This window comes from Harmonia axyridis, chromosome 1 (assembly GCF_914767665.1).
Source record: "Harmonia axyridis chromosome 1, icHarAxyr1.1, whole genome shotgun sequence".
Taxonomy (NCBI): domain Eukaryota; kingdom Metazoa; phylum Arthropoda; class Insecta; order Coleoptera; family Coccinellidae; genus Harmonia; species Harmonia axyridis.
The window spans coordinates 76,908,079-76,977,848 of record NC_059501.1 but is presented as its reverse complement, the minus strand read 5'-3'; the positions used below and the strand labels follow the sequence as shown (position 1 = coordinate 76,977,848).

At 35.1% G+C, this 69,770-nt stretch overlaps 1 protein-coding gene across 2 annotated transcripts; it reads right to left on the bottom strand.

The window, feature by feature from the left end:
- Positions 1-10,391: 10,391 nt before the first annotated feature.
- Positions 10,392-59,603, bottom strand: LOC123689075 (homeobox protein orthopedia-like). Of its 2 annotated transcripts, none has more exons than XM_045627879.1 (5): positions 59,490-59,603; positions 52,896-53,185; positions 24,949-25,135; positions 22,683-22,832; positions 10,392-12,614 (listed from the first exon to the last, which is right to left on the bottom strand). In XM_045627879.1, the coding sequence occupies exons 1-5, from the start codon at positions 59,509-59,511 to the stop codon at positions 12,319-12,321; spliced, it is 945 nt and encodes a 314-aa protein (XP_045483835.1). In that variant the 5' UTR covers positions 59,512-59,603; the 3' UTR covers positions 10,392-12,318. The 2 variants fall into 2 exon arrangements, with proteins under 2 accessions (XP_045483835.1, XP_045483834.1); XM_045627878.1 differs by lacking the exon at positions 59,490-59,603 and adding an exon at positions 56,428-56,584.
- Positions 59,604-69,770: the final 10,167 nt, after the last annotated feature.

The window sequence follows — 69,770 nt, the reverse complement described above, 5'->3', positions numbered from 1 at the left end:
GGTTAAGCATCGCCGGTAACGATTACAGTGGTGCAGAGAACGTCAACATTGGAATGTGAAATATCAGGTCGTCTTTTCTAATGATTCTCGATTCTCCTTGATGCACATGATGGCCGAAGAAGGGTTGGACGACGTCGGAGAGAAAAACATGAACTTCAGTTTGATGTTGTGCGTCATGTACCTTGGACAGTAGGCGTTATGGTATGGGTTGCTCTAGCACATACAAGTAGGTCACCTTTAGTCTTTGTTCGAGGTAACATGACAGCGCAGCGTCACCTTCAAGAAATATTGAGGTCAAATGTTTTCCCTTACCTTAACCGGCTCGAGAATCCAATATTTCAGCAAGATACTGCCCGACCTCATGTTGACAAAGTTAGTTTAAACTTTTTCGAAATGATCCATGTGAATCTTTTGCCATGACCGCCCAGATTCTCCGATCTTTCGTCCATAGAGCATGTTTGGGACATCATGGGTAGAAGACTTGGAAATTTACCCGAGCCTCCACGGACTTTGTAGCTGGGGATAGTAACCCTCAAGAAGAAATAGATCATCTTATTGCATCAATGCCGAGACGTGTTGGGGAGTGTATAGATAATCGCGGTGGACAAACACATTATTGACAAATTTATTAAAAAAAAAACTGTGAACCCTTCGTTTTTTTCTCTAAATTTCAATCATTTACTCATTGCCATACAATCTTTGTTTCACCAAAAAAAAATTAAATTTAAACAGCTCCTTCTGAGTGTTGCAGTATCTTTGTCAGTTAGTATATAACTCTTCAAAATTTTGTAGGTCTATTAATTTTGAAACTGTATGTTCGATCGAGAAAATAATTTGTATTTCAATGACAATCAGGAATAACGACAATTAGAAGCTTCGGCGAAAATCATGTGGATCGTTTAATCTGCACCATAGAAAAATGACACAGTATATCAAAAAAAAATTGTTCAATATTTCCGAGACCACACAAATAAGTAAAATCTCCCATTGACTGCATCTCGCAACAATTCTAAAAATATCTTTCAATTAAAATCTTAAATCCTTCTGCTCAAGTGATTCGGACATTTTATAATAAATAAATAAGGGGTAAATAATAAACCATAGTGTTAAATTTAACGTGATTTTACCAGAGACCAATTCTTCATATTAAGGTGGAATGCACACAATACGAATATAATTTTATGGGGTGTAAATCTTTTCGAGCGGAAGTTTGCGCCACTTTTGATATTCCACAATAAATGCTTGCGGAATTAGTTTTGTGCAATGAAAACGATGAATGAAATACCTTTCTGCATTCTGTGAAGTGATATTGAAGACTCGCTTTAGATGGAACCACTATAAAACATACGTTCTCATATTTCGGTTGCGAGGTACAGAAAAAACTGTGCAAGCTTTATATAAGGTTTATTGTTATTTTCATTTTACGGCATATCTCGAGCCATGAAGTAAAATATGATAATGAATGTTGTTCGGGATTTCAATGTGTGAATATTCACCGACTTTTGAAATGTATTTTTCATAGATCCCTAAATTGTGTAGGATTTCATGCTCGAAAATGCTATACAGCGTGTTTATGACAACTTGTTCTATAATAATAATGCCTCTTCACAAATTTAATTTAAGTCCCGTGCCTAGCACACAAATGGTACCGACAGTGCCATTTTTTCGTTAGTACCCAGCTTCAAAATATGCGTATCGAAAATTTGGATTATAGAGAAGGTAAAGATCGAGATATTGAAGGTTAAGTGATGCTACATTGTTGTTCGAAAAATGGATAAAAACCAGTTTCGTGTATTGATGAAAAACTTTTTTTTGATGGGAAAAATACTGTGCAAGCAAAGCACATGAGTGTTTTTCAGACTCTGCTTCATTGACAAAAACGGTTAATAGGTGCTCCAAACAAAAAAATTCGCGTGAAAATTTGATACTTATGCAGAAATCCTTGCCAAAATAAAAGCTCATTTCGAACGAAACAATTCATCTTTTATACCTATAAGGTAATTGGATCAATTCACCTTTTTCACCCAATACCTGCCGAAGTTATTGAACTTTTTTGGAATGACTCTGACAATAACATAACAAAAATTCAATCAATTTGACAGGAAGTCACTTTTCCTAATGAAGTGTGTGGTATCCTTATCCTTTAACTTTCGTTAAAATAAAGTCTAGGTTTGCGGAAAGAACTTCATACCAATACTGTTCCCAACCAAAAACGAAGTTAAATAAACCATAGAAGTATAAAAATGCTAGATCAATTTTCAATCAATTTATTCAGGTGAGTAATATACAAACAAAGTTCAATATCTGGACGAGTCACCTGAGCCAAGCTTGTGTTGTGTAACTTCGTCCAAGTGTACCTAATAATATGAACTAACAAAAAATTACACTAGGCAAGTTCAATTGCGAGAAAAAAAAATTAAATTCATAAAATAATGAAAACAAACAAAAATCGGGATGAGAAATCAAAGTTTCAAGACCATTCAAAAATGAATTTCTTCCATAAATATATCAGACACTTTCCACCAAATCTTTTTCATCCTGACAGACGCCAAAAAGGAACTCCAATTCAGGAACAGGTAAGTTGTAGAGAGAATACGCTCTATTGGTGATGACGTCAGTCGTCACACACCGATATTTTAGTTCTCCTCTCAGTGTTCGGAATCCAAACAAACAAATTATCATTCAAATTAGTACGTTGTCGTTGAATAAATTGGCTCATTTCGATAAATAAGATTATTTAAGGAACGATTTTATTATTAATTGATAGACAGAAGGCACGAGATTAATGCCAGTAAGTTCGAACTTGACGTTCAACTCTTAACCACGGCTTTTTACAAAATCTGGGGAATGATACAGGATTCAAACTTACTGGTATTAACCTCGTTCCTTCTGTCTATCAATTAATACTGAAATCGTTCCTCAAATACTCTTATTTCTGAAAATAAACCAATTCCTTCAACGACACCGTACTAATTTGAATGACAATAAATTTGTTGTGTGTGACGTCATACTAATAGAGCGTCTAACAATAGTACCTACTCGTTATAACTGTGTAATACTAAATATTGGGAATAACTATTATGATGAAAAAACTGTTATGCTAAATATCTCGGAAACCATTAGATAATATTTTTGAGGGTTGATATGAAGTAGGTACCCTATATTTTTTATGGAAATAACGGAAAAACAAAGTCGGGACTCGTCCAGAAAAAACTGAGCACACTGTAAGACCGAAATATTCTTATCACATATTGCATAACCATTGAGGTAACTATTTAAAAAGTTTGAATTTTCTGACTTTCCCAACTAGAGACAAGAAGCACCGCCCCACTATTGCAAGACCCTCTACACTAAAAAAAAGATTCACTATGAGTATTCAAGCCAACCAATTATAGTGATTGCATAACAAAATAGTCAATACTCGAACCAAATCAAAGTTGGAGAGAGAAACGCAAAACTCCATCTGAATTTAGTTTCGCAGCACTGAGTGTAAGTACTGCAGTATGCTAATAAAGGTGGAGTTGAATGTTCGAGACCGTACATACGCGTCTATTTATTGAATCTGGGTACATTCCTGATACAAGACAGATATCAGGGTCTGAATGATTGCGGATGTAAAAGAAGTTCCGTGCATAGAGGCACACATGAACCAGGCAAGAGTTGTAGCTTGTCGATATGCTGATTCGAACGTGAAAATACTGCCGTTGTTTATCGTCTTGTCGAGTTGGCCGTTTCCTTGAAACTGACCCGGTGATTTCCGGTTTGTCTGTATCACCCTTATTCCATTTCGAATCGATATTTCATTCCTCGTGATTTACTGGGTGATAAAGTAATCACAATATTTTTCGTGGTTTAAGCAGTGTTTACCGAATAAAGGCAGAAACATACTTAGGCGATACAGATCAGAGCTGGCTGACGTTAGGCACGAAAATCTGGAGTTTTCTATAACTCACACTAGCACAATTTGACGCTGGTTGGCTTCAGGGGCTGCTCATCTTTGTATGAACAGTACGATGATCGCCAAACCCGAGGTACCCAAGGACCTAGTGGCTTGCCACCTTGTATATACCGTCCTGACCTAGATACTTCTTAGGATGAACGGGGAGCTTGGCTTGATCGCCCGGTTCAAAGAGGAGATGAACTCTATAAAAACCCTGAATCCCAAAGCGAGATGAACGGACTCAACTGGTACGACACAAGCACGAAAAGCGGACAAGAATATTATGAAAAAATTGAAGGAAATCTAAAAGGAAGCTCAAGAACTTGGACATATACCAAGGAGACTCTCAATTGCATCAGCAGACTGGGAGTCGAAACGGAGGAAGAGCTAAATATGTCACAGAACTTGAGTGGGATGAAGAACAAGAATTAATACGCGAGACAAAGAGAAAGAAGGAGAAACACGACAAGGAAATTAAGGAAAAAATAAGAAACACGAAACCAGACAAGCAAAACCTAACGCGAACAAAGGAAAGCGAAATAGGCAGTCAACATACAGAACAACCACACAAAAGCACGGACAAGGAAGAGCACAAATAATGGATAAACAACATTCTGAACGCCATCATAAAAGCAACCACAAAAGGCACCAATCTGGAAAAGTTTTCAGTTCAACAGGGAGGAACAAACCACAATGAGGCAACAATTCGAAATAATTACCAACATAACAGTACAACTGTACAACAAAGGAAAAGAAGACGGACAAGATACAACAATTAAGGAACTTAAGGAAATAATAACAGAACAGAATGAGCAAATAATATCTATGAATGATAAAATAACAAGGATATACTCAATTAGAGCACAGAAAAAAAAACGAAACAGGGAGCTAGACGTAGGAAAGAAGAAATAGCACAGGGAAAATTAAGGACAACAAATTATAAAGGGAAAATTCGAAAACAACAGAAACCATAATGAAAGATAAAAACCGGACAATATATTCAACTCTGCGAACACAAACGGATATAGAACAAATAACAAGTACAGACACAGAGAAAGAAGAAGCAGAAAAATGGGTGAAATACACGAATAGAAAAAAACAGAAGGGGACATACCCACAAGCTTCGCGAAAACAAAGAGGAAAACAAGACGGAAAACTAATTCAATTCCACAGCACGCGGACAATAAACGACAAGAAAAAGTAAAAGACATTCTAATGAAAGGTTTCATTTACCGAATATTTTTTGTGAGGATATTGGATTACAAGCACTACTGCTGCATCTTCTAACCTTTCATCAGAAGAACTACTGTACATGTTGATTATTGGAAATAAGCCTAGAGGAAATGGCCTTCATTTCTTCGATTTGGTACCTAAACCATTTTTTGTCTTAATCGACAAGAGATTTCACAAGCAGGTAGGGACTTAGGCAGAGAAGTCTTTCTCTTTCGATTTGCTTAAGACCTTGCGATTTCAGACCATTGGATTTTGGATTGAAGGATTATTCAAAGCCACAGGTTTACAAGCCGAATTTCAACCTACCTGGTTCTTTTGTTACAAAAATATTCGGTATTTCCTTTCAATATTTCTCTCGAATTTAATAAAAATTCATGAACGGCATTCTTCAGTTGATCAACTCTCTATTTGTCCTATTGCAGACAAGTTTAAAAGTGGTACCAAGTAAGGCACAGTACTTTTTTGCTACTCTTCTATCGTGTATAGAAAATTCATTATAATACGACAAATAGTGAGTCATTTAACTAAATAATTTCGTGTATCAATTCTTCTCAAATTTCTTTCAGTATTCACAAATGATCACTAATTTTAATAAAACAATAACCAAACGTTTTTGAAGCGTGTGTCTTTCCATGATTGAGTGACATAACCTACTGAATTGAACACAAATGACATAATAAATGTCAAAAAATAACACACAGTGGTGCCATTTGCAATTGTGCCATTCCTTTTGAAAAAAACCTAAACATCATTGCTCACCCCTGATATGACGGTAATTTCGTTTCGTATATTCGATATGAAAATAACTAAAAGTTGAAAGCGATCTACTCGTACATAATATAAATAGATATCTTTTGTTTAGGTATATTTTTCAGATGAGCTGGAACAATACTAGAAAATAGCAGCAAATAACAAACGATTGGGATTATGTTTTGTTCCCCTATTTTATTACGAGTATTTCGATGCAAATTCTCGAAAAAAAGGCAGTTCGGAATAAACGAATGAGCAAAAAACCCAACGAATTCAAACTGATGAATCGAAATTGGCATGAAATACAAATATTACTGTTCTCCGGTGTATGCTTCATTGAAAACAATTCAATTAGTACTGTATGTAGATTTTATTGACTCTCGAATAACTTTTCGACTGTATAACAAACAATTACGCATTATAGCATTATGTTTCACGTAATAATTCATACATGCGATAAAATTTCACACACATTAATGGTTAAACCAAATTGATATGACTCTCATTTTGTATCGTTGCTTTTAGTTTATTTCATCCTGTGAAGTGGATACAACAATAAATGAATTATTAACCAAATCCCTAATACAGGGTGTTTCCTAACTGAGGTAGGTCTTTAAAAAAAAATTTAACATTTGCTCGGAGTTGCTTCGTTTCTGAGAACGTTAAAATTAAAAAAGAAAACGGTTTTATAAAATACTTATCATGGCTGTTCTTGAACCGATTTGATTGATATTTGATACAGTTATTTAAAATAATAAGGGGCTTATTTAGCCCAAATTTCAACCAAGTTTTAAGGGATATTGAAATGTATTTGAAAATGATATGAAATAATATCTCATAAAAACCTCATTTTTTTAAGGCCCTTTATTCCAGAAACAAATCAACTCTAGACATAAATGTTCATTGGAACTTTTTTTAAAACCACCTTACGAACTGAAGTTTCGAACAGTAGTTGAGAAACAACCTGTATTTTTGCAGATTACATTTTGGATTATTTACAAAATTCTTTTTTTTTATTTACGAAATTTTTTCTCAACTTTTTCTGTGCAAGTATTCGCAATTGAAAGAAACTTCAGAAATAGAAATGCACAAAAATTGAAAAAATAAAAATTTGTAGGTACTTTTATTTATTGAATAAAGATTTTATTTCACTACATTACAATACTTTCAATTTAATTAATTAACTGCATGGAATGAGGAATTTTGTTTTGATGAGTCACATTCATTATGAGAAATACATTAATTTTTTCAACTGTTCATCTAAAATTATCTGTTAATTTATACAGAGAGATGAACAAAACAAAGCAAAAAATTAGGTGAATTGAGTTTCCAAAAGATCTCTAGTGAAAACAATTCCTTGAAATAATTAAAATTTATATCTTCATTATATAGATATAAAATACTTTAATGCGCCTAGTGTAACCAGGTCAAAAACAATCAACTGAGTGCCTTAGAGGTATGCTATATAAAGCTTCATGAACATAATCCTAAAATTTTCTTATAATCTGAGTGGAAGAAGTTAAAATGATTATGGTTGATGGTTGAACATTTCCAGAGATCTTATTCACAAACCTGGTTTCTTTACCGACCTCTCTGATAATGATCCCAAAAAGAAGCGAAATTTGAATTGGTATCTGTAGGAGAATTGTGGCGGGAAAAACTAGTGCCACCTAGTGCTCAGCAAATATATTAGATTTTTTCAATGAAGTTTTCTACCACACAAAAAAGAAAACCATCACACAAAAAAGGAAACCACCATATAAAAAGAATGGTATAAGGAAATTTCAGTAGATGGCGACAAAAGCAATTCGTAAAATATATCTACAACTATTTACATTATTCTGTATTGAATACTATTCCTCACTTTTCTGTACTTGTCACATACAGGCAATGATTTTCATTTCACAAAATGAGTGTTTCCTACATTCAAATAATAAGGATAAGTGAACTTAATAGGCTTTATCAAGTGGCATTGTCAGCGCCACCTAGCCGTGAAGGAGTGAAATTGGTATTGACTGCAATATCTTGGCTGCAACTAACGATACACGTTTATGTATTTTGGCAGTGAATATCTCAACCTCATCCCGAATGTGGCTTTCAAATCAAAAATATAAGATTTAAAAGTTGAAAATAAATTAGAATTTGAAATTATAATCGAATGCAATGAAAATTCTTCAGATTTTTGAATTCCAAAAACTGAAAATATCAGAAATAAAATTATGAAATAAATTTTTTTATATTATCACAGTTCCTCAGTAACGGATCTTTCACAATGAATCTTTTTGTGTGTTTGTTTCCCGAACAGAGCGCTCTATTATTTCGTCAAAGCCGGGCCGTAAACACGATAATTCTCGAACGGATCAAAATGGTAACCAAACACTAAAATTTTTGTGGTAGGTTCAGATCTTGCATTCCCAGTTTGGTTTGTTAGTGGGTTATTTGGGATGGCAGATAGAAATTTGGTTTTCCAATTAATTTTGAAACTCCGCATTCGATCCAAATGTATATTCACATTTACAAGTAAAATAAAATTATCAAGACTGAAGGAGAACTGTAAACTGGGGAAGTTCAAGTTCTATATTAGATAGGCGAAAACTAATGTCGGTGATGGTTAATTTTCATGAGAAACTCAATAGTCAAAACCGCAACTCCTTAGCTGTCGGCGTTAAATAGTTACTGGGTGTTTTTTGAAAATGCTCATTTTCGAAATATTGCTGTAACTTTCCTTCTGATGAAAATTTTTCATTACTGTAAAATTATTCTTGCAGCAACTTTTTACGTAAAATTCAATTACATCAATTGAATATGCTATATTTTTGGAATGGTCATTTCAAGCTCTATCGATGAAGATGTAGAAATATACGGGGTGTCCCATTTGAATCTCATAAAATATCAGGAAAATTGCAGGAAATTCAATTAACTTCATTAAATTCTACGTGAATGTTACAACAAAAATGTTTTACCAGGAATGAAAAATTTTCAACAGAAGAAAAGCTACAGCAATATTTCGAGAATGAACATTTTCGAAAAATACCCGGTAACTATGAAATGGTGATAGCTGTGGAGTTGCGGTTTGCGCCAATGAGTTTCTCAATGATTATAGAAATAGGACTCCCCCTTCAAAAGTGTTCAATGAAGTCCACCCTGGAAATCTGCAGAACACCCAATGTGACCCAAAACAATTTTTTACCATAGTCCTTACTGATGCAGGACCCTGTAGATATAGTGGTGTTCATCGGTTAATTCATGAGAAATAGATTGGTGAAGGAACAATAAAAAGTTTCAAAAATTTAACGGATCTATTATACACATTATTATACCACAATTTATTCAGATCGGAAATAAAAATAACAAAAAGTATCTATAAACAATAATTTGATTATTTGCAGTTTCTATATGAATTATGGATAAAATCGTTAAAAAAAACATATCACAAGAGAAAGAACATTTCGGATTCTCATCATAATACAAATAACTAATTGTTTTAAAATAATTCACATTGTTTATACATAAGACGGTACTCTCTAAATTTTTGTGTCGAGTCCATTGAAATATTCTTGACTTAAAAGTCTAGTCTACTCATGACATTTAAACATAACACATCACACCCAATAAAATTCAGTTTCAAATTCACATAACTTTTCTCATTTTTGTACAAGTTCTATTGTATTATAATTTACATCGTATACATTTATTTCACATTTATGTATTTCAATGTTTTTTTGAATATTTCAGAATGTTCTATTCACACGTTGAACCGTCGATAAGATCCTGAAGTTTTTTTGAAAAAACATCTCAACGTCATATTGAAATTCTTCTTCAGTTAATTTTTGGAACATAGGAGAAGTCTTAATTTTTTTCATATGGAAAACATGAATGAACCACAATCGAATATTTCTCGATTGATCGTCATTTTCAGTGTAAGTACGTATACAGTTTGATTAGAATGATTGTTTTTGAATTGAACATTTCAATCAGAGAAAGGTGCCGTTGATTTAATCGTCATAAAAAAAATTGTGACTTACATCCCGCCCAAATTGAGCTTCAGAATGAAGAACCCTTGATAAATGATATCAAAAAATGAATAACACTGAAAATAAGACAAAATTGTATCCACACCATTAAAAAATCCAACGTTTCATATTGAAATCTTTTCTTTAGTTATGAAATCAATAAAAAAACATTTATTTATACTCTTCGTGTTTGACATTATCTTACATAAAAAAAATGCGAAAATACATTCGAGACCTCTTGAATCTTTCTTGAGTTATTTTGAGTTTCGATGAGAATTTCCATGAAATTTCCAGAACTCTGAGAAATGTTTCCATGATAACTAATGTATTTGAAGAACATTAAGGAAAGTTCTTCTCCAACATTTTTCGATGAAAAATTTAGTTGAAGAATAAAAATGAGACTTGAAAAAATTCTTGGACAACATTAATGTTAATCGACTCACTCAAATGTAATCTTAGTGATACATCCTATATCATGACATTATTATGAACTTCATCAAATACAATTTTTGTATGAATTTAAATTTTTTCGGAAATATAATCATTCTACAATGTTTAAGACATAAGAAACATTGCGAATGATCTCTGAGTAATCACAAAAGTTCTTGTTTCAGGTTGGTGTGGATACAATTCTTCTTTTTCGTTTCTGGTAGTAGGTCACAATATAAAAATCGAATTTTCTGGTAATTAATAAGTGAAGATTTTCATTTCTCTTTATAAATTCAGTTGCTTTGATAAAGGTGATTCGAGATAAATATTGAAAATATTTCAGCCTTTTGCCATACGCTAAATAAATAAATTTCAGCCTTTGAGCAGATACCCTTATTTTTGAGATATTTATTGGCTTACAGAAACAATTTCTGAAATGACCAAATTATTATTAATTTGAAAATATTCATCTGCGAAATTACTTCGATAGTCATTAAGTCAATCGTCATCTTTCTTTATTTATTCAATTTATTAGCAATTTTCCTGAATTGTAGTTTTAACAATTTTATTTTTACTTTCGGTTGTATAAAGTATGTCAATCATGAATTCGGTCCTTGTCCTGATGAAAATTTCTAATCGCATGAAATACATCAAATTGATTTCTACAAATATTTCAATTCTAACAACAATTGCTTCGCCAAAACTATGGATTTTTCAGGTTACGAACGAAAATTATTCCTATCCTAAAGCTAGTATTTATGCAGATTTATTAAACGGGATAAGGATAGGAAGTGAACAGATGTGCTGGGTGGGTGAGAATCTTTGAAGAAACATTATGAAAATGGTGAATTCAAAATACGTTCACCATTGAAAATATCTGAAATATAAATATTGATTACATTATTCTCAAAAACAATTCGAAAAATTTATTAATTTTTTTTTTAATTTGATTATAATCCTGTAAATCTGCATAAAAACAAGTTGGTCATTATTAAAACCATCCAAAATCATTCCTGGCCTAACCTAATATCTCTTAGATAAGGATAGAAATGATTTTTGATGGTTTTTAATGATGGCGAACTATTTTTTTCCGATGATGACAAACTTATAATTTAATAATTTTTATTTTGAGAAAGAATCGTGGAAATCCGTATAAAAAATAGTTGGCTATCATAAAAATCATCAAAAATCATTCCTGACTCACCTAACCTAATATAGTTTAGGTTAGGAATGATTTTTGATGGTAAGTAAGTTTTGGTACTTTTACTCAATTTGTAGCGAAAATTAATGAAGATGGAAAAAATTAATTTAATCACCACAAAAAAGGAGGACTACGAGAAACACTTTTTATCAAGACCTTTGCTGGCCCAGGTTTTCCTTAAAATGATCCAAGGAATCTTTCATTTTCCTTTCAACTTTCAATTTAGGAACACCCTGTATTATTGACGTGAGTTAATGAAAAACTACCCTCAACAATTAATTTAAATTGAAAATATTTTTATCGATATTATTACAAGCTCTGTCCGAAATGTAGAATAAACCTGAAAAACCTACAATGTTGGCGAAACAATGATTGTTATTGACATCAAAATCTTTGCGAAATTTTTTAAATTTAATTTATGTCTATTTTGAAATTGTATTTCCAGGCATATAAATATGCTTATATCGCCTTAATATTGAAATATGCTTTTATCACCAAGTTTTGTTCACAGAATTTTTGTAATATTTTCAATATTCGTGTCTTGAGTTCCATTTATACTTCATCATCATTCTGTTATGTCCTTCAACAAACTACGAAGAGGAAAAAAAGTCCATACAACGAAAAACTTCCATATCTCCACAAGTCGATGATTAAAAACCCGCACCATCAGCAGGTAAACGTCCGAGAAAAAACTCACCCCCCTCCCCTCCCCGGTCCAACGAACCTTAAAAAAATCGATCGAGACAACGGAACTAATATACAGAAGCGTTATTGTGAGTGTCGTAATTGATTTGGAGATACGACGGTATGGCGGCGTTCAACTCCGACGCCCTCCGTCGCAGCGCCGCTATGCTGTGCCCCCTCCAAATGTCCTCCTCCTGGTCCGTCGAAGAGGCGACGGACGCCACTGGCGGGGTCGCCGCGCTGCTGCACGAGATCTGCGGGGGCGGGGAACCACCGTTGCCACCGCCACCGCCGTTGCCTCCGCCTCCTATGGCGCTGCCCCCCGCTGTTGCTCCGTTGTTGCAATATGTCATCATGGTATCACCTGTAACGGATAAATCTGAATTAGTCGCTGACAGATCACCGATATAACGTACGTGAATTATAACGTACGTTCTTGTTGAGGGGTTAAGAGGTGTAACGTATGTTCTGGTCAAGATGCTTAAGGGTTGTAGGTAGAAAATTAAAATGTATTCCTGCAGTTATTGTGTGCTAGTATTCAAAGTATTAGCAGACTATTATTTGGACCAAATGTTGTAATTTTCGAATTTTGAGCCGAGAATTAGGTTTTACCTCAGAGAAATAAACATAGATAGAGGAAGCATATGTCATTCTCAGTGAGAAAATTTTGTCCCCAACATGAACTATCAAATTTGACATGAAGCGCGCGGAAATGAAAATATATCAGTGATGCGATATTTCACTCAATTCACGAGTTTCTCCTCAAAGAACGCACTTCTTATGTCCCATAGTGAATCAAAGTTTTATATCAACTCTAAATATATTAAGTTGAATGCCTAAATATATCAGAAATTCAGAAAACAAACTTCAAGCGAGCCAAACGATGTGAAACAACGGATGGCACTAGGAGAGCCAAAGTAGCCAAGCCTTAGATTTCAGCTGGTAGATACAGAAAATAATAAATATTCTGCTTTTTATAAACTAGACGATGAGAAAAAATATCGGATTCCAAATATTCAAGTTTGCTTATCTAATCGAGAATCACTCAAATAAATATATTTCATTCAATATAGTATGCATTCATATTGATATAGTAAAATTGTGGATTTGAAAATATATCACGACCCGGCAACGTAATCTTACCATTTCGGGTACATGTAAAAAATGCGTGTACCTACTCCCTCTATCTATGTTTATTACTCTATGGGTTCTACTCATTCTAAAGTTTAGGATAATTTAGTTTTCTTGTGTTTTTTAAAATATTTCGTCAGTTGAAATCGTATTTCTAGAAAAAAAAGACATATAACAAGAAAATATATTATATAGTGAAGGTTTTGGTACAATATTGTTATAATTTTGATATTTATTGCCTTCATAAAGTAAACCCATTTGACCTTTATGATTTGAAGTAATCATTTATTGATTAGAGTTAAAATGAACCAAAAGATAAAATCAAATTTTCGGAAATTGTTTTTTCAATTGTAAATTGAAGATTTGTATATCTATTATATATATATATATATATATTAAGGAAAAAGATATATGGCTTCGCTTGTTCAGATCGGTACCTCTGTAAAATTTGTCAAGGTACCGTAACGTAACGATTATCATCGTAACCACATAATAAATTAGTGGAAATTTTATCAATCCACATACCTATCATGCCAAACTGAATGACCAGTACTATACTGAATTCAAATTTGAATATCTTAATGACGAATAGACCAAATGAAAAAAATATTAATATGCTGAACTCAAGTTCGAAAGACCTTTCAAATGAGTTATCACTAACCCATCTTTCCTATTCAAAATTAAGGGGTTGGTGTTCTTATACAAAGGGTTGAAGCGATATGGTTTCGAATTTAATATCAAAAGTTGTCCCCCGCGAATAAAAATCGACGTCGTTTTTTTCGGAAAAAATTCATTCATACCGATCCAACTCATACTCAAAGTCGAAAAACAAATTAAAAGAAATTCATTCGACAAGCATTACCTAATATTTTTTATCAAAATTTTGTATTAACCCTTTTCTTGATATATCTTTCAGATAGGAAGACATTGCTTGATCCGATAATGAAGTAAAACTTTACATTAAAGAGATTTTTGACACTGTATTACCTTGAAATGAAAACATCCGTATAGAAACTACATAAACATAAAGGAAATACCTATAGGAATGATACAATTCAAAATTGTTATAAGACAACAATGTTAATTAGGTTCTGACATTTCTTATGTCATTTGTGTTCATGCTCTATCTGAACCAACTAAAATAAAAGAAGGGGTACCACAGGAAAGTATACTGGGTCCACTGCTTCATAAAAACATCCGACAATCTAGAGAATCAGAACACTGCAATAGCATCATTCACAAACGACATAGGAACACTCACAACCCATGCTTCTTCGATTATGGAAACATCCCTATATTCTAGACATTTCAGAAAATATTGAAAAAGGTGCGAATGATTGATGTTCAGGGAAAAGCTTATTTACATGGTTTGATTAAATATTGAGAGATGCATGGCAACTCAGTATTAGACGTAGATTCTTTTTTTTTGCTCAACAACCTCATGAAATTTTTCAGCGATTACAAAAAAATTGAGTTGAGGGAGAACAACACCTCCTGGTTGCTCAATTCAAAACGAAATGAGAGATATTTCTTCTTGCAAAACAACGATTTTTATGTGGTTTTCACATAATTCCCTCAAACAGTTATCTACATGGAAAAAAGTGGAAATTAATTTGAGAATGAAAAATACTTGGTAACTTTTCGCTCTTAGCAAAAAAATTGATGATATGCACTGATATATTCCTTAAATATTCGTGAAAAAAAACTACCATAAATCATTACAAAAGAGGTAAATTTATAATTTCGTGAGAGTCGAAGTACAGTTTTTTCCCCTTTACTCATTTGCTTCGAAAAAAGAAAAAGATGAAGTGAATGTACAGCTTCGTACACCGTACAAAGTTTGATAATCGCTAGAGCGCCAGAGGGGAAATGGACGAGTACCAAAGTTTGACTAATACGCGGAAATCCATGTGATGCTAATCCCTCTTAAATAACGATATCTGATTCAGAGATGGTCAATTCATTGAAACCTCCCTACCATCGATAATAGTTCTTTGTAATATATTCTGCACAAGCATAAGCAACTCCATCACTCAAAAAATCCATATTTATCAGCAGCATTCGCCAACCCAAATATTGATTCTAAATCTGCCCATTCACTGAAATCCTCTCTTGTTCTGTTTTGAATAGACGGACAAATATCCGCATAAGGAATGAGCACCGCCATTATATAACACGTAATGCCACACACCAACAGTAAATGGTGTGGAAACATAGCTGCCAACTTAAAAAGTGTGTGCTGAAGCAATTAGATTTATTCACGTGTATTTCGGTAGCACGTAACGAGACTGTTTCTAATCACCGCTAATTGTTGCGTTTTGTTACGTAGAGAGGGGCCCCTCAGGGCTCCCCCCTGAGGCCCCTTTTGACCAGACAACGTATACACGCCCGGCAGCTGAATACCACACCGAGTTGTTACTTTAGAGCAAAGGTGTCAAAACGTCGTGGGTTTGTTTGCTTTTGTTTTATTTCGTTTCTGTCTGCGAGTGATGGTCAGAGATGTATTAGACTGGTACAGATAGATGATTTGTTGATTCTTAATAAATACCTATCTTGCATTTTCTCAGGGCATCGAATAAGCTTGTACGGTTTACGTTATCTAGGTCGTAATGTATATCTTTGAGTATAATTTTGAAGCTTGAACTTTATGCTCCACCAAGAGATATCTTAGTTTTCACTCAATGATGACGAATTCGTGTTGAAATGAAAGGTTCTTTCATTCATGAACACTATAAGTAAGTAACTCTCGATTAGAGATTCACGGCTTAACTTTATCTTCAATCTAGTTTGTAACGGATATATTGAAGAAAGAAAAAAAAGAATTACCCGTTTACAAAAAGGGTGACCAGCTAGCTCACAAGGGGTAGGTTCTTCACCCTCAATACAAAATTAATCTTTAATTGGAATAAAGGGGGCGCCAGGTAATTCAAATGCCTGAATCACCAAAATAATAGTGGGCTTCTTTCTTTTCTTTGAAGATGTGAACCAAAGAGGAAACAATTAAAAATAGAAGATTTAGCTAACCCTATATTACTGATTTCTATGTTTACAACCTATCTGTACTACCTTTCTGCTGAATTTATTAATTCTTATTTTTATCTTAAACTACCTAACCATGGGCGCCCGCAGAAATTTTTCTCAGGGGGGGCAAAATGAAAATTATTGAAAAACGATAAGGCGTCCATGATTGTCATTGAAAACAATAAAATTGTTGTGAATCCATTACTTTTCGTTTTTCCTTGCCCTTTGGATTGAGAAGGTTATAGTGAGGGTGTTGTGCTGAAACATGAGGCGATCAAAATCTCAGGGGGGGGCCACGGCCCCCCCTGGCCCACCCCTGCGGGCGCCCATGTACCTAACTCTAAAACTTAAGTCTAATGTACTGCTATACCTACAAAAAAAAACCTAAAACAATAGAAATTCTTGTCGACTCTCCTTTCTCAATAACGTCAACTCACCCTTGATATTAGCGGGGTTTGATATAGTTGGATGACTTGAAATCCTCTTCTTAAGAGTTTCAATCAAGTTATACAAAACAAAAAACTTCAATAATTACGAGAGTAGAAATTTCAAAATCCCTTGACGGTTAGTTTCAAAGCTACGATATTTCTCTCTCAGTCGCCAAATTCAGATTGAGCCCGGTTCAATAAAAGTATGGAAAGGAGAATCAACAAAAAATTCAACGCATACGGCGCAATATTGAATGCGTTCAAACTCTGACGTTCAAATCTTCGAAATCAGCGCGAGAACTTAAACGTTACAACTTGACTTGACTCAAAATCAAAGTTGAGTAGTAGTTTTTTATCAACTATTGTGAAGTGTGCACATCAATAAAAAATAATGAAATGAGAAGGAACCTTGCAAAAAACACTTTTATTCATGAAACTCATTGTATGTAAGAACCAAAGATATAAACCATAAATCACTATAAAGCATAACAAAATATAAGAAAACTTTAGTTTCTTAATATTAGAAAACATCCAAGTATTATTTGATTAGGTATATCATTTTCATCAAAGATCTAGACACATGAGGCATCTAATGGAATTTTCGCTTAAACTATTGCGGGTTTTCGTAATAGTCAGAGCAGTTCTGGAAAATTGTCTTTCAATAGAAGCCGAAGATGCTCGCTTAAATATATTCAGAACTGTCAACACGTGGTTCAGTCAGGAATTGGTTCATTTTTTAACGCCAAGCCATTTCATTTCACCGATTTGAAAGAAATTTCTTGAATAAACTTAGGAGGTGGATGTCAAACTCGCCTATTTATGCTTTGAAGATGATTATTTCGTCTAAGCGCGAACGAGCTTGCAGAAATATATGCCGTGCGAGTTGTGCGTATAAGCTCACGAAATATCAAGTAGCTTGATATCAAGTCAAGCAATATATATATCTCGAATCGATTCAAGTTCAAGTATGTAATTTCAGTAAAGTAGTTCAAGTAGTTGGTTGAAACAGCAAGCTACTTGAATTGATGAATCCCTACTCTCGATCGGTAGATCCTAGAAACTTGGAATTTGCAGGGTAGGTTCGGATCACAGGTTTGAGTTCTTTTTATATGCAAAAGCCGACAAGGGGTTCCGCAAATATTGACAGTTCTAAATTTTACTTTCCTGATCATTTCAATGGATGAAATGTTGAACTCATGTGAAATAAAAGAATCAAGCTCCAAGCAAAATTTCATGTTGCTCTCCTCACTAGAAACAAATAACATTAAAGAGGAATATCGAAGAAAAGTCACCCAATACAATAGATGATAACAATTTCAATCCTCGTGCAAAATTCTAAGCTGAGAACATCATCAGAACCTTTTTTTTCGAAGATTCGTTTTTGCTTTCGAAATAGGCCTCAACTAAGGCAATTACTTCTTCATTAGAGCCAAATTTCGTTCCAGGAGCTTCTTTTAACCGTTGTTGTCAATGGAAGAGTCTGAATAGTAGTTATCAAGTTTTGCATTGCTTGCACATTATTTTTTCTCTTCAAAAAACAGTGTTTTTATCCCCATCAATACGTGAGTAAGTATCCGCATCAGAATAATTCTTCCTCTAACCAAACCTAACCTAACCACAGGTTTTGAGTTGCCACAAGGTATTATTCTTGGACCTACACTCTTTTTCGGCTTATTTCATATTATGGATTTTATGTTGCAAATATTGTCGCAGTCAACGGAATGCATACTACTCGCAATTATGGCTCTTTAATAGAAGCCAAAATTACCTCACATTGTTACTCGTTTGCCGCTCACGGCGATAATGTAAGGGATTAATAGCTATCATTATTCACTCGTAATATAATCTTCTATTTCCTCGAAGTCCTGCTTCAGTTTCAAATTTATGTATAAGTTCTGAATACTACATTCCGAATATTTTGCGCATTGTGAATGATTTGAAAAGGATACTATGCGTCTAGGAAATTCACAATAAAATTTTTTTATTTTATAATTGTGTGAAACCTCGAAATTTTGAAATGTTTTCTTTCTCAAATAATTGAACAAATTACAACTCATTATAATTCATCGGACAAACTAGGGGACTTCTCCAGTTTTCAACCCGACCCTGATCATATCCCATAAAGGCAAAAATGCCAGTACACAGTAATGTTATGAGCATTACGGTTCCTTCAGTTTTTTCTGCATGGACCACGAGATGTTTGCTTTCAGAAATAAAACGATGATTGTCATACACAGCTTTTCACAGAGTAAGAATGTTGAATGGTTGAATGAGTTTTATGGGCTTGTTTGCTATACATTTAACTCTTGCAAATTCCTAGAACAATAAAATATCAGTGTTGTTGATGATTCAGTAAGTGACTTTGTCTTTTCGACCGAAGTAGATCCAGGTACTATTGTCTGAATAAAAAGATGTTTTCGACATTTAAACAATAACGAAGTTTGTTCTGTGAGATGTTAAAGGAACGTAAATATTGCATGACGTCAGGAGCTTTTTTGATATGTTGTTAATCAGTCTCTTAACCGATTTAAACTACCCTATACACAATAAGTCTCTGATTTTTTCTTTAGAAACTACGTATGGTCTAAATCGATATGATGAATTCGTGGTCAAATAAAATAATCTTCGGCAAGCCGGCCGTAAATAAGTACGATACTGTCAAAGAAAAGACCTGAAAACTTAAAATTCTGGAATGATACGATTCATTTAGTGAATGGGTGTAATACGACTAGGAATTCCGTAAACTTGTCCTTTTGAAATTTAGTTTTTTTCAGATTGACAGCAAATATTGATTTTACAGCACATATCAATCAGCGAAATATTACGTTTCCTGCCTAGGCAGCAAAGTAACTATTTTCATGCCTAGGCAGCAAAGTAACTACTTTCATGCCTAGGCAGTTGAGTGATTATTCTCAATGCGAATAAAACATTCGATTTTCTGACAATCAATATTTTTTGCCACCACCCTTATATCTGGAGGAGTAAGTACTTCTAAGTCGCTATCACTGTCAATAATATCCGATATTTTTCCAAAAAACTGTGAGATATTTCATAAGTTGTCAAACTATAATTATCATTAAGATACATCTTAATTATCATGGACATATAAAGCAAAGTATGTTGGCAACAAAGCAGATTGAATGCCTTGGCTCAATTCCTATCAGCCGCGGCAGTCAATCTACTACTTTGCTGCCTAGTTATTTGTTTAAATAACTATTTTCAGTTGATTTCAACACTGCTGATTCGATCCACATGAAAATTTGCATTTGGTTGTAAAGTAACAACCAAAATTGTAAAACGTTCCAAAAGAATACTGGAATAGTGAATAAGTGTGACAAACTTCAGGTGTGATCCTGATGAAAACTAATCGCAGTTTGCTAAATAATTTTTGTTCGCAAATGCTTCATATTCCGAGATACGCGGTGATAAAATTTTTCATGAAAACTGACTATTTATTAATTGTTTCAATTATTTGAAATAACACAATGGTACGCCACTGGGATGTTGCAAACTAAAAATTATTTTTGAATTGCTCAATTTGTAACAAAAAACTTATCTTCCTTTTTTTCGTTTGGGGCATAGGCGTGACGGGGGAGGGGTTATTTGAGATATTACCCACTCCATTGTTTGGAAAAATGCAAAAATGGTAAGTAACAATTTTGAAAAATTCATGAAAAGTTGAAAGGTTTTGCTTTTTCAAAGTGGAGGAAACCCCTTCCATGAGTAAACGCTAGTAACGCCACTGGTATGGGGTGGCGTTTTTATGCAAAAAAAAATTTTTAACTTTTATACCTCATCGAGAACTATCTAATAATAGATAATTTGTCAAAGAAATCAAAAATACGCCTTGAAATGTTTCCTTTTTTGCTTCTAAAAGACGCCCTAAGGAGAAAGGCATTAGAGTTTTTTTGTCACACATTGAGGAATCTAATAATGATATCTAGCTTGAAATATCTCAATGTCGTGTTATTTTTCTAGAAAAAAAAAATTACGCGTATGCGCTCCAATGATGAACATAAAATTATAACGGGTGTTTTTTTTTCGAGATATATAACTTTAAGTTGGCATTACTGTTCAAGATGGCGACCGATTTAACAGCTGTTAAGTGATTTATTCTCAGTTTTGTTTGGCAATTCATCATGAATAGACTCACATTTGAACAACGCTTGGAAGTAGTGCAAATTTATTTCGAAAATAATGGTTGTGTGCGGAATACGTATCGCGCACTACTTCCATTTTATTTTGTTTAGCGATAAAGCGCACTTCTGGTTGAATGGCTACGTCAACAAACAAAACTGCCGCAAATGGAGTGAAGTTAATCGTCAAGTGTATGTCGAAACACCGTTACATCCAGAAAAACTGATTGTTTGGTGCGCTTTATGGGCTGGTGGAATCATTGGTCCGTACTTCTTCAAAAACGATGATGGCCAGAACGTTACAGTCAATGGTGATCGGTATAGAGCCATGATTACTAACTTTTTCATATCTGAATTGAACAACCATGATGTCCAGGAGCTGTGGTTCCAACAAGACGGTGCAACATGTCACACAGCTCGTGCCACAATCGATTTATTGGAAGACACGTTTGGTGACCGCCTAATTTCATGTTTTGGAGCTGTGAATTGGCCTCCAAGATCTTGTGATTTAACACCGCTAGACTACTTTCTGTGGGGCTATGTAAAGTCATTGGTCTATGCGTATAAGCCACAAACCCTTGACCATTTGGAAGACAACATTCGCCGTGTTATTGCCGATATACGGCCACAAATGTTAGAAAAAGTCATCGAAAATTGGACGTCCAGATTGCACTACATCCGAGCCAGCCGTGGCGGTCATATGCCAGAAATCATATTTAAAATGTAATGCCACAAGATTATCTTGCAGATAAATAAAATTCATGTCAATCGAATAATTCATCGTTGTTTTATTGCAATTTGAAGTTCTATAGCTCTAAAAAAACACCCCTTACATTGCATGTCAATAAATGCGCAATATCTACCTTACAAACCCCAAACCCTCCAAATTTCATTTGAATATGTAAACCGCTTTCAGGACAATAAAACAATATCATTTTCTAACGAAAATTATAGCTCACCGACAAACTTTGCTATATGAAAGGTCATTTTCCACAAAAAAACATCATGAGAACATATGTCTTATTTAAATTATTTGAGGACATAAATAGATTCAAAAGATTGATTCATGTCTATTGATATGATTCATTGGGAACAAAAAAGTATGCTCAGAAACAAGTCTAAATACACTTGTAGTTCATTGTCAGTAGATTTCGTGCTATAAACGTACATTTTAAGGTATAACTTAGTCGTAACTTTCTGCTACAATTTTAGTTTAGCGGAAGATGACAATGAACTGACTAGTATATTTACCCTTGTTTCTAAGCATACTTTATTGTTAAAGATAAATAATATCAATAGACAGGAATGGAACTTTTGAAGCAATTTATTTCCTTGAATAATTGAAACTGGACATCTTTTCCGCATAATGTTTTTTGTTTAAATTACATGACCATATGACAAAGTTTGTCGGTGAGCTAATAAAGAGTAGATAGTCAAATAAATAATTGCTGTTGATTAAATCAAATCAGATCAAATTAAATTTAGATCCTCTTCCAAAAATCTACTCATCCTATAACTAAATGCTACCCAAAACCATATTTGATAACTTTAAAAATCATAAAAGTTCAATAAATCAGAACATTATTTTCTTCTTCATCTTGCATTTATCCACAATCGGTCTCACACTCCATAACGACCTAATAAAGAGCATGGTAAAGTTTTCCCATACAGATCCAATCACGCAAACCACAATCCAATTAATAAAAGCCAACTTACCTAACGAATTGAGCCCATAATGGGCTTGGTAAACGGTATTAGCGGTGCTGATGGGAAGGGAAGAGCTCAGTCCAGAAGTTTGATTGAGTTGGCCGAGAGATTGGCCAAAACCGCCCATGGACACCGAACCCTGACCAAGCTGACCCAGACCTGTAACCAAAATTCACACATTCAGAGGGGAAATAAATACGAACCAACTTATCAAATATTGGTAGGCGTTTTCGTATTTTTCCGAACATTTTTACGATTATGACGTAGGCTGGGCGTTGTTTGTTTAGGATTGAAAAAAAGGACTATATCCGTCCAGCCAAACAATCGTTAAAAATTGTGTTTGTACATGTATCTCCAGTTCTGACCACGGTGAGTTCGATGTTTTTTTTTTCCGGTTTTGGTGTGTTTGCGTTTGGAACTTCTGTTCGTTTCGACTTTGGCGGAGGTTTCGAGATGGATGGAAAAAATTTAGAGGTGAATCGCTAAATTCCACCTCTTTTGTGTGAAATATGGACTTACGTTGAACGTATGGTAGCTGTGAAGATTTGAGTCAATGGTGAAAAGGGGCCTCTATGAAATAACCCTGGGGAATATTTTGATAAGTATGAGTCATTCCGGAAAACGACTAGACAGGTCAGGGAGAACATTGTGATTTCGTAGGTGTACGATCTTTCCCTACTGAAGGAGTGATAACACCTTAAGAATCAAAATTGTGTCACTCGACACAAATTTTGAAGTTTTTTGCAATTTTATTTTTGAATATGCTTAAAATTGGGAGTTAAAGAATGGCTATCGTTATATGTTGATCTAAAACTACATAGATAAAGATGACCTTACTATCAGTGGCGACACTAGGAGGGCCAAAGAAAGGGGCCTGCCTCCCCCCCTCTAAAATTTGACATACTTACTAAGGCTAAAATAATGACAAGACCAGCAGAACTATAATTTTCGCATATTATTTCGATTTACTTTGCCCCTCCCCAAAAATTCGGCTCTATATATAATTAATGATAACATTAAAACTCCCAAATTGGCTCAACCTAATGAAAATACTTACATTACAACCCCTTATCAAGTGTCATCTCTTAACTATGTATACATGAAAAACTATGTATACGTGAAAAACTATGTATACATGAAAAATTAATTAACTATGTATACATGAAAAACTGATACCGCCCAATTTGAACGTGAATTGAATGGAATCTATTATTGATGAAAATGAATGAGGATCACACTTATAAAGCGACATAATGATAGATAAGAAAATAGCACTACCTGAATGTAGGCTAAAAGTTAACTACAATAGAGAGTAGCGATATATTTCTTTTTGAATCCCATCGGCTTAGCGAATAAAAACAGAGGCTATTTGATTGGAAGCCAGTAGTAACATTCAACATTGTATGCTTTGATGGGACACAACTAAGTGATATACAAGTGATGGCTTAAACTTAAACACTAGAGATCTACGTACATCCTTTTTCTAACTCTCGTTGTGTCGCAATAAATTTAATTGATTTCAATAGTTTCCACCGGGGCAGACGGAAACGCTCAGATAATAAGCCAGGCACACGAAAGAATAATAAAAATGAAGAAGGATTACACTCTAATAATAATATAAAGCAATATTATGATAAATAAATTGGGTTGTTGGGTTATCCGCTTCAGATGAGCTTCAAAAAGAGCTAAAGAAGAGTTTAACCACGTAGCATTGTCGTGATCTGCCAAAGTTTAACTACCTCTCTCTCCTCAGAGGTTTTGAAATTTCACCATTTTTCAAGATGAGTGAAGCAATCGCAAACGTTCCTCTGATTCGCCCTCCTTTTCTACTACATCCAAGAATTCAAAATACGTTTTTACATTTTATTATTAATACCGCAGTTTCAGCCTTTGACAGGACTTTTTGTATGATAGATATATTTTCACGTGAAAGTTCATGAAAGAATAAACGTTTGTTCGGAAAATTATAACACGCATATTAATATTATCCAATAAAACATACATCTAATCCTCTTATTTCTATTCCAAAAAACTTATAATAAATAAGGACTTTCCATAATGACGAACTCTTTAAAATGAATGATAGTAAAAACCTCATATAAATCGGTGGTTCTAGGGTAAAAATGATAGATGTTTCATTTGGTTATCATCAATGTTGGGTTATGCGATCCGATGAACCAGTCTATCGCTACTCACATTAATAACAACACATTTTCCTTCATTCAACTTTTTGTCTAGATTCTAGTCTCATTTGCTTAATAAAGTATATTATTACCTGTTGCTACTCCAGCAACACCCCATCGGGCTTCAGAACTACTAAACATGCCCGAACCGCACAAACCATCCCCCATAGCTCCAAAAGGAGGCAGTCCATGTGACGGTAGAAGAGCTCCAGGAGTCCTGAACACATTGGTGGTCTTCTTCCTCTTCTTCCATTTCGCTCGTCTGTTTTGAAACCAAACCTTGAATGAAATGAGACAGTTGTAAATGAAAATGATGTGCTCTCTTAATACACTATTATAACAATAATATGAGATTGTAAGAAGAACAAAAATTTGGTTCTAAATTTTGGAAACTTGTTGAAAAATACTTAAGTCACTTATATGTAAAGCACACCGATAAAAAAATCGAGAATCAAGAGCTTTTGGGCGATCGTTCATTCATGCGCCTTTGGAAACCGCAGAATGTTTGTGGTCATTGTTGTCAGATATTCAAGGTTATTTTACATAATAGAAAGTGTTGTCCAATAGCAAGTTTCATTTCAAGAGAAATCAACGACCAACGACTGCTCGAAAAGGCTAGAAAAGTATGCATTCAGTGCAATTATCAATCACTATGTCAACACGATTGAGTTTGACTTAATTTCAAAACGTTTTGGCAATGCGTATGTTCAAAATATAACAAAGTTTAAATGTGCTAATCAAAGATGAATTTCCAGAAATACAACAAACACTCACAAATACATGTAAGGAATATTTATGGATTTCTGCTACGAACGAGAATATGAATTGAATGAGCATAGAAGCTTAGAAGTATTGACGTTGATACCAAAAGATTGGGCAGTAAATATGAATAATATGATAAAGAAAGACATGACCGAATATAAAGAAGCAACACGGTGAATACAATGTAGAACGTTTTGTGCAAACTCTTTCAAAAAAGTGCTATAATGACTATTACATTAGGATTGAACCATTTAACAACATAGTATTTGAATCAGCCTGAGATGCTCACCATACAATGGTAATAATAGATTTTCTGTAGTACAGAACAGCAACGAATCAAATGTTCAGTTTAATTTTGATGAAGTCATAAATAAGTAATAAGTAACGAGCAACTATTACTACTGATAATTAGACTTCTGCTTGTGGTCACGAACAACGGAGTTATCATAGACAGTTAACGCCCTCTATCTTCATTTCCAACAACTTCATTCCTCACCACGATCGCCGATCGCACATTATCGAATGCAGCACCGAATTTATCACCAAAAAGTGCGTAAAATCTGACAAATGGGGTTCTTACTTTCGAAATCCGTATAAAACGCACCAGATTCTTCGATAAACGCTCCCGTCGGTCAGCAAAACGCCGGTCCATCACTCAACCTCCGCCGGAGATAAATCTCGGCGGACGTTAAGGCACACTGACACAGCGCGCCAGATGCCCGATCTGCTCCCCACATTAGGGAGCGGACATTAATGATGTTGGATTATTTAACAATCATATATCTTAGCGCGATGGATTTCTCGCGTCATGTGACCCTGGAGACGGCGAAATTCCCCTGATATCGACGGGATTGTTGTGTTATTTGATGGAGCGGCAGAGTGGCTGCAGATAGAGGCGGTTGTTAGGGGTGGAGGGTGGTTTTTTGGTTGTATTGTTTCCAGAACTTGTAGTTCTGAGGGCTATTTCGGTTCTTTCGAAATGATTTTTCAGGAGAGGGCGTAATGAGACCATTATCCGAAAGATATTCTGCATTTCATAGTATTCTAATAAAAAAAATTGATACTTTATTGTTACAATCCTCACTGAATTCAACTTGAACATTGGTTTTGCTATTTTAATATCTACTGTTTTAAGTTTGATCGCATCGCGTTTTTTCAATAATTGGATAAACATAATTTTTATGAGTATTGATATAAGTTTAACGGATTTTGTTAATTAACGAACTTGACCGACTCTGAACTTATCCTGCAAAATTAATAGCATATTACATTCGACATTCATCGTGTACCTACATTGGGGCGAAAAGACGGGCATAATCGATTGTTGCCCTAGAACAAGCTCCTCAAAATTCAGCTATGTAGCATAATCTGTCCTTCAGATTGCTCTCAATAGCAGTGTTTAAATAAATTTCATCGATGAATTGAGTGAAAAATCCAAAAATTCAGCTATGTGACCGTATCTTCCCTTCAGATTTCTCTGAATAGTAGTAGTGTTTACATAAAGTTCATCGATGAAGTGAGTGAATTATTCAAAACTTCAGCGATAAAGCATAATCTATCCTTCAGATTCCACTAAAATTTCGTGTTTCTATAAAGTACATCGATGGAATGATCAAATTATCCAAAGGTCAGCTATGTTGCATAATTTATTCTTCAGGTTCTACTGAAATTTTGTGTTTATCAGTGAAAAGAGTAAATAATCCCAAAATTCAGCTATTTAGCTGAATCTTATATACTCGTATATTCTTCATATTCTACTTAAATATTGTGTTTTTACAAAAGATGTATAACTTTGCTTCCGCCGTTTAGCAATATGTGACTGCATCGGTAAGTGGTAGTCGGAATATATAGATCGTAGATCTCATAAAATAAGCCATCGAAATATAAGTCGATTTGAGGCTCATCGAATGCTCTCAAATAACTATGGTGAAGCCGCTATTAGTGAAAGAACTTACCGAGAGTAGTTTCAATGCTTCAAGAACGGTGATTTTGATGCAAGACAAAGACGGAAGGGATTTCGGCATCGCATTGTGATTGGAGACGAAAAATGGGTTCATTAAATTTATCCTAACTGCAGTAAATCATAAGGATATCCCGGCCATGCTTCCACGTCGACGGACAAGCCGAATATTCATGCTTCCAAGATCATGCACAGTATTTGGTAGGACCAGTTCGGCGTAGTGTATTGGGAGTTGTTAAAAACGACTGACACAATCACAGGTAATCGTTATCGAACGCAATTAATGCGTTTGAGTCGAGCATTGAAAGACAAACAGCCGCAATACAGCGATAAACATGATGACAGCATGACAATGGTCGACCCCATGTTGCGAAATTGGATCGATTCGTAGATCGCTCCAAAAGATGAACAATACTTTGAATCATAAATTGTAAACAGTTTTTCACAATAAAGCTTCGAATTTCGGAAATAAATGTCGGAAGCAAAGTTGTACGTCAAGTACATCAAAGAAATGAGTCAATTATCCAAAAAGTCAGCTATCTTGCGTAATCTATCTTTCAGATTCTACTGAAATATCGTGTTTATAGGTATACAGTTTAAGAATGGAGTTGTCCAGAAATTCAGCAAAACGTAGGATAATCTATCAGATTTCACTAAAATTTGTTGTTCATAGTATGTTCAACGAGGAAATGAGTGAACTTTCCAATAATTCAGCTAGGTACCGGGTTTTTCACTATAATTTGACCCCCCCTTGACCTTTGTTACTGAAAGAGGTACAAAAAAATGTTTTCCACAAAAGTTTCACGAAATCGACTAATGTTTTTTAAAATGATTTCACAAAACGAAATATATACAGAGTGGGCCACATATTGATAGCAACTTCATTTTTTCGAATGGAACACACTGTATATTTTTCTATATTTAACTAGCTCTTTTTCGTGGCCTATCTCTCTTATTCTGTGTACGACAAAGTTTCAAATTTCAAGAACCACCTAGCATGCTCAGTAATCAGTTTTCAAGTGGTAGGCTGCGATAACTCAAAAAAGATCATTTTGAGTTATCGCAGCCTACCACTTGAAAACTGCCAGCTTGCATGACAGGTGGTTCTTAAAATTTGAAACTCTGTGGTACTCAGAATAAGAGAGATAGGCCAAACATATGTTATATATTCGAAATCAAGGGAAAAAGAGCTATTCAAATATAGAAAAATATTTGGTGGAGCTATTCAAATATAGAAAAATATTTGGTGTTCCATTTGAAAAAATGAAGTTGCTATCAATATATGGCCCACTCTGTATATATTTCGTTTTGTGAAATCATTTTAAAAAACACTTGTCGATTTCGTGAAACTTTTGTGAAAAACATTTTTTTCGGCAACCGTCCGGGAAGTGCTCACTTCCCGGACGCTTTTTCTCTGAGAAAGTAGCATTTCCCGGCCTAGTCCGGAAAGTACGTACTTCCCGGACTAGGCCGGAAAAGAATCATAGAATCCATAGCAACCGAGATAACGGCTGACAGTTCATATGAAATTAGTTGTCAAAAATTTGCATGTTTTTTGACCGCAATCGCAATAAAATATGGAAAGCAGCATAGCGATAGTGTTATTTTACATGGTTGCCGAAAAAATATTGTACGCAACACGCCCGAAAATGGTTTTTTTGGACTCACAGACTTCCAGGACTCGCTTACGCTCGTCCTGGAATTTTGTCTATTCGTCCAAAAAAACCCTATTTTCCGGACTTGTTACGTAAATTACTATTTTGTATCACTTTTAGTAACAAAGTTAAAGGGGGAGTCAAATTATGGTGAAAAACCCGGTACAACAATCTATCCTTCAGATTCAACAAAAGTGCTGAGTTCATATGAAATTCATCGATATAATTATGATAACTAAAGATTGAAGCTTTTTCAACATTTACAACACAAACAAACTTCCACCATAATCCTCAGTACGCGGACTCAACACGTGAAAACCCCTGCCGGCGAAAACAGTAGCGCCCACCCTGTACCTAAATCAGGAGGAAAAAACAATGTTGCAATATCACCCTCGATGCTGCGGATGGCTAGGGGGGGTTTTTGGACCGGCACGCAACAGAATAGAGCAGAACATTGCGAAGTCATACATCACCACGCCCCATTAGGGATTAATGATGCCAACACCACCGAAATTAACTCCCTGTTGGCTTACCGCGGCGCTATAACGTCGACATATTAACTATTTGTTACAAGAGCAATATACTCTCTCTCGTCCCGGAAAGGTTAGGAGATGGTGCCTTCTACTACCGGAGTTCTTTGTTCGTAGGAATTGCGAAGAAAGTTAATAAAGTGCTGATGTAAATCATGCAAATTATCGAGGGCTATGTTGGGTTGGTAGTTGGTTCGGGGTTTGTATCAGGTAAGTGAAAAAGTAGCTCTGGAGGAAGGAGTAAGGCAGGGTTCAGAAGAATTTATGGTTATTTTCGTTTTCATCAATTGAAAGATGATCCAGTCGGAGTTCTCAGCATGTTACCTACATCTACATTTGCATTATTAATACAATTTGAGGTCAATTTCGGTGAACTTCACCATTAAAAGTAAACTGTTTCGAAACTAAAATATCCAAGTACTTGACCATTCAGCTTACACTCCAAATCTTTTGCTCAGTCAGGAAATGATCAAGTCAAGTAGCTTGATATTGTGACCAACTACTTGACTTGAAACTCAAGCTCGTGACAGATTACATACATCCTTGATATTACTTGAGCTTAATAGTGCAAGATGGTGCGCGCTCAGAAAAAATTATCATTTTCAAAGGATAAGGACAGTGAGTTTGACATCGATCTCCGAAGTTTAATCAAGAAATCTTCTGTAAATCCAGCAGTTGGCATAATCAATTCCTGACTGAACCTGGGCTGACGATTCTGAAAATTGTGGAAGAGCCACGAAAAAATCAATAAGATGCCTCATCTATGTGTCTTAGATTCTATGTATATTAGATTCTCATATCATCATTACTATTGATGTGGACACTATATAATTAAACTGATGTGAATCAAGTAGCTTGATAGAATGTATTTAATTTCAAGACTTGATATTCAAGCTACTTGACTTGAGCTTGACTTGAAATCAACTCAAGTTCAAGTCAAGTAGTAGTTTTTCAATGCTAAGCTCTTCTACTTCTTCTACATATATTAAGCCGGTGGCTTGTATTTCCCAATTATTTATGCCTCTTGGGAGATTGACGTCCACGAATCCTTCCACCGTCTAGGCGGTCTTCCCAGCGGTCGACGTGTTCCTGGATTTCCATCCCTTACTATTCTGGCAATTCTTTCTTCATCCATCCTTTCCACATGAGCATTCCAAAATCTTCTTCTATTGCGTCCCCATCGAACTATATCTGGAACTTCACACTCGTTGCGGATGTCTTCATTTCCCTTTTTATCTCGTAATGTGAAGCCTAGGATGTTTCTGAGCACTTTCATTTCGGTAGTTCGCAGTGCATTCTTCATCACCTTGGTGTCGGCTCTCGTTTCTATTGCGTACGTCATCAATGCTAAGTTAAGTACCTAATAGAAATACTTGACTCGACATTGAAAAACTACTACTGGACTGGAATCTGCCCTATGATTTCCAAGTCAAATAGCTTGAATATTGAATGATCTCTACCCCAATTGGATTGCATGTATCATTAGCCGAAAGCGACTATGTGCCGAATAAAGTCGAATTTTTAATTGTCATTGTCCATTATTTCACCTAAATCAAAGGTTTCGATAATACTATCTTCTTAAAATATAACACCAATTTTTCCATTCAAAAGTATAAAAAATGTTTAACTCATCCATTATCGCCAACTTTGTATATGCATCAAATAGGAAGAAATGCATACAAAAGTGAAAGACCGTATAATGTTTATAAAGATGATGTCAATAACTAATTACCTCGTTAACTAAACAATATTTTGGAAAAATTCATAATGTTCTTTTTTGTTGAAATATATATGAGAACTATTGAATGTGAATAAAGCGAATTTGGATTTGTTCTACGCAAATATAAGAGAGAAGTTTGTTGACATTTATTATTCTCGCTAAAATCCACTGGTTGATGTAAGTATTCTAATCGAATGGAAAAATTCTTGTTGCCATCGTAACCATTCTTCGTTTTGCAAAATGTTTTTTTATTTACCGCGATCACATGAAACATTCCATAGAATAAAAAATTTGCCTTCCAGGGTTTCTTCATTCATGCAATTGCGCAATTGGAGACCACAGAACTGTATAGCGTATGTCTCAAAAGTTTTGGCACATAAAACATTCCAGACTTGTTACAAGATGTTCTCAGAAGACTGCGTTTTGTTGAAGACCGTGAATCTTTTCATTCGATTTAAAATGAAAAATGTGTTGTTTATAAAACGTGTGTAAGATCAGTGATGACATACAGCGATTAGACCAGAGCCGAAACGTCTAAAAAAGAGAGAATATTACGAACAACAACGGGATACACAAGATGGATCAGGAAGAGGCGAAGATCACCAGGAGCAACAAACCCCACGGAAGAAGATCCATGGGATCACCATCAAAACGATGGCGAGACGATTGACAATCTACGTCACAAGATACCCCTATGTAGACCGGAAAAGAACAGGCGATACGGATATAAGAATTTTACCAGTTCTGAAAAATTGCCGTAGAATCATGTTTTCTTTTTATATCGAGAAATATATGTGCCGAAACTATTGGGACACTTATAACTATATGTGGTCTCCAAGGAGGAAGTTGGTGCATGAAAACAAGAGCTCAAAAGGTCCTCACTTCAGGGCTTTCCTAGGATACTTCTTCAAGTGCTATCTACGGGGTGGAGGTCGGCTATCATCATAGCTATCCTGACCTTTGAGGCAGCTGCTCTAAAGAGTGGTTTTGAACTGCACTCAAATCATTCTCAGAGATTATTCAGCCATGAAATGCGTCTTCTTCCCGTGCTTCTTCTGCCCTCTATTTTCCCTTGCATTATAAGTCACAAGATACTGTACTAATTGCCACGTACTATGTGCCCGAGGTATTGCAGCTTTTTCTTCTCAGTTGTCAACTCAACTTCTTTTTTCCTACCTATTCTCCTAAGCACTTCGATGTTAGTGACTCGATTTTCCCATGAAATTTTCAAAATTCTCCTTTAGGCTCACATTTCGGAAGCGTTGAGTGGTCTCATCACATCTCATCCCAAAGTGAAGTACATTGTACAGGGTGGGCAAATTTCGATGTTTTAGCACTACAACTTTTAAACCAGACGAGATAGACAAAATCTGATACCCCATTCTCGGTCTCTCTTTCTGAGAAACTAACAAGGGTAGTATTCATTTTTGGCCACCTTCTTTTTTTTTCGAGTTATAAGCGAAAAATGGAAAAATGGCGATATCGAAAAACATTTATATCTCAGCTAATACTGATGATAGAGCTCTGAAATTAAAACATTATACAGGCACTTTTTCACGTAGAATCCAGTGGCGTGCTATGACCCAAAGTTATGTTTTTTCAAATGGGAACACTAGATATTTGTGCCATTTTCTGAAAGATTAATTTTTCCTGATTTCAAAAATATATAACATCGTATGATTCGTATTAAAATAAATAACAGAAAATGCTCAAAAACCTTTTTTTACTTAAGACTCAATTGTTGTTGAGCACAGAAAAATTGAGCTTTCTATAACAAGAGCAGTGTCCTTCTGTCAATCTGATTATTTCTTTGCTTAGTTTCTCAGAAAAAGAGATCGAGAATGGGGTATCAGATTTTGTCTATCTCATCGGGTTTAAAAGTTGTAGTGCTAAAACATCGAAATTTGCCCATCCTGTACACGTATAGTATATCCAAAGTCACTTGAACTCTCGCTTGAACTAGTCCATAAAAATGCTTGGCCAGATGTCCCTTTCAAGTGGATATCGCAATCTGCTAAATACCGAGTTTTATTCGAAAGTATTGTTAGGCAGTAGATTCACTGACACCGAAAGAATTTCTGGAAACTTGGAAAACCCTAATCGAAATATTCTGGCTTCCTTCACTTTGGATATACTATATATAACATCTTGTCAATCTCAGTCTGAGGCTCAATGTCAGATCTTTGCTACACGGGATTTTCCTTACTTAATACAAGCCTTTTCTATTCTGGTTTTTATTTCCGCTGTATAATCCATGTTTTCCGTCGAATGCTTAAAAACATTAATACGCAGTTTTGAAAATCAATCAAACCGATTGGCCATGACCGGTCGTTTTCTTGAATAGTCGTTAACAGCCGCCCCCGCCACCCCACGCTAGGTGAGGTCGACTTAAACGGGGTTAATTGCCACAGCCGGCTAACAGATTTCCCGTTCGATCGGAAAACAATGCGAAACGCTGAGAGGGTGTCGGTCAGACGAAATCCTTTGCCGGTCACACGAATAAGGCATATGGATCGGGCGAAATCACCTGGTTCTCGATCTGTTTCATCTAGCGGTCAATTAGTCCGTGATTCATGCCTAGCGGGGCGCTGACGTACGATAAGTCGGGTAGGGTGGATCAAGCTTTACGGCGCCAGGGACGGAGATGGAGTTTTGTAGTTTTTTTGGTATGTTATTTTCAAGGATGAACATGAAAATAGTTTTTTTTAAACGTACAATAACAACGTCATATTTTAACTGACAAGATCATCGAAAAGTTCTACGTTTCCTATGCCGCAGGAAAAAGTGTAGCCCAGCAATGACAACTATCTACATTCTACATCTACTATTATACATCATTCCTGTCAAAATTAATTCAGCATTAGAACAGCAACTAGGCAAATTTTCCCTTGATCAATCAATTATAATGATCGTTAATCTAAATCTTATTCAAAGTTGGATCTCCAGATTTTATTCGGAGAACTGATTTTTCATGGCTCGCCTTCAATTACCTGCCTCACTACTTGCGGCGGGTGAACACAAGCTCGCCAGAGAAAGTGACACTTCTCCCTTTTAGGAAATAATACCTATACTATTAATCAATTCCGAAACTTTCAGTTTACGTTCCAGAATGTGTAGAATTCAAAAAGCGAATAAAAAATCCATCCGCCGTCCAGAGTTTTTATCAGAAACTCTAGGGTTTATCAATAAGAAGTTCTAAGATGAATTAAATGAATGTTTATTTCATTATAAAGAGGAAGGTCTATAATTAACGATGGAAGTCACTGCTAAGTTGCAGCATCATATCCTTTTCATGAAAATTTCCATGACTAATTCGCACATTTTCACCAGTATGTCCTCGGTAACTTCACGAATTCCATTTTCAAGGACTTGAATCGATTATGTATCAAAACTACGCGATGCAGCGGCAATATTCTCAGTTGTACTTGAGCGACACACATCGATTTTCATTCTTCACATAACCAACTTGTCCCAACAGCTCAAATTTGTTCACCAGTTTCCCTACTGCTGACCGAGAAGTTGCTTCACGACAGCCAAAAAGTGCATTAGTTTTGCGAACTATGACTGCAAAATTTTCACCGTTTTTGAAGTGGAATATAACAATTTTAGTGCGCGTATCGTTCTATTTTTAATTTCGGCGTAGTTTTTTCTTATCTTATGTCAAAATATGACAGCTTTGAAAAAACAGTCCCAGATAGCGGGCTATTCAAAATGAAACCTCTTATTGGAAAATCCCATATATTTAATATAATAATAATTATAAATGTCTTAATTTCACCAGAAATCTCAAAGGGGAGTTTACCCAAAAGTGATCTACCACTTTACCATTTAAAGTCCATAAAAAAACATTTAAAAAAAACTCAATCAATAAAAAAACAAGAAGAAAAGTGAAAGAGAATTAAAAGAAAGAAAAACTATTTATATAAGCAAACACAATTCGCACGAATACTAAAGAAATTATACTACTAATGAATCAGATAGTTATCTTTAGGAATATTAATTTCATTAGATTTAAATGCTGAATATTTCTTTGTACATATATTTTGTATTTGTTTCAATTATTTTGTCGTGAAAGGGTTATTTCGAACTTAATTTTATTCTATCAAATATCATTTCTCTTTGGGTTCAATTTTTAATATATGTGAATCATGGGCGCCCGCAGGGGGGGGCCAGGGGGGGCCATTGCCCCCCCTGAGATTTTGATTGTCCCATTTTTCAGCACAACACCCTCAATATTACTTTCTCAATCCAAAGGGCAAGGAAAAAAGGAAAGTAACAACAATATCCGGGTTTTCAATGGAATTACTATACATATATCCATAATATATTATACACATATCCATAATCGGCAGAGGTATTTTTTGAATTGAAAACTTTTTTAGGCGTGTTGAGCACTCCTTGGGTGAAGAAAAATCGTGGAACAGAACGCAATCCATGCGTGTCAATTTTTTTAAAAATCCATCTTATATATACTCTCCTATTGTCTAATAGATAAAGGTAAAAAAAAGTGTTGCAGAAAATAAAAAAAAAAAATTTACAGATTATAAAAACAATAGTTTTTTGCGGAACTCACCCACGATATATGCCTATACGAGAGAGCAACAAGAAATTTTAGTGATCTTTCGAAATTCAGAGTAGACGCTGGATATAAAGATTTAGAGATCCATTTATTCAACGCAGCTGGTTTGAATTTGGACAAACTTGTAACACAAGGTTATGATGGATGCTCAACAATGGCTGGTGAAATTCTCAGGGTTCAAAATATCATAAGAGATAAGTACAAGAAAGCAATTTATTTCCATTGTGCCTCTCATAGGTTGAATTTAGTAATAAATGACATCAGTAAAATAACTGAAATTCGTAATAGCATTGGCACCGTTAATGACATTCTAGTCTTTTTTCGAAAGAATACCTCAAGAAGAAATCTGATTCCAAATATTCCTTTGTTTTAGGAAACTCGTTGGTCAGCCAAATATAAATCTTTGTGAGTTTTCACTGAAAACTTCAATACTATATTCAAAACTCTCTTTGCTATAAAATCTGGAGAAATTTCAATGAATTCTTCAACAACAAAAAGAGCTGCAATAAACTCTTTCACTTTTGTGATTTGTTTGACGGTAGCAAGTAAATATTCAAATATATTGAAACCAATAGCAAATATACTACAAGGTGTTTCTATTAATTTTGTAGATTTTCACCGTCATATAAATTTAATTATAGAAATATGTGGAAAACATCGCTCAGATGATGCAAATTTTTTTCGAAAGCATCATCTATTGCTCAGAGTCTCAATATTGAGATTGGAAAACCTCGAATTTGCGGTAGACAAATGTACAGATCTAATTATGAAGCAGATTCAGCTGAAGATTACTTCAAAAAATCTATATTCATCCCATGTTTAGATCATTTGATTTCAGTTCTTGAAACGAGATTCTTGAATGAACATGTAATGCTTTTTTCTTTTTTCTTTGTTCAATTTTTTGCCGAAGAATTAAAAATTACTAGATATTGAATCTTTCGCACCTAAGGTCGGCAATATGTATAACATTGAAAATTTAGAAAGTGAATTGAATGAACATTTGGAATGAGTATTCATCTCAATCACAAATGGATGAAAACATAAAAATGAAGATCTTATCGGACAATGTAAATTTTCTCCTGCTGTCAAAGAATGCCTTATTCTTCTCCTAACATTTCCATGTACTACTTGTACTATAGAGCATAGTTTCAGCACTTTGCGCAGAATTAAATTCTAGTTTAGAATGAAATATGCCTACTCTGTTGTATAGCGATCAAGTATTTCGTCTTCAGAATTAATATAGTTTTTATGAGTTGTTTTTTTGCAATTTATGATTTGTTTATTTTGATAATATACTTATTTGTTGTTTTCACAATCTGGAGCAATTCTGTGTTATTTTGAATCATATTTTAGTAGCAAGTTTTAAACTTTATTGTTTGAGTCATTCAGTGTATATTTCAAGATTTATTATTCATTTATTATTTTTATAAACATATTTTTATCGAGCGTATATGTATTTATTTTTTATTTCGTTATTACTCGTTGATTCTTCTTTATTCATTAGCAATTATAATAATTATTTCATTCCGTTCTCCATATTTTTTATAATTTATTTTTTTGTGAATTGTTTCATTGAATGTGACTCGTTTTGAAAAGAGTTACCGTATTATTTTACATCACCCTGTGTTGTTGGTGTTTTAAAAAAATGTTGAAGTAGAAAACTTCATAATTTTTATTTTGCACAGTCCTCCCCCCACTTATAAATATAAATACATAAATAGAAAGAATACTATTATCGTCTACGAAAATGATGGACGCGTTATCGTTTTTCAATAATTTCCATTTTGCCCCCCCTGAGAAAAATTTCTGCGGGCGCCCATGATGTGAATTGATTGTCAATTTGTCAATTTGTATACAAAGTCGTAACACTTATAGTTTCTAAGATCTGAAATGATATTAATTGCAACGATATTTACAATTCTTTATATCTATCTGAATAATCTCATGAACTAAACTAGAACACCCGATACGTCATTTTCTACGTTGAAAATTCTCGTGACGGCCCTGTTCACTTCGATAGGGGTGCTAACATGATCGGTTTTAGTCCCTTAATGCCCAGACTTGATATATTGACTTTTATTAACCTTATCCTGATGTTTGAGTAGGAACTACAACAGGGGGAACATTGCTCAACTAATTCCCATTTAATCTTCTAATAACGTGCATGAAATTGAAACTGTGATTCGTTTGGTAAAGAAGATTTGATGAATACGTAATGTGTTTGTGGGGCACGTGTTCGATCTTACATTACGGTTTATTACTTTGGAATAAACGTTTATTCTGAACTGTTGGTGGGTTTGGCAAAACTTTAGTTGTCCGATCAAAAAAACTTGATGCATCAATCTGAAACAATCGTAGACTATATACAAGGAGTATCATCTGAATAACACCGAAAAAATGTAAGGAGTGATTCTGTGATGAAAATTAAGGTGAGTATTTGGTATAAAACTTTTGAAAAACCTCAAAAAAAATTTTCAACAAATATAATAATTGTCGATATTCGACAGGTTTTTTCATGGTTTGTACACTATTGTTTTTTAGTTATAAGAGTCTTAGCCTAGTAGAATCATAATTTGGTTGGCTTTTGTTTAATAAAATGCTATTTAACATGATATTGCAATACTGTAGCTCAATTAACATGGACAATAAAAAAAAACAATTTTTTTCTGTCCATCTTCGGAGGGGTGTAACTTTTCTGGGGGGAGGATTTTCAAAAAATTTTATACCAAATATCTACCTCAATTTTCATCACAGAATCACCCCATATATTTTTTTCGGTATTATTCAGATGCACCCTGTTTATACCATAAGTTAATAATGAATCATTAATAATTAAGAACCGAGTAAAGTTTGCGGAGAGGGAGTAGTATTCCGAGATGATAATGGCCATTTTTGCAAGGATTGTACTGTACAGGGTGTCCCAAATTCGATGCTCACTGAAAGCATCTCGGGAACTATATAAGACTTAAGGAAAAAATCTTCAAGGTACCCTATCTCTTTTTGCGAAATAAGTTATAAGATATCAGAAGCCTGCTCATAGATATATTGATTCGATCTCAAGTTACAGGGCGTTTCCGAAAAATGACCGTTTCAAATATTTCGCTATATCTTGGTTTCTGTTCGAGATATTCAAAAAATTCTAAGACTTTTTCTTCAATAATTTTTATTGTTTAATAATTCTCATAATAAATCATAGAAATTAATTATCGTTTTAGAGATATAGAGTAGTATTGGTGTTTTTCAAATGGGACACCCTATATGTTTCAGAGCAGTTATATAGCCGCAGATTTTTCGAATAGCATCAATCGCCGTTTCAAAGATATTGAGTTTTTCGTCGCCATTTTTTCAGATAGCCATGTTCAAGTTTTTATGTTGTTCCTAGGCATTCACGGCTCAACTTGATATTGAAGCTACTTGGCTTGAGCTTGACCTGAAATCAACTCAAGTAGAAGTTTTTCAATGTTAAGTCAAGTACTCGAAAAATAAATACCTACTTGACTTGACATTGATAAACTACTACTTGACTTTAACTTGAGTTGATTTCAAGTCAAGCTCAAGCCAAGTAGCTTGAAGTGGCTTGAATATTAAGCCAAGCCGTAAGTCTCTAGTTGTTCCATTCGAAAGTTATCGTGTTCACGAATGGGCCGGACGGACAAAATTAAATTTGAGTGAAAACTTATCGTTTGATATAATTTTTGTCCAAAATTCGAAAATTGCAGACCGCTCTGAAACTATAATTATAAATATGCTTCTGCGTCAACATCCATTGAGTGAAAAACTAAACTATCATGTTTAGTATAAAGTGTTGTCTAAAATTCTCTCACTAAGTTACGTATTTCCAAGAAGAATTTTTTACGATGTTTCAATTCTTGCCCGAATCCCTGTTGAACCTCAGATCGATAATTTGCTGAAAGCGGCGTTCTCTTATTGAGAAGAAGAGGAGAAGAGGGACAAGGGGCAATGGGGAAGAGACTAGGCCATGAATTTCTATGGCAGATTAGGGTTTACGACTTTCGATTACCTTTACTGCACTTCTAAAGCCCGATCAGAGCGTTATGTCATAAAATATTACGATTACACCAAAGCTGTGAATCTACGGCTACTGTCTGCTTCCGGTGACTTCTTTCTTGTTTCTTCCGACGGTAATCCTAACACTTATTCAAGTTGCGTCCACAACGACGATATTTGGGAATAGGTACTTCAATTATCCCATTTTACTAGTGTTGATTTTAATCTTTTCATGAAGTTTTATTTTATTAATTTATTACTGTGTCAATGGAATTGGTCAATGTACTGAATATGTATTAGTTTATTGTTTCCAATTCTGAGGTATTGCATTGTTGTATGAGGGGGACTAACTGTAAATGCTAGAAAATACTTGCAAATATCACAGAACATGTTGATCAAAATAATACTGAGGAAGGAAAGGCTCTATTCAACAACCGTCCACACTGTACTTTTTTGTTTGTTTTTTTTTCTTTTTATTCAGACGAATTTGGGGCCTAATTTCGTGAGGGAGCAGGGACTTCGGCTGGGACTACATAACACAAGCGCAATGCGCTTAGGTGAGTTTCCCATCGTCGATGATGATATCCAGTATAATATAACGTTATACTTTTACTTAATTGTACCTAGTTAGAATCAGAATAAATTTGAATTTTTGATAATATGAAATAAAATATTTAACCCACATTAAAATTTCAGTAGTCGGTAATTTGGAATATAAAGAATACAAAAATCGACTTAAACAAATTTATCTCGGTGCTATAAGAACTATTCATCCAAAATGCGTAGTACAAATTCGGTCATCGACTCTATATCTTTTATTTATCTATCTCAAGTACACGATCTATAAATATTCAAGTAAAAAAATCAAGTCTGTAGAGTATCTTCTCTTTTTCTTCCTCTTGTCTATATAGTATATACAAATATAGAGTATACTAAAAATTCATTTCTCAAATAATTTGGAATTATTACATTGATAACATTAATGCTACAATGATATAAAAGACATCATTTCTTACCGCATGGTAATACCTACCCCTTCCATTTATAGAGTCAGGTAATTCGAATGCCACTGCTAGATATTATTGAAAATTATATTATACTGATATTTTAGATTTTTTCTTCACGTGCCGATATTTATTTTGCATTAAAAGGAGAAATAATAAACCACTGCATAATTGCTGTGTTTGAATATATTTCTTCAATGTCTTCTATTCCGACACACCTAGGTATCTATCAGAGCTTTCAGATGCTAAGAAGTTGAACTAGTTAGAAAAACAGATTATATTTTGTGTCTTATAATTTGAAGAGTATGAAATTAGAATTGGAAAGAGTATGGAATTGGTATTCAAGAACCTAAGTATGAATAGGAATTTGAATTTGAATGAAGAAAGAAATATAGCTGGACTAAATGGAAAAAACATTCTTTAGATGAGTGTTAATTAATTTTGTATTAATTTTCTTCTGATATTTAAGTTATTAGATTAGGTAGATAAGTTTCTTCTTTGAAAAAAAACGAAAATTTCATACTTCTCTGAGCCCACCTGAGAGAAAGAGTTATTTCAAGTAGAAATTCATTTTTTTTTTTGGATCTATGTAAGAAAATTTTCAAAATTTAAATTTGAAGAGATCCATAACAATTGGCGCCCAACGTGGGGCTAAAATACATTAAATTTTAGCTTTTCTAAATTTACATCAGATATTTCAATTTATATTCGAATTTTTTCTTATAATAGAAACATAATTCATATGAATTCAATCTTCGACAGGTTCAAAACTCACTAGAGAACAATGAGATCTAACCTAACCTATTATAGTTTATTCAGGGTCGGCACCCCAGCTATAAAAGAGTCAACAACAAAATGACCTCCATCATAAGCAAACCTAAATATTTTTTCTCCGATTGACAGCAAATTTTAATTTCAATTTTTAATTTTAATCAGCAAAGTATTACTTTTCCTGCCTAGTCAACAAAGTAACTACCTTGGCAGCAAAGTGATTATTCTTAATGCGAATAGAACATTCGACATTTTCTGACAATCTGTCCATAGTATGAATATATCCGATATTTTTTCAAAAAACTATCAGATATTTCATAAGTTCTCAAACTATAATCATCATGGATATATACATTTCCATAGCAACCAACCATTCGAAAAATTGCGATTTCTATCAAATTTCGTTTTAATTTATCACTAAAGAAAAAATAAAAAGAATGTGGGAATTGTAATCATTTTCAAATACAATATCCTACATCTATCATTATTAAGAATCGAAGAAAATATCATTTGTTTAACTCGGCAGCAAAGTAGATTGACTGCCTTGGCCTCAGTCAATCTAATACTTTGCTGCCTAATAAAACAAATAACTACATATTTCGTATCAGTCCCAAGAATTCAAGCTTTTATGAGAGAGATCAGGAGAGAATGAACCATAATTTCTCAGTGTTTCTTCATATTACACTCGACCAAATATTTTTCCACCAAGAATTTATTCTGGTCCATGTCTCCAGCAATCATCGAAAACTTTCACCGCACCATTCACCACCCAAAAAACCTTACAACTCTCACTCCCCCTAAAAAAACTGACGCTATTAATCCAAATTGAGTGTGGAGAATCAAATCATCGTTCTTCATTAAACATTTACACCCATATTTGACTGCGAAATGAAGCTTGTTTCCAGAAGGAGGGGTTGTGCCTCGTCCTCGAACGATGCTCCAAGGAGGGTGTGATATAAACTAACCCCCAGATATAAATCACTCAAGGAAAAATATACGTGGAATATTTTCACGATGTTGTTCCGAGTCGTTTACGGGAGAAATATGCCATAAAATTTCATCATATATCGGTTTATGTCCTCCTAGATTACGTATGTTTCGCTACTTGATGGTCTCCTTCGAGGATGGTTTGGAGGTAAGGAGATTCGCTCATTTGAGTGATGAAATTCGCGGATATTACTCAATAAAATTGTATTCATGTTGGTGTTTTCTATTTGCGTTATGGTAATTGTTTGTTGCCTGGATCTGATCTTTATATTAGAATGTAACTATTTTTTGCCGAATGTGGAATGTAGGGATTCACGGCTTAGCTTGATTTTCAAGCTACTTGTCTTGAGCTTGACTTGGTTTCAAGTCAAGATTTTTCAATCTCAAGTCAAGTATTTATTTATCAAGTACTTGAATCATATCAAGCTACTTGATCTTTAGCAGCTTTGTTTTGTAGTGTCACATTATTAAAAAATGAAAAATAAAAAGGAAACTTGCAAAAAACACTTTTATTTATCAAATTCATTCTATGAAAGAAACGAAAATATCAACTTTTTTGAAATAGAAACATAATTTAAATCACTATGAATCATAACAAAATTAAAAATAATCAAAAAATGAAGTTTCTTTATATCGAGAAACTTTCAGACTTTGATTGATTTCATAAATTTCCACCCAGGATTTAAGACACATGAGGCATCTTATAAATTTGTTGCCTAACCTATTGCGGGTTTTTGTAACTATGAAGGAAGATCTGGAAAATTGTCTTGCAACAGGAGCTGAAGATGCTGGCGTTGATATTATTATGACCGCCACGGCTGGCTCGGATGTAGTCCAATCTGGACGTCCAATTTTCGATGACTCTTTCCAACATTTGTGGCCGTATATCGGCAATAACACGGCGAATGTTGTCTTCTAAATGGTCAAGGTTTTGTGGCTTATCCGCATAGACCAATGACTTTACATAGCCCCACAGAAAGTAGTCTAGCGGTGTTAAATCACAAGATCTTGGAGCCCAATTCACAGGTCCAAAACGTGAAATTAGGCGGTCACTAAACGTGTCTTTCAATAAATCGATTGTGGCACGAGCTGTGTGACATGTGGCGCCGTCTTGTTGGAACCACAGCTCCTGGACATCATGGTTGTTCAATTCAGGAATGAAAAAGTTAGTAATCATGGCTCTATACCGATCACCATTGACTGTAACGTTCTGGCCATCATCGTTTTTGAAGAAGTACGGACCAATGATTCCACCAGCCCATAAAGCGCACCAAACAGTCAGTTTTTCTGGATGTAACGGTGTTGCGACATACACTTGAGGATTAGCTTCACTCCAAATGCGGCAGTTTTGTTTGCTGACGTAGCCATTCAACCAGAAGTGCGCATCATCGCTTAACAAAATAATAATGGACGTAGTGCGCGATACGTATTCCGCACAGAACCATTATTTTGGAAATGAAATTGCACTATTTGCAAGCGTTGTTCAGGCGTGAGTCTATTCATGATGAATTGCCAAACCAAACTGAGAATAAATCACTTGACAACTGTTGAATCGGTCGCCATCTCGAACAGTAAAGGCAACTTAAAGTTATATACCTCGAAAAAAAACACCCGTTGGAATCCAAGAATCAAATAAACATATTTTTAAAAGTTATTTGCGTGAAATTTTCTATTTAAAATTTTATATTTTTCACCAGCCAAGAAATTTCGTTTCAAAACCGCAAAAAATAAACCATAGTGTGAAATCCACCATTTTTTTATTGCTTTGCAGCAATAAGCTTACTTAGCTCAAATTCCACCAATTCCACTCGAATTCCAACGATAGAAATACGTTGGGAAGACCTCCGATGCGATATTTCTTCATTTAAAAAAACTAGAAACTAAAACAGCATCCTCTAGTGATGGATCACCCCGACATTATGAAGTTTAATGAAAATGGCACCGATATCTAAGGGTAGCAAGGGTTTCCCATTTAGCGGCGGGCCGCATTCAAAGCGGCAAATGCATTTTCCGAGTTTTTCATTAGTTTTGACGAGTCGACAAGTTTACGTTAAAACGAAAATTCGGTATGGCGTTTCAATCCGTCCCGCTTTTCGATTATTTGGCGAATATGTGGCGTGATTTTTCCTCGTTCGTACAGACAGTTGTTTTTCATGGGGAGTTTTCCGGGTTTTCCGAGTTTTTAAGTGCAGTTCAGAGTGGGAAGTTTGAAAAAGAGGATGTTGTTCTCGTTAGGAGTGAAGGTGTGGCTTCTTTTGGAAAGACTGAATGTTTGGCAATAACAGTGGATCCACAAAAAGTGCTTTTCGAAAGGGTTTTCCAATGAGAGGTTTCATTTTGATATTGAGAAAAATGAGTGTATTTTGAAAGAAATCAATGGGTATTTATTTGATCGTAAAGAGGAAGTAGATATTCACTGCTTGACTTGATATTCAAGCTACTTGGCTTGAAATCGACTCAAGTTAAAGTCAAATATAGAAGTTTTTCAATGTCAAGTCAATTATCAAGTATGTACTTGAAAAATCAAATACGTTCTATCAAACTACTTGATTTTTAGAAGTTTTATTGTGTATAGTGTGCACATCAATAAAACAATGATGAAATGAGAAGGAATCTTGCAAAAAACACTTTCATTTATGAAACTTGCTGTATACAAGAACCAAAACTATTTTAAAACGCAATACAAATAAAATCACTATCAAACATAACAAAATATGAAAAACATAGTTTCTTATTATTGAGAAACCTTCGAGCACTATTTGATTACATCATTTCCATCCAGAATCTAGATACATGAGGCATCTGATGAATTATTCGCCTAATCTATTGCGGGTTTTTGTAACAGTCAAAGCAGCTCTGGAAAATTGTCTATTAACAGGAGCAGAAGATGCTGGTGTTCTTTGGTCATTTTAGCCATGTTTCCAAAAACGTTTTCGTGTCTCTTTCACCATTCTAAAATAACGGGTGTTTTTTTTTGAGGTATATAACTTTAAGTTGGTATTACTGTTCAAGATGGCGACTGACTTAACAGCTGTCAAGTGATTTATTCTCAGTTTGGTTTGGCAATTCATCTTGAATAGACTCACGCCTGAACAACGCTTGCAAATAGTTATTTTATTTCGAAAACAATGGTTCTGTGCTGAATACGTATCGCGCACTACGTCCATTTTATTCTGTTTAGCGATGAAGCGCACTTCTGTTGAATGGCTACGTCAACAAACAAAACTGCTGCATTTGGAGTGAAGCTAATCCTCAAATCCAGAAAAACTGACTGTTTGGTGCGCTTTATGGGCTGGTGGAATCATTGGTCCGTACTTGTTCAAAAACGATGATGGCCAGAACGTTACAGTCAATGGTGATCGGTATAGAGCCATGATTACTAACTTTTTCATTCCTGAATTGAACAACCCTGATGTCCAGAAGCTGTGGTTACAACAAGACGACGCAACATGTCACATGGACCTGTGAATTGGCCTCCAAGGTCTTGTGATTTAACACCGCTAGACTACTTTCTGTGGGGCTATGTAAAGTCATTGGTCTATGCGGATAAGCCACAAACCCTTGACCATTTGGAAGACAACATTCGCCGTGTTATTGTCGATATACGGCCACAAATGTTGGAAAAAGTCATCGAAAATTGGACGTCCAGATTGGACTACATCCGAGCCAACCGTGGCGGTCATATGCCAGAAATCATATTTAAAATGTAATGCCACAAGATTATCTTGCGGATGAATAAAATTCATGTCAATCGAATAATCCATCGTTGTTTTATTGCAATTCAAAGTTCTATAGCTCTAAAAAAAACATCCTTCATATGCAGAACTGTCACCACTTGGTTCAGTCAGGAATTTATCTATTTCAAAAACGCCACGCCACTTGATTTTTTCAATTTACAGGAGATTTCTTGAATAAACTTAGGAGATTGATGTCTTACTGACTTATTTATCCTTTGAAGGTGATTATTTTGTCTAAGCGCGCACGAGCTTGCAGAAATATATGCCGTGCGTATCAAGATCAAGTAATGTCAAGTAGCTTGATAGCAAGTCAAGCAATAAATACTTCTTATCAAGTCAAGTCAAGTTTCAGTATGTATTTTGCCACGAGCTTGATTTTCAAGTCAAGTAGTTGTTTAAAATATCAAGCTACTTGACTTGATGAATCTCTAAGAGGAAGGAATGCCATTAACGATGGAAAACGATATCAGCCAAATGGCCACCACGACTAGATTGCAGCACCATTGTATATCCTCGATAAATTCACGAATACCATCTTCAAGTTCTTGAATTGATTGTGTAGCTCTGGCATAGACTTTATCTTTTCGTGGCCTCAAAAAAAATGTTAAATTACAAGATCTCAGTGGCCAATTGTAATCACCTCTTGGAGAACACACGGCCAGGAAACTTTTTTTGTAAAATAGCCATTATTTGGTTGCTTGTGTCTGCTATTTCCGACCATAAAAAATTATTAATCATACCCTAATTCCCAAGATCGACTAGAAATCGACAAACTTGGTTTTTCATCAACACTTCAGGTTACAGCTCATACCTATATACTCAGTTGTTCTTGAGCGATGCACACGGTTGCGAGATTTCACATAATTAACTTATTCCTACGGCTCAGAGTTTTCGACCAGTTTTACTGAGAGAAATTGCTTCACGACGTCCCAAAAGTGCTACACTTCTCGATCTGTGACTGCAAAATTTTCGTCTTGAAATTGATATTTATTGTCAACACCCAAAACATCAACTTATTATCTTCCGATATTCTGCTTCAATTTTCTATGGTACTAAATAGGCGATCGACATGAAATTAACAGAAAAACGAATTTCAAACGGCCATATTCATCTCTCCATCAAATATTGAATACTTTCATGTTTAAAATTCATAGAATTTCGTCGTAGAAAATGTTCAGATCAATACTCAATTGCTAATTATGTGTTATGGCAACAGAACAAGGTACCTACATTGAAAAACGCATCTACTACGTCTAGCAAAACGAATCAAGTAACCACTCTTCACATAAAACTTCTGTTTCCGAACCAGAATTCCACCCCAGACGCATCAGAAACAGGTCGGCCATGTTCAGAAACTAAGGCGAAGAGCAACTACGAACTTACTTTCTCATTCCATCCTGCGATGTGGCAGGAGATCTAATGCTTTGTAGATGGGCCTTCCAACTCCTCGCCGAATCTACCCTTGATTAATATTAATTGAATCCATCCCACTGTTTCACTTTAATGAGAATTTCATGCCAGCCATTCAGCATAAATTGCCAAATTGCTGAGTTCTGCTTCCAGTTCCATTAGCCTGGGAGTTCTCGAAGATAGATTTTGATAGAAGTAGAAGGAATGGAATCCCAAATTGAGTTGGTCAAGAATTTGTTCGGTCAGTTTGGTTTTCATCTTACTTTTGAGAGCTTGTTCTCCGAATCGATCGGTCTATCGTTTGGTCACAATGTCTCTGTGATTTTCGAATTTTGAGCTAGGAATGGTCTCAAACGATAAGGTTCGCTCAATGATAACAAATCTGTCGTCAAATTCAAAAGGATCTAGAAACTTGAAATTTTTGGAGTAGGTTCAGATTAACTTAGTTACGGAGCAAAATCTTCAAAAACTGCCGTTCAAAATTTTGTTTTTTTTGTTAATTCCAAAACTGCATATTCAATCTTGATGAGAAAAACTTGCATTGAGCTTGAGAACTTTAAATAGTAATATAAGACACAGAAATATTGTTGAAATTAATTTTTTATTGTTATAATCTGGAGATAATTTCATGGAATTAATTTTTTAAATATGATTTCAGGGATATTCTCGCCGCGGTTACGAGTTACGTAGCCTATTCGATCAGTCACTACTTCTTCCAATAAATCTGGCAGTATGATATCAATGGTAGCTTGAATATTCCATTGCTTTAAGAGTTACTGATTTGTCGTCTTAAACCAATGGCTTAACATAAAAAGTAATCGAGAGGCGTTAAGTCGCACGAACGAAGGGGCCAGTTGCAGGACCACTGCTGGAAATAAAGTTGTATTTGAATTGGTTTTGCAATAAATTTATGGTTAAGTGCGATGTATGGCAAGTTGTGCCGTATTGTTGGAACCAAATGTCGTGGATGTTTAGCTGATTAAATTTTGGAAACAAAAAATCAAAAAAGTCAGCATGTCTGGATAGCGCTCGCCTTTCACCGTAACCTAAGATACTTCTTCAGTTCAAAAGAAATAAGGATCGAATATGCCACCAGCATGTAAACCGTACAAAACAGTCAATTTTTTTTGAGTGTAATAGTGATTCATTGATTGAGGATTTTCTTTGCTTCATATACGGCAATTCTTCGGTAAATGTGTTCATCTTCGACTAGTTTCAAATTAGACCAATCAGCAGAAATGTGACGTAAACGATGGTCATTTGGCTTTGATTTTTGCACGAAATTTACATGACCTTAAGCCAAGATCCTTACGTACAAAGGCCAACAAGTTGAGAACGGCGTCGTATCGACATTTCGGCGCCTTCATCAGCAATATTCTCTTTGGTACGCTTTGTGTTGTTGATAGTTTTGAATCGAGAAGAGTGGAATTAGTGCGAAAACCATCAATAACTGCATGAATTGCTTGCTCATTAGGCCTATTATGTCGACCTAGAAATGGCAAAGTGCTCTATGAACTTCACGAACAGATTTATTTTTTTCAAAGTGAATTTCTACAATTTGGAATCATTGTTCTGGCGTTAAACAATTCATGGTTAATTTCCAAACCTTACTGAACAGAAATGTAACACAGTTTGGCATTATCAACTATCGAACCATAGACAACAACCATCAAAACTTCTTATGCAGTTAAAGACACCCGTTAGAATAGCAATTTAAAGCCTCGTACAAAATTTCATGTTCATCGTATCATCGATCGATGACAAAAATTTCAAATAATCTAACAAAATGAAAAACTAATACAGTTAGAAAACGGGAGGAAAAATTATATGAAAGCATACAAGTTGGTTGAACGTCTTCTTTCTTTTACATCTGAAGGGTGTTTATAGTCAACCGCGTCATTTCATGAATTCTTTAACACTTATGGAGTGTTTTTGGAAGAATTACCGAAACGTTTTCACGATTTATTAACATAATGTCCCCTTAGAGATACCAAGAAGGGAAAATTATATACATTGCACATAAAATTTATATTTCCACGTTCATCGAATCAAAATTTCTCCTTCTGTGCAAGATAGAAGGAAAATTCTCTTTAAAAACATAACACCGTCATTACTACCAACATTTCTTGAATTTATCTTTTCTAATAAAGAATTTGGTCTTATTTTCTTTTTTAACTTTTTAGCGCTCGTTCACGGAGCAGATCGCTTTATCATTTCATCACAATATCTGTATTTTTCGAAGTCGAAACTTAATGCTCAGAAATTAGATACCTCAATAATGATTTCCTATTCACAAGATATATTCCGATTACTTAATGAAACTTAAGTCTCAAAATTAATTTTTCAATTCTCTGTAGGGTATTCCAAATTCGAAGCTCACTGAAGGTATCTCGAGAACTATAAGACTTCAAGGACCCCCAATCTCTCTTTTCGAAAAAATGAGATATAAGAAATGAGATCCTTAATATCTTGCTTCGTTTTCGAGTTACAAGGTGTTTCTGAAGCATAACTGTTTCATATTTTCCTCTATATCTAGGTTTCTGTTCGAGATTTTTGGAAATTCTAATACATTTTTTTCAATCCCATATCTCTTTTTATGACGATTCTCAGAAGATATTTCAGCAATTTCATGAGTATAATTCAAGTTCGAAAATTTTCTAAATTTTAAACATATTTTCATTCCATGGAAATAAATAGATATTTGTTTTACTAGGGACTAGGCAGCAAAGTAGTAGATTGACTGCCGCGGCTGATAGTTCATGGCAGAGCATAGCGAGGCTAGGAATTCAGCCAAGTTGAACATATAATTTCTTCTTCGATTTCTCTAATGATACATGTGGGATTTTGTATTTGCAAATTATTACAATTCCCACAATCTTTTTAGTTTTCCTCTAGTGATGAACTACAACGCATTTTGATAGAAATCGCAATTGTGAAAATGTATATGTCCATGATAATTATAGTTTGATAATTTATGGAATATCTGACAGTTTTTTGGAAAAATATCAGAAATATTTATATCATGGACAGTGATAGCGGCTTTGAAGTGCTTACTCCTTCAGAAATAAGGAAGGTGGCAAAAAATATTGATTTTCAGAAAATGTCGAATGTTTTATTCGCATTGATAATAATCACTTTGCTGCCTAGGCAGGAAAAGTAATACTTTGCTGATTGATATGTGTCTACAAAATCAATATTTGCTGTCAATCGGAAAAAAAACATATTTTCATTAATTCATTCGTTGTAACATCCAAGGATGATAAAAATTCCACTGAAATAGTCGGAATGTGAAATTTCCTGTTCAATTCGCAATCATCATATCAACCATTCCGGCAATAACATCACAGTCAAAAAAACTTTATTGCTACCTTTTAACCGAATCGGAATCACATTCAAAATACCACCCCTATCCAGAGAGGCCTTTACGACCTGCTTGTCCTACTGTGGTCGAATACAGGTAAGTAAACATGGGGAAAACGGAACGCAGCTTATGTGGTCCCACCACCATAAAACTAAATGGCTAAAACGTGTGAGTCGCACAACCCTTCCGGTAGAGGAACCTTTTGAACTTGCCGAAAGTCACCTTCTTACCCATTTTTATCGGAATGGGGCCGAAATCGAAGTGGAGGATATGGAGGAATTCAAGAAGATATCTGCAAGTGTTTATTTTTTTCGACCTGTGTTATTTATTTTATGTTTATTTCACGTATTATCACCTTTACTAGAAAAAATTTATATGATATATACACCGGCAAAATTGGGGGAATGGACTGAATATCAACGAAGTTTTTCGTTCATCTTCTCTTGAATTTTAAGGCTGATTTTAGTAGTACGTGTATGTAGGTACTTATCGCCAAATTGCAATCATTTTCGTGATCTAAATAGTCAAATCAATCAATAAAATGGTACAATAGTCCCATGAAGGAACTTTTAATTTTTTTCAATTTTTTAAGGGTTAGGTATGGAAAATTTTACGAAAATTTTTTGACAAATATCTAATTTTTCCGGTAAGATTGAAATTCGGCTAATCAGGGATCGTCAATTCTGTCACCGCTCTCCGATTTTGCGTAGACTTCTCAGTTTGAAAAAAATTATTTTTGTTATATCTCCTTAATTATTCGTCGCAGACCCGTCAAATAAAAAGGTTCTTTGAACATTGGGTTCTGATCTGGAACATAGTGAGGTTTCAAGGGCGTAGTTTACGTCCAGGAGAAGTTGCAGCCTCGGGAATTTCATCCATTTTTTTCTCGAAAATTTCAGATTTTTACCTATAATTTCTGAAATAATGTACTAATCCCCAAACTGCAAGCATTTTCGTGAACTACATAGTCGAATCAATGGATAAAATGGTACATTAGTCTCATGAAGAAACTTAAATTTTTTTTCAAATTTCTAAGGGTTAGGTATGGAAAATTTTACGAAAATTTTTCAGGTGAGATCGGAATTCGGCTGATCAGGGATCGTCAATTCTGAGACCGCTCACCGATTTTGCGTCGACCTCTCAGTTTTGAGCAAATTCGAACTCAAAATTTGAGAAAAAATTGATTTCTCGGGAATTTCATCCATTTTTTTTCGAAAATTTCAGATTTTCACTTATAATTTCTGAAATAATGTACTAATCGCCAAACTGCAAGCATTTGCGTGATCTAAATAGTCGAATCAATCGATAAAATGGTACAATAGTCCCATGAAGGATCTTTTGATTTTTTCATTTTCTAAGGCTTATTTCGTTAATGGTATACCATCCTCTTCACAATGAAATTAAGAGCCATTGATTCATCTTGAAATATTATCGTGTTTCTCAATATCAAAATGAAACCTCTTATTGGTTGCGAATTGCCTGCAAAATTCCTTTCTGAAACTTGGTCACAGATAATTTGGGCACCCTGTATACAAAACAAAACATATCCACTGACCTGCACTCTAGATTCCGTCAGTCCTATCCTCATGGCGATCTCTTCCCTCATAAAAATATCAGGATAGTGCGTTTTTGAAAAACATCTCTCCAGTTCGTTGAGCTGAGCAGGGGTGAATCTCGTCCTGTGCCTCTTTTGTTTTGACGGTTTGTCGCCATCGCTACCGGAATTGCTGCCCATACTGTTCAAAGAGGAGAGATTGCCGTCGCAAAGATTCAACCGTGACTGATCCAGGATCTTAAGGTCGCTCTGGTGACGTTTCAAGTCTTCCCCGCACATGTCCTTGAGACCTGTAAGGAAAATTTTCCTTTTTCTAGTGTTTATCGGTAAGTTGTTGAAAATTGTGGGGACACGAATGCTACCGTGGGGAATTCCAATAGCTTATTTCAAATTGTGAATTGTAGATGGGGCTAAATCTTCATTGAGAAGACTAGATAACTAACAGTATGACTTTTTGGATTTTCTTTTATTCAACTGATAATTTCCCAAAGAAGGTGAAAAATTGGAACATGAACAATAAGAGAGAGAAAACGATGTTGAAAGTTATAATTATGTATCTTGACTGAAAAGTTTTCATATTGAAGTCGAGAAGAAAATATTCATCTAATGTTAATCCATTAGTTTATACATTTTCTATCATATCAAATCATATTGATATTTCAAATGTCAGTTGAAATCTTTTTCAATTTATAGGTTGAAAAATCATTTAGAATCTGTTTCTAGTATAATTTATCAATGTTAGATCTTGCCTGAACACAAGCATCGATGAAATAACAAAAAATATAATCAAGTTATTATTTTATAAGGAGCGTTCATAATGCTAAAAAGGAGAATATTGTTGAAAGAGCTGAAATGTTAGAAGTATCTGTTCCTTCTACTGAATTACATAATTAAAAGTCAAAAATAAAACTTCTCTTATACGAATATGAAATTTAAAGAAAAATTGGTAGTAGTAGTATAAGCAAGAAGATTTACTAACTTGACATATGAAGAGCAAAAGAGCTTATTCTATTCAATATCATGTTCTTCAGATAATTGAAGCTTATTAATGAAATTTATCGATACTACTCAATTAGGGGAGAGAGGTTCGTTATATCAACTCTAATTTATGTTGATCAATAATATTCCACAGTATTCCTTTTGAACCACTAATATGCAGAATACGTGGGTTCATTGAAGATCAAAGGATCAATAGATTTCTCAATTAGATACAAAAATGTTACCTATTTGTCGTTTGAAATTGAATAAGCTAAGCTTGTCAGGGAGGATCAGATTCAACTTAAGCGAAAATCGGATGCAAATCGACAAACATATTCAGACAACAACTGGAGAAAAAAAAATAATTACCGACGGAAAGAATATCCCAATTTCATGAAATAACTACCTAAGTATTTATATTTTCATTAGTGAGACCAGAAAACCGAAAATTTAAATTATGTGGACCGATGTTTTTTTCATATTTTTCAATCGAAAAATTTCATTCTACAAGTGCCAAGTGTCGCGTTAGGGAAATTCGGACGAAAACTACTAGAAATTCACAAGGAATTATAAAAGAGAAGAGATGACAGGATGAAATTATTCTCTACTTTAATGGCCTATCGGAAAAATTGTCTTATGGTGAATACTTTATTCTACACCTTGATAAGAAAATTTGAAGTAGGTGGAACCATTCTCAATATTTTTTATTCTTCTACTAATTTATTCATCTGGATCTTCAGGCAAAATTGTCGTAATGACTGAAATGAGATATGATACTTAATGTCTGCCGGACCAAAACCAGATTCATGACGGAACCAGGTGCAGAGTGAAGAAAATTCTAATGGAAATCGACCAACAAACATTTGCAACATATGGAATTTTGAAAGGAAAACAATTACTATTTCAGTGTGAAATATTTCTGAATTATATCCAAGATGTTGTTATTTTTTCAGTGAATACAATATCTTCGTATTCTTTATTAATTTTTTTCAGAAAGTCTTTAGTAGATGAAATTTTGTATATTTCGATAATGTTATTAATCGATCACTAAATCTCCTCAAAAATGCAATTCAGCTTTATTTCAAGGAAGAATAGAAGAAAACGAGGAAAAATATAGAACAGATCAAATAGTATTGCATTCAGCAAAGCATCGATAGCTCATTTCAAAGAGGTCATAATGATTTTACTCAACTTTGAACAGTTAATTGAAATATTTTTATGATTATCATGAGCAAACTATATTCTGTGAAACCAAAGCAAGGCAAGTGATTTAATTTCACGCATAAGATGATACATTATTCGATTGAATAATAAGATTGCTTTTAGAACTTATAGATTCTCTAGACAAACCTATAGAACCTCTCCGGGCCAAAACCAGACCCGTGAGGGAACCAGGAATTAAGTGAAGAAAATTCGGATTGAAATTGATGAGGAAACATATACAGCATCTAGAATTCCGAAAGAAGAATTTTGGTATGAGATATTTCTGATCAGTCTAGGTCTATCTGACCTATCCAAAGAGCTAAAATGATTTTTTTCAATGAAAACAACGTCTTTGTACTCTACTTTCATTCTTTTTAGAACGTATTGTGTTATGTGTAGATGAAATATGTAATGTCAAACGTTCATTCTTATGAAAATTTAGCTCTATGCTTGGGAAGAATAGCATTGAACAATGAAATAAGATATAAACAGTTGATTGAAAGGTTTTTAGGATTAGGTATCTACATATAGCGCGCTATATATTCTGTGAGACCAAAGCAATATAGCAATATGAAAGGTTAAAGTTCACTTATTAAAGTAAAGTATTCCTGAGCAACAAAAATCGTAAGATAAGAGTAAATGATGTTCTTAAATAACCACCAATCATCATGTCACAATTCTAATTTTCGAAAACTCAACCACAACGACACTCATAGTCAATCATTGCGAACAACACTAAGATCTGCCGTCAGAACCTGCAGCCAACATATTCCATCGAACTTGTAGATTCTCTAGACAAACCTAGAACCTCGCCGGACCAAAACCAGACCCGTTACGGAGCCAGGTGCCGGATGAAGGAAATTCAGAAGAAAATCAACAAGAAAACATATGCAGCATTCCCAAAGGAAAACAACCACGATGATGCGGTGAGATATTTCCTTGAAAATATAATAAAAATTCTAGTATTTTCCTTCCATACTTTTCAGTCAGTCTCAAAGTAGATGTTAATTTTAATCGGATACATTCATTCTTTTTTTGTAAATGCAATTTAGTTTTATGTTATGGATACATTCAGACTAGCAAAAAACTATGAAATGAGAGACGATATGTATAATATTGTATATGAGGCAGAAAAACGGGAGATCATTCCTGAGAGGTTCTAGTGATTGATTTCAACTTGGTATGGTGAATTGAAGGACTTTTAAGAGTATCTACAAATAGCCACTCTATATTCTGTTCAAACAAACCAAGAGAAGTGATTCAGTTCCTCGCATATTAGTACAGTTTTCGATTATATAATTAGATTGAATACTGAACGCCAATAATCAAAAGATAATTATAAATTGTGTACCTAAATAACCACCAACCATCATGTCACAATCCCAATTTTCGAAAACTCAACCACTACCACACTCATAGTCAATCACTGCGAACAACACTAAGATCTGCTGTCAGAACCTACAGCTAACATATTCCACCGAACTTGTAGATTCTCTAGACAAACCTAGAACCTTGCCGGACCAAAACCAGACCCGTGATGGAACCAGGTGCCGTATGAAGGAAATTCAGGCAACATATGGAATTCCCAAAGAAAAACAACCACGATTTTGGTGTGTGATATTCCTGTTCAGACTAAAATCTATCTGAGCTATACAAAAAGTTTAATTGATTTTTTCAGTGAATACAACGTCCTTGTATACTACTCTCATTTTTTCCTTACCGTCTCAAGTAGATAAAAATGTGTATTTTATGTATAATTCAATTCAGCTTTATGTTTAGGAAGAATAGCATCAAACAATGAAATAAGATATAGGGTAAATGCACTGGTTCTCGACCAGTTAACAGAAACATCGATTTCGAGCACGATTTTTTCACACATAAACTTATCAAATTTCAATGGTGTTGGTGTTCATCCATTCTTTGGTTAGTTTTAAATGATTTGTCATATAATTTTAAACGTTCTTTCCGCATTTAACCTTTGAAATGTGGAAACATATAGAAAATCTCAATAACCTTCGGTTCTCGACCACGCCGCAGAGTTCTCGACCATTTTTGTGTTAGTTTTCGACCACTAATAATAGTGGCCGCTCCACTTAAAAATTTTTTAAAAAACTTTAGAGCGAGATGAGTGATTAGTACTTACTTTCGTACCGTACCATCGACATCACTACCTATCACTCAGATGGGTTTCAGATGAGCTAATCAAGTAAGAAACACTCGAAACGTAAAAAAAATTATTTTGCAAAAGTTTCCACTTTTTATAAATATTTCAAAATAGCAACTCATACAACATTATTTGGTTTTTTCTCATTTTGCTCTTAATATCTATTTAGAAACTAATGAGTAAATAAAATATAAAACACCGACCACCAGTGGTCGAGAATTAAGTACAATCAAATTGGTTCTCGACCGCGAATAAACAAAGGGTAGAAATAAATGTTTCAGCGTTAATTCGGTGGTCGTAAACTAATATTCAGAAAGTAGATATATAAATGAATCAGGGTATCGAAAAAAAACGAAAATGATCCAACAGAAATATATCGGTTGACATAAACAATTATTGAAGTAACATATTGGTTCTCGACCACTTTGGTCGAGAAATAAAAGATACAAATTTTCCAATACCAGTTCGCGACCGCCGAATATTTAACAAAAAAATATACATTTATCTGCTTCTTGATTGAAATACACTCAAAAATATATCTTTTAGTTGATATGGAACAAAATATACACACATAATTCATTTAAAATAAGAAATAATTACTATTTTCTGGTCATATATCACAAAGCACTCTTCTAATAAGAGAGGACGAGAAAGAACCCTTTTCTATGATACCTAGACGATTATAAACTAATTTTTAGCTCGAAAACTTTGACCTATACCCCTACTATGCAAACTATCTTGGAAGGGTAGAATGGTCGAGAATACGTACCGCGAAAATATTTCACACTACATGATGTATTTTTATTATTATTTTATCTCAAATCACGGAATGGTCGAGAACCAGTGCCGGTCGGCTAACCAGTGCATTTACCCTATGTCAAATATTTTATTCAACAGAAGAATGGAAGCTGATTTTTGGAAGACTAGAGATTGATCCAAACTTGGAACAATAGATTGATAGACTCTTATAGGATTATCTACATATAGCACGCTACATATTCTGAAACCAAGGCTAGGTAAGTGGTTAAATTCTACGTATAATAGTACAGTATATTCCTGTACTCCAAAAATCGAAAGATAAGAGTAATAATGTACCAAAATAACCACCAAACATCATGTCACAATCCCAAATTTCGAAAACTCAACCACTACCACACTCATAGTCAATCACTGCGAACAACACTAAGATCTGCTGTCAGAACCTACAGCCAACATATTCCATCGAACTTGTAGATTCTCTAGACAAACCTAGAACCTCGCCGGACCAAAACCAGACCCGTGACGGAACCAGGTGCCGTGTGAAGAAAATTCGGATGAAAATCAACAAGAAAACTTAAGCAAAACTATAGCATTCCGACAAACAAACAACCACGATGATGATGTGAGATATTTCGATTAGTCTAAGATTATTCTGAGCTATCCAAAATGTTGAAATGACTTTTTCAGTGAATACAACGTCCTTGTATCCTACTCCCATTCTTTTCTGAACGTCTTAAGTAGATAAAAATGTGTATTTTGAGTATAATTCAATTTATCTTTATGTTTAATAAGAATAGCATCAAACAATGACATAAGATACCTATATGTCAAATATTTTATTCAACAGAAGAATGGAAGCTGATTTTTGGAAGACTAGTGATTGATCTAAACTTGGAACAATTGATTGAAAGACTCTTAGGATTATCTACATATAACACGCTATATTCTCTGAAACCAAGGCTAGGTGAGTGGTTAAATTCCAGTAATTCCACGTATAATAGCACAGTATATTCCTGTACTCCAAAAATCGAAAGATAAGAGTAAATTATGTACCTAAATAACCACCAACCATCATGTCACAATCCCAATTTTCGAAAACTCAACCACTACCACACTCATAGTCAATCACTGCGAACAACACTAAGATCTGCTGTCAGAACCTACAGCCAACATATTCCACCGAACTTGTAGATTCTCTAGACAAACCTAGAACCTCGCCGGACCAAAACCAGACCCGTGACGGAACCAGGTGCCGCGTGAAGGAAATTCGGATAGAAATCGGCAAGAAAACGTCGGCAACAACTGGAGGTCCGAAAGAATGGCAGGCAAGACCGACAGAAATGTCCCTAATTGAATGGCCTACCGGAGCAGCCCGACGATATTGGCTTAATGAGGGCGAGGCAGCATCAATTTAGCCCATTTAACTAGCCTATCGTTAGTACGCTGAATCACTAAAGACTTTAGCGTCAATTAGTGCCCCCCCAACTTACCAGGGCCCAAATTGTTGAGCATGTTTCAGCTGGCTCACGAGCCTCGACGCACTGCACTGTTTATTTAATGAGTACTGATTTGATACTGAATTCTGAATATGTTGTTGTTGCCCGAGATGAGTCGGAGGTAGGAGCTATTGTGGGAGTCGGGCCAATGAGGGGTTCACCCCCGCGTGGGCGGGGCTTGGCGCGTGGAGGCGGGGCTTAAGGCTTCCATTGCTCGGGCCGGAGTTGGGCTCGGCGTGTGCGTTCCATGGATTTCCGGACGGCAAGTCCGGAATGCTGTTTCCTTTTCGCATCGTCGGTTATCTCTGAAAGGGGAGCCGAATTAACTGAGAAACGCGAATTGATTTGTCGGCGGTGTAATCAATTGCGCCAAGCGTCCCGTGGAACATCCCCTAGTAGACGAAGTTTTTTTCGGCGTAAACAGACGAGAAATAACTGATACGATATCGGATGCGCCTAGATGGAAATTAACCTGGACCGATTGGGTTCTTGATCTTGACCAGTTGGCGCGTTTCAAGGGTTGTCAAAGCGAAATGACCAATAATTGTAATTACGAGTTGAAGGGTTTATTCGTCAATTAGAACGAACATCAGTTCAGTTTTTATCGAGCTCACATTGTACGTAATTAATTGATGAAATGATTTTCATTTTTCGGTATAATCGGTTTTTTATTTTTAATTGACGTTTGTTCATTTTTATTAATGAGTGGTTAGGTTGACGAATTGGATATTTTATATTCAAACTGACAACCTCTGATCCCTTTTATTTTAAGTTATAAAATTATAGTTCATAATAACAAAGAAAGAAGTCATTAAATTTAACCCGACCTTATTTAATCGAAGAATACCTTATAATAAAATATTCAACTACTATCGGGGCTGTCGCGAGTAATTTTGGCACCTGAAGCAAAGAATTTTTCGGCGGCTCTGCTGAAAAAGCCGAATGCAAAATCGTAGGAATTTCCCTCAATAATTCGAAGAATTATATATAATAATAATACAATTAGGGTAATACGGAATTAAATTGGTCGGGCTGCCATGTGTTATTCATTATACAATCGGCTCAGTGAAGACGGTATGGCGATTTTATAGCAGGGAATTTTGACAAACGCAGCGGAGCACCCTTATATTGTGTTTAAAAATCAAGGGAAAAATTGAAAAGGCGGCCAGCAAACAGGGCCGAATTACCGCCCCTCAATTAAAGGCACCTCAAACAGCCTCTCCACTGTTTCACCTCTAATGCCTGCCCTGCCTACTATAGGTTATGTTATGGTTTTTTTTCAGAATCAAAATTATAATAAAAATATAAACCTTTTGAATAGGTAATACAACTTGTGACAAGAACCTGGCCCAAATTTTCTAAATTTTCAAAATTATTAATAGAATTCATAACAAGTGGCGCCCAACGTGGGGCTCACGTTGATATAAATTTTCAAAATAATTGTATGAATCAGTACCTATCCACTTCTTTCTTTCTAGAAGCTTGCTGCTTTTGAGAATATTATACCTGATGTTTACAAGTGTACCTATAAATGTTTTTTCATATAGTATTGAATTACAAATAGTGAGTTATAAATTATTTATCTTTATAGATCATAAAATTGTCATATATCGTGGACTTTCCCCTGCAAAGATCAATAAACAAGCAGTCTATTCCCGGCAAATCAGGTGTTAAAGGCTGGAGCGAGAAGGAATTCAAGATAGTATCAGCCACATAAATACATACACCACCATGACCAATCGTTGTTTTGCTGTCGTATCTATAGATGGAGTAGCCAGACAATGACACCAATACATCCGGGATTCCAGGGTGAAGCCAGGATTCAGCCACAAGAATGAAAGTTGGACGGTAAGATCCAACATAGGCCACCAGTTCAAGGTATTTGGACATCAATGACTGTGCGTTCGTATAGACGATAGACCACTCACAGGGCTCATTTATTTTTTTGGATGTTTATTATCTTTTATTTTAGTGATAATAGGAGTGCCAGATATATATTTAATGTTGATATTAGATTCTCCAGCATTTATCCTGCGCTTGAGTTGTTCACGTAACTCGCTAAGTTCCCTGATTTGCATAGGTGTCTTGTCGTCCGAGATGCTGAATTTTCGGCAATCAGGTTTATTCTTAACCATCGTTTTATTCTTCAGGATCTTAGTGACAATATTTGGGTTGGTGAATGAAATTTTTAAAATCCTTGGACGATTGGTAGAAGGGGCGCCAATTCTTACAACTGAGACTCGGTGCGAGTTTGCATCAGGAGCTACACAATCAAGGATCCTCGAAACTACAGACGAATCCTCACTGAAATTCGTCTCGGGTACACCACGGACCAAAACATTGTGGGATCTCCGAAGACGATCAAGTAGTTCGGATGGCTGAGTGCTTGGATTAGGACAGGATATCTCAAGCTTGTACAATAACCATTCTACAAGAAGATAGTCGGCAATATTTATTGACAACTCTGGTGGAGATACCTTAGATCAAGCAAGATATGGGTTGGTATGAGTCAAGTAAGGTTGCCAGAAAATATTTAAATAGAAACTAACGAAACAAATCGCAATTGTTCACAAGCAATAAAAAAAATCACCTTGAGTTTGGAGATTGAAATTCATGTTATTAATAAAAAATAATTCTCTTTCATGAGTAGGTCACTATGGTTTTATGAATGGGAAAAATTGTATTAATAGAAATTGAAATTTTTCCATTAACTCTTATAACGGGTGTTTTTTTTTCGAGGTATATAAGTTGGCATTACTGTTCAAGATGGCGACCGATTTAACAGCTGTCAAGTGATTTATTGTAAGTTTGGTTTGGCAATTCATCATGAATAGACTCACGCCTGAACAACGCTTGCAAATAGTTCAATTTTATTTCGAAAATAATGGTTCTGTGCGGAATACGTATCGCGCACTAAGTCCATTTTATTTTGTTTAGCGATGAAGCGCATTTCTGGTTGATTGGCTACGTCAACAAACAAAACTGCCGCATTTGGAGTGAATCTAATCCTCAAGTGTATGTCGAAACACCGTTACATCCAGAAAAACTGACTGTTTGGTGCGCTTTATGGGCTGGTGGAATCATTGGTCCGTACTTCTTCAAAAACGATGATGGCCAGAACGTTACAGTCAATGGTGATCGGTATAGAGCTATAATTACTAACTTTTTCATTCCTGAATTTAACAGCCATGATGTCCAGGAGCTGTGGTTCCAACAAGACGGCGCAACATGTCACACAGCTCGTGCCACAATCGATTTATTGGAAGACACGTTTGGTGACCGCCTAATTTCAAGTTTTGGACCTGTGAATTGGCCCCCAAGATCTTGTGATTTAACACCACTAGACCACTTTCTGTGGGGCTATGTAAAGTCATTGGTCTATGCGGATAAGCCACAAACCCTTGACCATTTGAAAGACAACATTCGCCGTGTTATTGCCGATATACGGCCACAAATGTTGGAAAAAGTCATCGAAAATTGGACGTCCAGATTGGACTACATCCGAGCCAGCCGTGACGGTCATATGCCTGAAATCATATTCAAAATGTAAATGCCACAAGATTATCTTGCGGATAAATAAAATTCATGTCAATCGAATAATCCATCGTTGTTTTATTGCAATTTAAAGTTCTATCGCTCTAAAAAAAAAACACCCTTTATTATGTTCTCTGTATAATTATGAATAGATAGTGTAATACCTAAAACGATGATAATTATTGATGATACGATAAAAGTGTTCCAATTTATGAGAGAATTTTGTGATTAAATTCAATGTACACTTGTGTTTAAATTCCACTGTCATTCCACCAATTCCCAAATTGCAAAAAGACCACGCTCTCTACCTATCAGTTCCATCCCCTGAACGAGGCCGGGGCCTGTGCTTACGGAACCCCAGCGCGACGCGCCCCCGTCACCTGGCAACCGTGGAGAAATTCCATTTCCGCTATACAATTCGGCAAAGCCAACTTGAACATTCAATAAGCCACGGTGAAGTGTGCCAGGAATGTCGAATTGTTGCGAAATTAAAATTTCAATTGCGATATTGTATTTATGAGTGGCTTGTAAAATACAGGTATTTGAACACAATTGCGAATTGCCTCCATCAGAAGGATGTGAGCTATTGCAATACGCTCGGTTGTTATCTATTGATGGGAGATCGATTTGTAATGATGAATTTTCCTAATAGGAAATAAAACACTCGAAACGATCATAATGGCCGAATAAATACTGATGTTGAAGTAGGTAATGGTACATTACATATCTAGGTGGAAAATGATTGATTAATGTCGAGAGATTATGGAGTTTACAGAGGTGCGAAGCGCCGAGGTTGCTACACAGCAAATAGACATTTTTAACGAAAAATAAAAGTCACTTAACGTGTTCAATGCAGAAAAAACTAATGCGACTTACACACATTTTTAAACTCGCACACTGCAGCAATAACCAGAAACCAGAAATAAAAAATGAGTAACAGGCAGTGCCTTATCAGCTAACCCGCCTATATCGCATACCAAAAGAATATAATATCACTAGTTTAAAATGTGGTCCTCTGATGAGGACGAATTTGAAATATTATGGCAGTATTGGCGAAGAAATAGGAAAAGAAAAACGATATTTAATTCATCTACCATTTCAAGAAGTGCTTAAAAATCATGGGGCAAGTATATGTGTTGACTCCTACCGAAGGAGTCCAAATGATTTTTCAACACTACTAGAGATTCAGGAAATAGGGATCTGGATATGGAACTACTAGAGATGTTAGCAACTTATAAAGGGTGTTTTTTTTTAGAGCTATAGAACTTTAAATTGCAATAAAACAACGATGGATTATTCGATTGACATGAATTTCATTTATCCGCAAGATAATCTTGTGGCATTACATTTTAAATATGAATTTTGGCATATGACCGCCACGGCTGGCTCGGATGTAGTCCAATCTGGATGTCCAATTTTCGATGACTTTTTCCAACTTTTGTGGACGTATATCGGCAATAACACGGCGAATGTTGTCTTCCAAATGGTCGAGGGTTTGTGGCTTATCCGCATAGACCAATGACTTCACATAGCCCCACAGAAAGTAGTCTAGCGGTGTTAAATCACAAGATCTTGGAGGCCAATTCACAGGTCCAAAACGTGAAATTAGGCGGTCGCCAAACGTGTCTTTCAATAAATCGATTGTGGCACGAGCTGTGCGACATGTTGCGCCGTCTTGTTGGAACCACAGCTCCTGGACATCATGGTTGTTCAATTCAGGAACCGGACATTTTGCCGGGACGCCAAAGTGTAGGGGCGCAAAGTCAGTTGATTAAACAAGGCATACTTTTTGACATGAAATGTTTTCTTAGTGAAAAAGCAATCTTTGTAGTAAAATAATAAAATTGCCAAGAGCCACTTTTTTTTAACGAATAGGCGCTGTCAACTATAGTTATGGAAATACTTTATATAGGTCCTAAAATGCAGCTTTAAGTGATCGAATAGGTGCTCTCAACTAGTAATAAAAATACAAGTAGGTACTAAAATCCACCTTTATGATCTATTTTTCTACTATAGAGAGCCGTACTTTCAAATAATTCAGGACGTTTTTTAACGGAATCGACAAACGTCCTATGATTACTTTGACAAGGTGATTTTAAGTTAAAAATACGTTTTTATATGAAATTGAAGAGATGCCTGCGAGGAATAACAAGGAATAATAAAAAAAGCAAAGCAGGCCGGGGCGCCAAAATTTCTAGCGGTGGCGCTGTTCATATGAATAAAGGAAATTCAAAATCAGTATTTGAGAAGATTTGAAAAGGCAACGGAACAACCTCATGGACATAACACTGCAGTGTAAGTTCCAAGGAAAATATCCACATATTTGGATCTTGCTCAACCAGACAACTAGGTATAATGGACCCTGCTCCAGAAGAACGTCGACAACATTATTTGCAGACAGTGGCGCAGGCATTTCTATGGTTCTGGTTACTTTATCCCTCAAAGTCATAGATGTTCATTACTCTCTGCTCTATCCACACAAAATTCAGCACGAAGCTCAGAAATGCTATTTTCATATGGCTACATGCAAAATATCAACTCCAACTAATCTGTTATTACTGAAATATTGGGTGAAGTTTTCACAGTCTATTTTCCATGGTTCTAATGTTATCAGCTTGAAATTTTGAACAGAGCTCGAAACTGTCATTTCGGTTAAATACCCTAAACCTCAACCCAGTCGATTTGGTGTTCACTGAAATATTTGGTATCCCGATATCCTTCTTGAAACATTTCGCAAATGTCTTGGAATTACCATTCTACATCTAAATGCTCATTTTCATCCTCAAAAATAATGATTTTTCTGCTATTTGCTCAGTTTTATTTGAATACTTCATGTTATGAATGGAAAAGAACATTGAGAAGATTATTATGTAAACTATTTGTTTTCAAACTAACGCTCTAAACTTCAATAATGGTACGTAAATAATCTTAATTGAAGGTCTCTTCATTCCTTACAATATTCATTTTGATCAATTATCACTTGTTTCACTTCCATGAAAGGAACTGAACTTATTGATGGATGGAATATTCGAATTATTACTTAGAATACTAGATCTTTGAGGTCTATTATAAATAAAAAACCACTGAAAATTTTTCACAGTTCTTACATAAAATGCTTGTCGGCATTGATATTGTTATTCTCAATATACATATGTATACCCAAAATCTCATCTATATCAAATTTGTTGTCTTGAATTTTTTATGCCTCCGATTAAGTGATCAGATGGGAGTTTCGTACGATGCTTGAAATCACTATTTCTTATCAATAGCCAAAATTTCAGTTACATCGGTTTTTTTGGTTACGGAAATATTAGGTATTTTTTCCATATCATCTCGAATATTCTATGATTCTGGTGACTTAATCAACATGAAATTCTGCACAGAGCTTGAAATAGTTGTTTTAGAGCTAATTGCAAATTTGCATTCTGATCGAATCTGCTGTTTTAAAATTGAAAGGAAAACAAAATTTTGAACGGTCATATTCATGGAACCCCTATTTGGATTTGGCCAACTCAACCTTTGCATTTGACATCCGAACCTACCCTGAAGGTGTTGAGTTTCTAGCTTTTTCAGTTCGGGAGTTATAGTGTTTAATAATATAAGGCAGAACTTGCGCTCAAGAGTGTCTCAAAAGAAATCTCTAAAATAAAAGGGGCGCTCATTTACATCATTACGGACAGCCAAACCCCGCTGAGATCCCTGGAATCACATAGCTAGAGGTCTCTACTGATATGGGAGTGCCGTAATACCATCAAGCAACTATCCAGAGGCAATAAAGTAACTCTATTATGGGTACCGGGGTATTGTGGTATTGAAGGAAACAAAAAAGCCGATGAACTTGCAAAAAGGGCATCAAGGTTAACACCTGTTGGTCTTGAGCTATGGGCTTGGAAAAGACCATTATAAGACAGCGGTCCAACAATGGGAGTGGTACAATAGAAAAACCCTTTGGAGGAAAACACCGAGTCTTGCTCAGGCAAAGGAATTGTAGTGCTTTCGCATTTACCAGGAAGCTCCTGAAGCTTCCACGAGCTGAGCTTCGGGTAATGGTGGGACTGCTGACAAAACACTGTCAGTGCAAATACCTTCTATACCGCATGGGTAAGTCATCAAAGGAGATCTGCAGGCTCTGTGGTAAGAAGGCAGAAACAGCCGAACACGTAGTGTGCAAATGTCCTGGGTTGTTTGGCCTAAGAACCACTCTTATGGGAAATTCCAGTCCTGGATACTTACGAAGTAACAGGCAAGGCTCCTAAAGCTTCGTTAACAGTATCGACGCTAGGGTTATTGATTAAAGATCAATTTGGTCGAAGTTTCCGATTCGGTAATAATAATAAAAATAGATACTGCTATTCATTTTTATTAATTCTTATTGGTGTAACCAATTCTGAATTTGTATTTCCTATTTCTGAATTCCAAATTATTTAATCTCAATACCAATTTATATTTTCTGAAACCAATTTTTCCTTCTCTGGGACTAGTTTTCATTTTTTTGTTGAGGATTAATTCTAAAAATTTAAGTAAAATGAAACAAAAATGTGGAAGAATCATTGAAATATCTCTAGAAATGGAAAAAGTTATGGGACTTTGAAGTTGCGCTTGGAAGAATAATTTCATAGTACGTGTAAGTGGCGTGACGTCACACACTAGACGACTGGTATTCGCAGAGTGCTTACGAATTCATTGGTGTACAATCACTTGTGCCGTTCGTGTCGTGTTTTGTTTGTTACACGATGGCTGAAATAACTTACTATATATGTACATACATATAAATTACTTTTTTCTCTTTTTACTTTTTACTCCTCACTTAAATATGTTTTGCCATTGATAGACTTCAACAATCAGTACTCAACTACAAACTGTTTATGAAACGTTTTTCAAATAAATCATCGTTATAAGTTGAGCCATGATAAAGCAAACTCAAAAGTAGATACTTACTTGAAAAGTTTAACTCCTTTTATTTCAGCACTGACATAAGATGGATTTGAAGAAAAAAACTCCATCACTGCGAATATATCTATTTTAGGCAAATTGTCACTTTGTCCTTTCACGAAGCCTTGTTCCATTATGGTGACATAAAAACAAAACTCGAGTTAAAACTTTACTGTACAACTTCAAACGGCGCGAGAGCCTTGGCGCGGCTAAGTATTTAAACGCAATTTATGGTGTAGCGATCACAGGCAAGTTCCCTGACGTCACAGACCAAAGACGTTCCGCGCTAAAATACGTGAATTTAAATAATCTATTTCTCAGTCATTTATTGATGGATTTTTTCACTGATTTATCAGTTTTGCTCTATATTTTAATTCTATCGTGTCAAATATAGTATTATCAACATCACTAAACTAGTCCATTACATATTGCTCTTCTGAAATACAAATTTCTGTTTCTGAATCACATATTGTTATTCTGAAATACAAATTACCGTTTCTGAATAACAACATCCTATTCTAACTTACAATTTTCATCTTCTGAAATTCAATTTGCTTTTCTAAATCACATTTTACGCTCTCTGACTCTTTGATGATACTAGAAATCTATTCCGAAAACATAACAAAAAACCATCAATTTATATAACGTTCTCCGAAATTCACATCCTCACCCATCGAAAATCACACCACCCTGTATTATGTATCTTATTACAATTATAATTCTCAATATAATATATCCTACAAATTGCATCAAAGGGTTTCGTAGAATTTTCAGATACCTGCCTTCAAAGGTCAATCCCGTCGAGCGTTGTATCGAACATCCTGCAAATTGGGATTCTTTATTTAATTTGGGAAATTCCTCCCTTTTATTATATCCTCCAGGCAGGGAGTTATCTGGGCGATGGCCGGGACGATTCTTTGATCCCTCTCCCCCCAAAACGGGAATAAAATAAAGTATTCCGGGATCATGAGCGGGCTACGCAGCATGAAAATTGCCTTTTTTGCGTTCGGGCAATCAGGAAAGGGCTTAAATATGACACTTTTGTAATCTTTTGTATTTTATATGCCGGATATTGGAGCCGGTAATTTTCGTTTGTGTTTTCTGGTCGGGGTTGGGGACCGTTGTTTTTTATTGAGTCGAAACTACGAGAAGCCTTTTCTGTATTTCACTTCAAGATGGTTTTGAATTTAGTGGAAAACTTTTTTGCTGTGATTTTTTGAGAGCTCATTCAAGTACAGATTGGTTATTGGTCTTAAACGATAAGAATCCGTTCTCAAATTCTATTCTGTCAGTCCGTCCGTAAACAAAAAGAGCTATATAAACTTGTCATTAGGGATTCATCAAGTCAAGTATCTTGATATTTCAAGCTTTCAACTACTTCACTTGAAAATCAAGCTCGTGGCAAATTACATACTCGACTCTTGATTTGACTTGATTTAAGATATTTATTGCTCTAGTTGATATCAAGCTACTTGATAGCGCACGGCATATATTTCTGAAAGCTCGTGAACGCTTAGACATAATAATCATCTTCAAAGGATAAATACAGTAAGTTTGACATCGATCTCCTGAGTTTATTCAAGAAATCTCCCGTATATCGTGCAAATAAAATGGCTTGGCGTTATAAAATAGACAAATTCCTGAACGAACCAGATTGGTGGAAGAGGTATGAAAACTTTTTTCCAAACTCGGCTAAAATGGCCAAAGATTTTTTATCAAAGCCAGCATTTTCAGCTCTTGTTGACAATTTTCCAGATCTGCTCTTACTGTTACAAAAAGCCGCAATTGATAAGGCGAAAAATCCATACG

Bases quoted from the DNA above. Each gene is read 5' to 3' on its own strand.
- LOC123689075 (XM_045627879.1), bottom strand. From the start codon at position 59,511: ATGCTCAACAATTTGGGCCCTG. The intron at 53,186-59,489 runs GTAAGTTGGGGG...TTTTCCTTACAG, and splicing joins GCTCAACAATTTGGGCCCTG to GTCTCAAGGACATGTGCGGG. The intron at 25,136-52,895 runs GTCAGTGGATAT...ATTTCATTCAAG, and splicing joins TGACGGAATCTAGAGTGCAG to GTTTGGTTTCAAAACAGACG.